Genomic DNA, 72,089 nt, shown 5'->3' with positions numbered 1-72,089 from the left:
GCTATCAATCGAGTAAAATTCAAGCTTAGAAAAACTTGCTTGAATAGCTCATGAGCCTTATTGAGCCTTTCATTTTTAATATGTATTTTAAATGTTTTTAGATTATTAAAATATGTTATCATCTTTAATATATATTATTAACCCTAAAATTAATTATTATTCTAAGCTTGATCTTGAATACGGACAAGCTTTATCTACCTCAAGTTCGACCTTAAGTATGAAAATTCTTAAACAAGCCTAATCTGTGATTAGCACATATTTAATGCCAAATGTTAACGGGTTTTGATTCACTATTAGTACATTAATTAAAAAATATATATTATAAATTTTATTTCTGGCCTCAAGAGTACAATATTAAATAGCATATTAATATGACTTTTTTTAATAAAAAATAAAATTAACTAGAAAGCACATTTCAAGGCCTTCCATGAACTTATGCATGATAAGCTTAAAAAAGGAAGAATCCGACAATAGTTACAACACTGACAATGCAGGTGGTGGCCCTTATTTCAATGGCATTAGAGGGGGCTGGTGCTAGTGCAAGGGTCTCACTATCGATAACATCACTTGTGCTTTTAGGGATAGGAGAAGGGGAGTCAGAAACTTCATCGTTGGCAGTTGGTGAAGGAGGGGATGAGACCTCCTTGTGAGACTCAACCTCAGAAGAGTATCCTTTGTTGGTGTTAGGGTTGTCGCTTTGACTAGGGCTAGGGGAAGAAGAGCTTGAAGAGCTATTTGGGGATCCAGGATGAGATGAATTGGGTACTCCTTCGTCGGACTTTGATGGTGAAAAAGAGGAGCCTTTGGAGGATTGTGACGGTGACTTAATGGAGGGGTACTTGGGGGAAGAAGCCGGAGAAGAAGGAGATGGTGACTTCGAAGGTGAAGATGGCTTGGAAGGGACTGATGAAGGTGATGATTCGATAGCAAATGCCCCAACAACAACCATGAAAACAAGTGCAACAACAGCAAGAAGATCTTGGCATGCCATCTTTCACTTTTGCTTTTTAATAGTTTCTTATTACTTGTTATCTTTTTATTAAAAGATTGATATATATATATATATAATATGTGTATGTAAAAGAAGTGCTTTTCTTATGAACTAAAATTGAACCTTTAACATCTCATAATACTATATTAAGATTTCGTTCTATTTTTATTAGGCTTGTTTAACTTCTATCTGTTATGATTTTTTTCTTTGGAATCAAAATCTACTTTAATAGTTAATATTTGTTTATACTTGAATTTTTATTTGTAAATAGTAAATTAAACCAAATTAATTAGTAATCATATTGATATTGATAACAAAACCTATCCGTGGTTATTATTTAAGAGTTTAATTTTTAAGTTTGATTTTTGAAACGTACAAACTAATATTGATGAGATAGAAATTCTCAATGTTTATCTTATTTTTTATTTTAATAAAAACTATATATAAATATACTGGTTCTATTTTCACATAAGAAATTATCATTTGATAATTTTATAAAATATATGTAAAACTATTTACATTATATTATATATTAAATTTAAATTTAAATTTAAATTCAAAATATAAATAAATAGAATTAAAATTTTAAATTAAAAGTAAATTTAGTTATTTGGTTGACTTGTTATATTTTGTATCTTCTATGTCTTATCTAATATCTAATTATCTATCATATTATATATGCTTCAATGGTTCCATTAAATGTATAGAAACACGAGTTTTGAGTTCATATTATGACGAAAGAAAAGCCAAAGTCTCAATGCTTATTTCACGATCTCTCAAATGTTGAGTTTCCATTATTAGAGTGATTTGTATGGTTGAACTTATCTATAACTTGCTTGCTTGTATGGTTGATCATGGACGAATAGATCACTTGTAGACCTGTTTAAGGTTTTTTTCTTAAACATCTCTAAGCTTAAAAGAGCGCCTGGTATTTGGGGGGGGAAATGGGCTTTAGCTTCAATATTCAAGTTGCCAACTTGGTTAGACATATTTTCCTATTTTAAAATTTATTCCTTCTTTCATTCTAAAGCCACTGAAGCTCTTTGTTAAAATCTACTCATCCTCCCCTTTAAAATACCCATTGTGTAACACCCTTCGCTTGACCTGATCGCTGGGTCCGAGCTATAAAATGCCACATTCGTTGCTGGAGAAACTATAGTCAACTATTCTGAAACATAATGTAACGCCCCAATTTTCGGGAATCCTGTGAATGTTGGCATAGGTTTAATTATGTTAGTGGGCCTCTAGAAGGCCCAAGCTTAAGATAGAACCCGGTAATTTTAGTTAATTTTTGTTCCATAAGAAAAAGGGAGTGAAATTATGAAATAGGACCTATGTGAAAATGTTTGAAAATGCTATAGGCTAAATTGAAGTGGCCAAATAAATAGGAGTGCGAAATAGGAGGATTTGCATGACAAACCTCCCATTTTACATGAAGTGGCCAACCATCATGTTGTTGTAGACAAATTGATACAAATTGATAATAGGTTAGGTAAATGTTCCATGATAATAGGTTAGGTAAATGTTCCATGATAATGGGTTAGGTAAATGTTTCATGATAATGGGTTAGGTAAATGTTTCATGATAAGAATTTCATGTCTTTTGTATTAAAGAATTAAATGGATGAAATATGAAGTTTTATTAAGAGAAAAAGGGGTGAAAAGAACAAAGTTTTGTCCATCTTTGTTCATCATAGCTGAAAGTTAGAGAAGAGAAAGGAGAGGAGAAAGCTCTTGAGTATTTGGTCATTAGGAGGAGGAAAAGCGAAGGTAAGTTCTTGGTACCTTGCTTCTATTTTGAGGTTCATGAGTTCTTCTTGATTCTACCTTAACTCTTGAAGTATATTTTGATTTTAGTTGTGTTGTGAGCATTTAGTCATGAATTAAAATGAAGGAAATGGTTGTTGTTTCATGTTCTATTGATGAAAAATGGAAGATAGGTGAAGTTGAGCCAAACAAATGAGCATGCATGTGCCTTAGATGTTAAAGGAAAAATCAGCTAACATGTTGTGCTTTAAAATGATGAAATGGAGATTATACTTAAGTAAAATCATAGATATGTGATGATTGATTGGTGATATACATGTTTAAATAACATGCATGCAAGGTATGTGTGAAAGAGTGATTTGGTAATAAATCTGCTTGGGACAGCAGCAGTAACGTGACTTTGGAAAATCACCATAAATTGTGGGAGATGAATTAAAAGCTGAATAAATTATGTAATTAAATCTTATTGAGTCTAGTTTCTAATGAAATAAACAAGAACATATTTTGAATTCTGTACAATGAGAAATTTGATTCGTAATGAAGAGTGGTCAGATTAGTCAAACAGTGAAATATGGGAAACTTTAAGAAAAATCTGGTATTGATTGGCCATACCAAAAATTCTGAAAATTTTATGGATAAAAGATATATGAGTCTATTTTCAGGGAAAATTAACGACACTTGATTTGGAGTTTTGTAGCTCCAGTTATAAATAATTTAGTGATTGTTGCTCAGGAAGACAGCTTGCAGTGCAATTATGATTATGTAGTAAACATTGACAAAAATTTGTTAATGAGTTGCTTATTGATTTCTTATAAGCTTACTATGATCTGTAGGTGTGGTTGGCCGAATATTGTAAGGGGTTAATACGTAGTTTGTATTTGAATAGTTAGATTAACGTGTTAGTAATCCAATTGTAGGCGGTTCGTGTGGATCTCGTCGAATATATCGTCAAAAAAATGTGTGTAATCGACACCCTCTCATAGACTAGATTGGCAAAAGCCGAAAAGCCGAAATGCCGAAAAGTCAGTATTTTGGGAATTTGCGAGTGTACGAATGCTCGTAAGATAGTTGGGTTTGTATATTTGGTAATCTAAAGTAATAAACTGTAGTATGCGCGATTTCGTACATTTTGATAATTTGGGCTTAATGGGCCAAAGATCGGTTCATGGGCCAACGGCCCAATTGATAAGTATCTTGTAAGTGTTACGATAGTACGTAAATAGTTAGGATATGCATGAAAACGCTAAAAGTAGCTAAATTACTATAATACCCTATGTATGGAAAATTCTTTATACCCCTAGGTGTAAAATTACCGTTATACCCCTAGGGTCAATTTTGACTGAAAAGCATGACGATCTGATTCTATATGATGTATGCCATGATTATATATCCGTTGCATGGGGACATGGGTTATATTATGGAGGAAGCGTTCTGGTGGCTATGCCACAAATATCTGATCTGGTGGCTCTGCCACAAATATCTGATCTGGTGGCTCTGCCACATATATCTGTTCTGGTGGCCCTGCCACGATTATCTGTATCTGGTGACTCTGTCACATTATCTGTTCTGGCAGCCATGCTGCAAATTCTGTGGTGTGGAGCGGTTGGGTGGGTCGAGTAGTCTCCCCACATGGTGTAACGCTGGTACGGGGGTGTTATGGATGAATCTGGGTTGGGTTTCTGCATAAACATGTAATATTTGTTCTGTTCTATTATGGGCCTATGGGCTTTATTCTGAATTCTATTCTGGGCTAAGGCCAACTTATTCTATTTCTGTGGTTTGAGCTGATATAGGCTATGGTTGGGTTATTTTACACCGAGTTTCCCCAAACTCACCCTTTTATTTTCATCCACGCAGTAATCCCCAACCATAGTGGGCTTGGAGTGTGAGGGAATTGAGTGGCCACCCGTTCGAAAGTTTGATTTTCTTCGTGAACTGGACATCCTTTTAATTACGTTTGAGGTTTTGGGCTTTTAAATGTAATAAGGCCGCTTATTTATTTTGATGGTTTTATATGTTTTATTAAGATAGGTAATATTTATATTTAACTGTTGAAATTGGATAGCTTTATGGCGCGTTTTCAAAAACAAGAATGGATTTCAAAATAACACGAAAACAAGCAAAGCTTCCGTAATGAAGATATTTTCCAAAATTAATCACTTTTCCTAAAAAGGACTTAATAAAATTGGTTTCCTAGAAATATACATGACATTAAGGTATGGCAATGGCGGTTTGCATGTCTAGGATTGGATTCAAAGGGAGTTTGGTACTTAAGCAGTCCGATGGACTCACCTCCTCTTTTTCGGTTTCCTACCTGGTGCACAGCTTCCATTCACCTTAACCCTTAATGAATTAATCTTTTGAACATCAAGTACGATTTTCTGGACTTAGAATGGAAATTTTTTTTTACGTTTTTGATGTGGCATGCCGGATCCGACCATAACTTCTGGGTCGGGTTTGGGGTGTTACACATAATCATTCAAATATACAATTATAAATTAAACACATTTCCATTATGATACATAATCAAATCTGAGTCTTAATCGGATTTATGAAATCTATTTTGTTGATCTGAAAATAAACGCAGACCAAAATATAAAGTTTTAAAATCTCTTGGTCGACGTTGTGACATCGCCAAACAGTTTGTCACATCGTGACTTTAGTCCACTTGACATCATGATGTGACTCATGTCGGCTGAAGTTACAATAAGGATGATTAGTCTTTAGGACGTGGGCACTGTTTTTGGTAAAATTTGCGTCATTTTATAGCTATTTCAAGTTTCAGAACAAACCAACCAATTTAAACTTTTATGATTCACAGCCACCTATTTCAACTTACCGTTCCATTTATTTTCTAATATAACCTCCCCAACCTAGCGCAGAAGTGAAAACTATATTTTGAAGGTCATATCGGCTACCGAAATGGCCTAAAAGAAACAAGCAGACTCTCGTAAACTTGTTTTCAAAACATTTGCTTAATTTTCAAGAAACACTAGTGGGCATCTTTTTATTTTTTATTTTAAATAAAATTAATTTTTCCAAGTTCAATTAGAATTCAAATTAAAAAGATTTTCATTAAATTTAAAAACATATTACATATTTGATCATTAATTGCTATATTGAGTTTTCAAAAAAAATCTAGTTTTGCAGTTGAAAAATCAGTATTCACAATTAGTTTCTAAAACCATAATTAGTAACTTTAATGACCAATTATTAATTGAGTCAATTATTTAACTTATCCAATTCTTTACGTTCATGCTTGCAATAACTAAATATACCCCAAAAACCAATCTCATGCCACAATTCGAAAAATAAATTATTACAAACCAAATAATAAAAATATAAAATTAAATATTTTATTTAATAGAATCAAGATGAGAGCCCCAAATTGCCAAATCCAAGCCCTAACCTTTCGGACTACTTGAGAAATGTTAAACTAATAGGATAAGCTTAAAAAACCCAGTGTGAGTCTTAATCAAAAGTGAACAAAGTATGTAGAACTTACAAATCATGCAAGAAACCCGTTTAACAATTGAGCACAAAAGCTAATAGCTTATCGGTAATTACAGTGGTGCACAAAATTCACACTTTCATGGTGCTTCCAATAGTTATGCATATGCATGCTTGAGAATGACAATGCAAAAGGTCCTACCCATCCATCCGTTACACACCACGTGTTCTCCAAAACCTGTCTACCAAATCACCAAATTAATTCAGTCCCGTAGCTCAGTATGGGTAACCAACAATAAAAGTTTGCAAATAAGCTGTCAGTAACGTGGACGAGCCACCAAAAATGTAGATAAACTGTCAGTAAATTACAGTAAACCTATAATAATGTAGACAAGTTGCCAATAAGATGTAGACGATGTTGCCAATGATGTGATCAAGCCATCAATATCCAATAACTCCTACAATACTCGGAGAATACATGCATTCAGGATATGAGAAAGCAATACAATTGTAGCACCCCAAACCTGGCCCAGACATTATAACCGGATCCGACATGCCACATCGAAGCATTCAAAACATTTTATATTGTTGAACCAGAAAAACTTACTTAGTGTTTTAAAAGATAATTTCATTATAGGTTAAAGTGAATGGAAGTCATGCACCGGTAGGAAACCGGAAAAGAGGTGGTGAGTCCATCGGATTGCTAAGTACCAAGCTCCTTCGGATCCAATCCTAGACATGCATACCGCCATTGCCACACCTTAACGTCATGGATATTTCTAGGAAACCGATTCGATTAAGTCATTTTAGGAAAAGTGATTAATTTTGGAAAATACTTTCATTGCGGAAGCTTTACTTGTTGTCGTGTTATTTTGAAATCAACTGTTGTTTTTGAAAACGCGCCTAAAGCTATCCAATTTCAACAGTTAAAATAACTATTACCTATCTTAGTAATACATATTAAAACCATCAAAAATAAATAAGCGGCCTTATTACATTTAAAAGCCCAAAACCTCAAACGTAATTAAAAGGATGTCCAGTTCACGAAGAAAATCAAACTTTGAGCGGGTGGCCACTCCGAATTCCCTCACGACTCAAGCCCACTATGGTTAGGGATTTCTGCGTGGATGAAAATAAAAGGGTGAGTTTGGGAAACTCGTGTGTAAGGAAAAACCATTCAAAGCCCAAGTCACTCAAGCCTATTGGGCCTATGCCCATTCAGTAATAGTGGTACTAGGTCGAGCCCTTTTAGATTACAATAAACTGGGCCTTAGCCCCTTATTCAGATATAAGATGGGCCCATAGGCCCATTTCAAAATACATGCAACATCGGTAAACATATGCAAGCCCATTTGGGAGACTACTCAACCCACCAACCACTACACTCCACCAGTACCACCCATACACTCCATGTGGGAATAGCTCAACCCACCCATTTAACACTCCATAGTTGCGACCTTGCTTTCGATTAATAGTAAATTGAGGCAAAGCCTCCAATCGTGGACAAGCCACTTTCAGATACTTCCTCGTCAATATCCCAATCCCATGCATCAGATAATAACAACATGGCATGCAAAATAACAACGATCAAACATGCATTTAGGTCAATTTAACCCTAGGGGTATTTCAAGAATTTATCTCTTAGGGGTAAAACGTAAATTTTCCACTTTTAAAGGTATTTCAGTAATTTATCTATTTTAGGGTTTTTCATGCATATTCCTACTTTTCACGTACTAATGAATCACGCATCGAGGTTCTTACCAAATTGGGCTGTTGGGCCATCATTCCAATTTTGGCCCATTAAGCCCAAAAATATCGAGAACACGAAATCACGCACTTTGCGTCCAAATTTTGCAGCTTACCAAAAACATTAATCGATTTACCTCACGAGCATTCACACACTTGCAATTCTACAAAATACCGGCTTTCGACATTTCGGATTTTTGACTTTTGCCGATCTAGACTAAGAAAGAGGGTGTTAGTTACACACATTTTATGACGATATCTTGTGAGATCCACACGAACCGCCTACAATTGGATTACTAACACGTTAATCTAACTATTCAAATACAAACTACGTATTAACCCCTTACAATATTCGGCCAACCACACCTACAGATCATAGTAAGCTTATAAGAAATCAATAAGTAACTCATTAACAAATTTTTGTCAATGTTTACCACATAATCATAATTTCACTACAAGCTGTCTTCCTGAGCAACAGTAACTAAATTATTTATAACTGGAGCTACGAAACTCCAAATCAAGTTCCGTTAATTTTCCCTGAAAATAGACTCATATATCTTATATCCATAAAATTTTAAGAATTTTTTGTTTAGCAAATCAATACCAGATTTTTTCTCAAAGTTTCCCATGTTTTACTGTTTGACTAATCTGACCACTCTTCATTACGAATCAAATTTCTCATTGTACAGAATTCAAAATATGTTCTTGTTTATTTAATTAGAAACTAGACTCAATAATCTTTAATTACATAATTTATTCAGCTTCTAATTCATCTCCCACAATTTATGGTGATTTTCCAAAGTCACGTTACTGCTGCTGTCCCAAGCAGATTTATTACCAAGTCACTCTTTCATACACCTATCTTGCATGCATGTTATTTAAACATGTATATCACCAATCAATCATCACATATCTATGATTTTTACTTAAGCATAATCTCCATTTCATCATTTTAAAGCACAACATGTTAGCTGATTTTTCCTTTAGCATCTAAGGCACATGCATGCTCATTTGTTTGGCTCAACTTCACATATCTTCCATTTTCATCAAAAGAACATGAAACAACAACCATTTCCTTCATTTTAATTCATGACCAAATGCTCACAACACAACCAAAAATCAAAATATACTTCAAGAGTTAAGGTAGAATCAAGAAGAACTCATGAACCTCAAAATAGAAGCAAGGTACCAAGAACTTGCCTTCAATTTTCCTCCTCCTAATGACCGAATACTCAAGAGCTTTCTCCTCTCCTTTCTCTTCTCTAACTTTCAGCTATGATGAACAAAGATGGACAAAACTTTGTTCTTTTCACCCCTTTTTCTTTTAATAAAACTTCATATTTCATCCATTTAATTCTTTAATACAAAAGACATGAAATTCTTATCATGAAACATTTACCTAACCCATTATCATGAAACATTTACCAAACCCATTATCATGGAACATTTACCTAACCTATTATCAATTTGTATCAATTTGTACCATAAATTATGGATATCAAGTGCACATTTTGTCTACAACAACATGATGGCTGACCACTTCATGTAAAATGGGAGGTTTGTCATGCAAATCCTCCTATTTTGCACTCCTATTTATTTGGCCACTTCAATTTAGCCTATAGCATTTTCAAACATTTTCACATAGGTTCTATTTCATAATTTCACCCCCTTTTTCTTATGGAACAAAAATTAACTAAAATTGTCGGGTTCTATCTTAAGCTTGGGCCTTCTAGAGGCCCACTAACATAATTAAACCTATGCCAACATTCACAGAATTCCCGAAAATTGGGGTGTTACAACAATAGTGTACATTAGTAGATTACACATATTCGTTTATAGCAAACAAGCCAGTAGACACATTCGATCAACTTAAGTAAACACATACATGCATTCGACTAGTATAGAATAGGCAAGGCACATGGCCCTCATGGATTTGTTCTTGGAGCGCCCATTCACCCTTAAAAGGCCTCTTACTACATAAGTGTTGTTACCCCTTTATATAGCCAAGGTCTCTCCCCTGCTTTGCCGATGTGGGATTTGCGTAGGGTATTACAAACATCTTCAAACATATCATTCACTACAAAGAATTTGACTAAAAAACTTGAACTTGATTCAAAAATTATCGAGCCAAACTTTAGGTATCGATTGAGTATTATTCAAGCTTAGAAATACTTGCTTGAACAACTCATGAGCCTTATCAAGCCTTTCATTTTTAATACATATTTTAAATATTTTAATATTATTAAATAATATTTTCATCTTTAGTATATATTATTAACCTTAAAATTAATTATTAGGCTAAGCTTGAGCTTGAATATGCACAAGCTTTATCTACCTCAAGTTCGAGCTTAAGTTTGAAAATTCTTAAACAAGCTTAATTAGTGTTTAGCCCTTATCTGATACCAAATGTTAATGAGTTTTGATTCACTATTAGTACATTAATTAAAAAATTTATATTATATATTTCATTTCAGGCCTTAAGAGTACAATTTTAATTAGCATATAAATATGACTGTTTTCAAAAAAAAAAATTAAAGGTAACTAGAAAGCACATCTCAAGGCCTTCCAAGAACTTATGCATGTGAAGCTTAAAAGAGGAAGAATCCAAAAATAGTTACAACACCGACAATGCAAGTGGTGGCCTTTATTTCAATGGCATTAGAGGGTGTTGGTACTGGTGCAAAGGTCTCACTATCAACAACATCACCCATGCTTTTAGGGCTAGGAGAAGGGGAGTGAGAAACTTCATCATTAGCAGTTGGTGAAGGAGGTGATGAGACCTCCTTAGGAGACTCAACCTCAGAAGAGTATCCTTTGTTGGCATTAGGGTTGTCGCTTTGACTAGGGCTAGGGGAAGAGGAGCTAGAAGAGCTCTTTGGGGCTCCAGAATGAGATGACTTGGGTGCTCCTTCTTCAGACTTTGATGATGACAAAGAGGAGCCATTGGAGGATTGTGACTGTGACTTTATAGAAGGGGACTTGGGGGAAGAAACTAGAGAAGAAGCAGATAGCGACTTCAAAGGTGAAGATGCCTTGGAAGGGACTGGTGAAGGTGACGATTCGACTACAAATGCCCCAACAACAACCATGAAAACAAGTGCAACAACAAGAAGAAGATATTGGCATGCCATCTTTCACTTTTTCTTTTTAATAGTTTCTTATTAATTGTTATCTCTTTTTAATAGTTTTTTATTACTTGTTATCTTTTTTATTAAAAGATTGATATATATATATATATATATAATATGTGTATGTAAGAGAAGTGCTTTTCTTATGAACTATAATTGAACCTTTAACATCTCATAATACTATATTAAAATTTTGTTCTATTGTTGATTGGGCTTGTTTAACTTCTATTAGTTATGATTATTTTCTTTGGAATCAAAATCTAATTTAATAGTTAATGTTTGTTTATATTGGTATTTTTATTTGTAAATAGTAAATTAAACCAAAATTATTAGTAATCATGTTGATACTTATAACAAAACCTTTAAGTGGTTACTATTTAAGAGTTTGAATTTTGAGACCTACAAACTAATATTGATACTAATATTGATGAGATAGAAATTCTTACGGTTTATCTTGTTTTTATTCTAATAGTTGACTACATATAAATATACTAATTTTCTTAACACATATGAAATTATAATTTAGTAATTTTATAAAATATATTTCAAACTATTTATATTATATTATAATTTAAATTTAAATTTAAATTTAAATTTAAATTCAAAATATAAATAAATACAACTAAAATTTAAATCAAAAGTAAATTCAGTTATTCGATTGACTTTGTTATATTTTTTATGTCCTATGTATTATCTAATATCTAATTATCTATCATATTCTATATGCTTCAATGGTTCCATTAAATGCAGAGAAACACGAGTTTTGAGTTCATATTGTCACAAAAGAAAAGCTGAAGTCTCAATGCTTATTTCATGATCTCTCAAATGTTGAGCTTCCATGATTAGAGTGATTTGTATGGTTGAACTTATCTATAACTTCTTTGCTTGTGTGGTTGATCATGGGAAAATAGATCACTTGTAGACCTATTTAAAGTTTTTTTCTTAAATATCTATAAGCCTAAAAGAGCCCCTAGTATTTAGGGGGGGAGGGGGGATGGGCTTCAGCTTCAATAGTCAAGTTGCCAACTTGGTTAGACCTATTTTCCTATTTTAGAATTTATTCTTTCTTTCATTCAAAAGCCATTGAAGCTCTTTGTTAAAATCTACTCATCCTCTCATTTTATTTTGCCAAAATACCCATTATGTAGCACCCCTCGCCTGACTCGATCGTTGGGTATAGTCAATTATACAAAAATATACAATTATAAATTAAACACATTTACAATATGATACATAATCAAAACTGAATCTTAATCGGGTTTACGAAAGCTTTTTGATTGACCCGAACATAAAAGAAGACCAAATTGTAAAGTTTCAAAATCTCATGGCCGCCATCATGATGTCGCCAAACAGTTTGCCACGTAGTGACTTCAGTCTACTCGATGTCGCGACGTGACTCATGTTGACTGAAGTTGCGATGAGGAAGATTACACGTTGGGACATGGGCTAAATTTTTGGTAAATTTTGAGCCATTTTATAGCTATTTCAAGTTTCTAAACAAACTAGCCAATTTACACTTTTATGATTCATAGTCATCTATGCTAAAACTTAGGATACCAAAAACATATCCAATCAATAACATTACATGTATATAGCCAAATCTATATTATATGCAATCCACCATCTAATTCTACGTACCATTCCATTTATTTTCTAATATAAGCTCCCCTACTTGGCCCGGAGTTAAGACTAGATTTTGAAGGTCATATCGGCCACCAAAATGGCCAAAAAAAAAAAACAAACAAACTCTCAAAAATCGATTTTCAAAACATTCGCTTATTTTTCAAGAAACCCTAGTGCGCATTTCTTTGTTTTTTTTAAAACAAAATTAACTTTGACAAGTTCAATTAAAATTCAAATTAAAAAGATTTTCATTAAATTTAAAAACATATTACATATTTGATCATTTATTGTTATTCTGAGTTTCCAAAAAAAATCCAGTTTTGCATGTGAAAAATCAGAATTGACAATTTGTTTCTAAAACCATAATTACTAACTTTAATGGCCAATTATTAATTGAGTCAATTATTTAACTTATCCAATTCGTTACGTCCATGCATGCAATAACTAAATATACCCCAAAAACCAATCCCATGCCCTAATTCGTAAAATAAATTATTACAAACCAAATAATAAAAAATATAAAATTAAATATTTTATTTAATAAAATCGGGACGAGACCTCCAAATTACCAAATCTTAGCCCTAACCTTATAGACTACTTGAGAAATGTTAAACTAATGGGATGAGCTTAAAAAACCCAGTGCGAATCTTAATCAAAGATGATCAGAGTATGTAGAACTTACAAACCATGCATGAAACTCATTTAACAATTGAGGACAAAAGCTAATAGATTATCGGTAATTCCAATAGTACACAAAATTCACGCTTTCATGGTGCTTCCAATAGTTATGCATATGCATGCTTGAGAATGACAATGCAAAAGGTCCTACCCATCCATTCGTTACACACCACGAGTTCCCTAGAACCAGTCTACCAAATCACCAAAATAATTAGGAACCGTAGCTTAGTGTGGATAAACCAACAATAACAGTTTGCAAACAAGCTATCAGTAATGTGGATGACCCACCAAAAATGCAGATAAGCTGCAAGTAAATCCTAGTAAATCGCTAATAATGTAGACAAGCTGCCAATAAGATGTAGACGATACTGCCAATGATGTGGTCAAGCCACCAATATCCAATAAATCCTACAATACTCTGGGTATAGTATACTAACAACAATATTGCAGGTATACCGCCAGTACTCTACTAAACTCCTCCATCACCAATCAATCCCAATCCCTATGCAATGCAATATAATATGTCATGTATGTAGCATGATCATGCTTGACAGAAACAACTACCATATAGTGCAATGGCATGTTATATCATGCGATCAATAAATCAGTTACACAGGTATTTTTGTCAAACATTCAAAAAGTTAGAACAGTAAGCATTAGCAGATTACACATATTCGTTTATAGCAAACAAGCCAATAGACACATTCGATCAACTTAAGTAAACACATACATGCATTCGACTAGTATAGAATAGGCATGGTACACGCCCCTCATGGCTTTGTTCTAGGGAGTGCCCACTCACCCCCAATATACCTCTTACCACATAAGTGTTGTTACCCCTTTATATAGCCAATGTCTCTCTTTGTAACATTTCGATTTTGGGCTTAGTCGGAACAGTAGTTTCAGGACCACAAATTCGATGAGGAAAATTTCATTTTTATTATATTTTTATGGTCTACGATTTCACAGAATGATTTCGTAAAAATTTTGTCGTTTGGGCACTCAATTTAGTAAAAAGGACTAAATTGTAAAAAGTGCAAAAGTTGAGTTTTACATGTTAGAGGTGTCTAATTGTCCTGAAATTTTAAATGGGAGGTACTTAAATGATAATTAAACCATTGTATAACTTGTTGGACAAAAATGGCCTTGGTTGGGTAAAATTACAAAGAATTGTAAAAAGGGCATTTTAGTCATTTATGGGTAAAATGAATTAAAAGACAAATATTAAACCTCAAATGTGTCCCTTTCTTCTTGCTACAGTAGAACGTACCAAGAGCAGCCGTGGTTAGGATTTTTCCAAGCTTCCAAGCTTAGTAGCAAGTGATTCTGAGTTCCGTTTTTAAAGTTCTATGTATTTTTGAAATCCCGATAACATGATTTACTCATTTCTACCATTATTTTGAGATAGGGTTTATGTTTTAAAATTTACCCATGAGTGACATGCTTGTATTTTGATATTTAATGGTAGCGAATGAGTGTTGGCTGTTAAATAAACGACTTTTACTAAGTAGTTTTCGATAAAAAACGTTTGAAAGGATCGTTTGTAAAAGTTGTAAAATTGATCATAAAAAGGGTGAATTAGTGGGAATTGGAGGCTTCCATAGTTATGAAAATGATTCAGCTAGGCTTAAAATGTAAGGAAATTGAATAAAAATTATTTTTCGAGCATTGGGCTAAAAGTGCAAATATGTGAAAGTTTAAGGGGTCAAATGTAAATTTATAAAAATATGATTTTTAGACCCATATGAATAATGTGAGTAATTAGTAGGCTAAATGTGATATTATAGATCAAGAAAATCGAGATTTTGGCTTAAATCGGGAAAATACAAGGTTATGGACTAAAATGGTATATTGTCATTTCTGGATCCGACGGAAGTTCGCGTGATCTAATAAGCCTATTATAAATGTTATTATTGTCATACATGAAATATAATTTTTTATAATTTTATTGAATTTGATGTTAATATAAATTTGATGGAATATGATATTTAAAAGAATTGAGTGGTTATCGTGTAAATGAGGTCATACATATATTGTAGTAAAGGTTGTCCCGAAAGGGTAATCTTTTGATCTCATTATGAAAAGGAAATGTACACTTTGTGTGTACCATGTGAAAATGGATAGCTTCGGCTATCAAATGTGAAAAGGGATAGCTTCGGCTATCGAATGTGAAAAGGGATAGCTTTGGCTATCGAATGTGAAAAGGGATAGCTTTGGCTATCGAATGTGAAAAGGAATAGCTTCAGCTATCGAATGTGAAAAGGGATAGCTTCGACTATCAAATGTAAAAAAGGGATAGCTTCGGCTATCGAATGTGAAAAGGTTAAGTATACCTTGTGTATACCACATGAAAAGGTTATGTACACTTTGTGTGTACACTTGAAAAGGTTATGTACACTTTGTGTGTACACTTGAAAAGGAAAGGTATACTTTGTGTGTACCACTCAGAAAGAAACGTACACCTCGAGTGTACAATTGGAAAAGAAAAGGTCCAACAGAAATTCAATAATTCAGTGGTAATGACATACATAGTGATATAAAGAAAAATGGTATGACAAACTCATCTATACTTAGTTGATACTAATATGATGCATATGATTGTCCTGTTTGCATGAGTGGTTATGCTAAAAGGTAGCACAGGTACGTACTCGAAACTAATGAGTATATGTTTGACATGTGAAATGAAATGGACTTGTGAAGAGAGTGCAAATGAATGAGTGATATTTATGAGAATAATTTCTATGACAAGCTTGTGATTATTATCATTATGTTGCACTAAGACAGAGTAGGACAATAGCAGTGGTCTGACTTTCAAAATCCACTAAAAATAGTGAAAATTGATTTAGAGGCTGAATAAAATATGTAATCAAATCTTAGTGAGCCTAGTTTCACATAAAGGAAACGATGTAAGCAAAAGAATTTTGTATTATGAGATATTTGAATTATTGTAAGATAGAGTCAGAATAAGTTTGAAATCCCTTGTTTTGACTTGGGAAAATCACTAGAAATTGTACAAAAACAATTATGAGTTAGGAATCATATGAATAAAATTATTAATGATTCTACTTTCAGGAGAAAGAGACAAGAACATTATCCGATTCTTGTTCTATGAGATAAATAAATTTTAGTGAAGAAAGGTCGAAGCTTTCAAATAGCAAAATAGGGGAGAATTTAAAAAATAAAATATACTTATTGCCTAGAAAAAAAATTCTAAAAAATTTTATGGTGGAAATATATATGAGTCTAGTTTCTGGAAAAATTTACGGATCTTAATTTGGAGTTCCGTAGCTCTAGATATAAATGATTTAGTGACTGTGACTCAAGAAAACAGCTTAACCAGAACATGTGTAAATGTACAATTGGGATAGTTTTACTATGGAAAGCATGTTAGTAAATTGCTTATTATTTTCATGTGAGCTTACTAAGCGTAAAGCTTACCCCCCTTTCCATTTCTTTTAGTGTTGTCAGGTTAGCTTGGGGTTGGAAATCGTCGAAGGCAGCATCACACTATCAAGCCAACACCTTGAGAGTATAAAAACATATGATAGAATTATCAAGTGAGTGGCATGTATAGGGACCTAGTTTTATAACACGTGTTATTATAATTTGGCCAAATATATTGGTTTTTAGTAAGCTAATGATTCTAACTTATAAATCTAGCTATTCATGTTATGTCTGATATTGGTGATGTGCATATGCTTGTTTGCCATGCATGATTGGTAATATATTATGTGTTGTTGTGAGAATGTCATGCTTGTGTCTTGATTGTGATATAAAATTACTTAATTACACCATTTCAATTGCTATGAAAATGTATAAGTGTTTATAGGTAATTAAGGGTGACAATTGGCTTGGAAAATAGCCTTGAAATTGTCCACACGGATAGATACACGGGCTTGTGTCTAGGCCGTGTGTGAGATGCGACTTAAGCACACAGGCGTGTGCCTTGGCTGTGTGACCCTAACTTGTTCATGAGCAAATGGACAGAGAGCTCTATGGGCACGGGACACAGGCGTAACCCAAGCCACACCGACCTGTGTGACCACACGGCCCAATCCACACGGGCGTGTGACTCTCCGAAGCAAGAAAATTAGTTAAGTTGCCCAAAGATTTTCAAAGTTCTTGGTTTAGTCCCGAACCACCCCAATGTATGTTATAGGTTTGAAGGCCTATATAAGGGACGATATGCATGTGTTCGAGATGTTTTAATTTTTGGTGAAAATTTTGTGGCTCGGTTTTGCATGTTGTGAATGTTTAAATCTGGTATCGCCTCGAACCCTGTCCCGGCATTGGATACGAGTGAGGGGTGTTACGCTCTCGTGCTTTGTCGATGTGATATTTTCCTAGGGTGTTACAAACATATTCAAACATAGCATTCACTACAATAAATTTGACTAAAAAAATTGAACTTGAATCGAGCCGGGCTTTAGCTATCAATCGAGTAAAATTCAAGCTTAGAAATACTTGCTTGAATAGCTCGTTAGCCTTATCGAGCCTTTCATTTTTAATATGTATTTTAAATTTTTTTAGATTATTAAAATATGTTATCATCTTTAATATATATTATTAACCCTAAAATTAATTATTATTCTAAGCTTGAGCTTGAATACGGACAAGCTTTATCTACCTCAAGTTTGACCTTAAGTATGAAAATTCTTAAACAAGCCTAATCTGTGATTAGCACATATATGGTGCCAAATGTTAACAGGTTTTGATTCACTATTAGTACATTAATTAAAATATATATATTATAAATTTTATTTCTGGCCTCAAGAGTACAATATTAAATAGCATATAAATATGACTTTTTTTAAGAAAAATTAAAATTAACTTGAAAGCACATTTCAAGGCCTTCCATGAACTTATGCATGATAAGCTTAAAAGAAGAAGAATCCGACAATAGTTACAACACCGACAATGCAAGTGGTGGCCTTTATTTCAATGGCATTAGAAGGGGGCTGGTGCTAGTGCAAGGGTCTCACTATCGATAACATCACCTGTGCTTTTAGGGCTAGGAGAAGGGGAGTCAGAAACTTCATCATCGGGCAGTTGGTGAAGGAGGGGATGAGATGTAACACCCCAAACCCGGGCCAGACGTTATGGCCGAATCTGACGTGCCACATTGGAGTTGAAAACCCACGTTCCATTTTAGTGTTTTAAAACCATATATTTTGTTGAGTTAACAAAGTGTATGGAAGCTGGGCACCAGGTAGGTATCCGAGACAGAGGAGGTGAGCCATGAAGGTCGCTAAGTACCAAGCTCTTTGATTGGATCCAATCCTAGACATGCCCACAACCATAGCCACACTTTGTTATATCGAGTTTAAATTTGTTTAAGTGGACGTCTTTGATAAATCTATTAATCGTGGTGTTGAGATATTTTGAAAACAAGCATCGCTTTGAAAACAGGTCCTAAGTCTAGCCCATTTGAACAATTATCAACCAGGTTTGAAGTTATTAAAAGTAAAATAACCCCGAGAAGAAATAAAAGAAAAGTTAAAAAAAAATGGCCTTATTACAACCCAAAAATAAATAATAATTAAAGGAAATTAAATGAAAACCAACGCTTATTTAAAGGTCCAAAACGATCACCGTGGCCACTCTGAATCCCTCCTACCAAGTCCCCACATCAAGGCTCACCGCAAGGTTAAGGAAAGGGGTGAGTTTGGAAACTCAGTGTGCAACAAGCCCTTCGAGCCCAAAACAATGACTGTTGGGTCTAAGCCCAAATCCAATCTTAAACATGTACTGGGCAATAGCCCTTTTCATATTTCATATTTCATAACACTGGGCCGAAGCCTTTTCAAATTTCATATTACTGGGCCAAAGCCTTTACTGTAAATGGTATGGCCCATAGGCCCATTTCAATATCACAAATAATGTCAATGAAAGAATGCAAACCCATTTGGGGAGACTACTCAACCCACCATCCGCTACTCTCCACCCGTACCAACCAACACACCATGTGGGGATTAACTCGACCCACCCCGCCATAACTCTCCACTGGCAGCATAGCTACTTTATCATATAACTGGAGGCCTAGCCTCTTTTAATAACTGGGGCAAAATCCCTTTTAATAACTGGGGCATAAGCCCTTTAATAACTGGGGCGTAAGACCTTTAATAACCGGGGCATAAGCCCTTTTGATAACTGGGGCATAAGACCTTTAATAACCGGGGCGTAAGCCCTTTTTCACTTCCTCCATTCATAAAAAAACCAAACCCAATGCATTTATGATTACATCATGTGCATATCATACATATCATGTGCATATCATACATGTCATGTGCATATCATACATACCATGTTTATCAAAATCCCATGTATTAAAATCATACATAAACCCTAGGGGTATAATGGTCATTTTTACCTAGGGGCAAAACAGTCATTTTCATGTTATAAGGGTAATCTTGTAATTTTACAAAAAATTAGGGTTTCCATGTTCATTAACGATTACTAACAATTCATGGGTGCAAATAGTGATTCTGGCCCATTTTTAGCGAAATCGAGTTATTGGGCCTAAAACCCCTAATGGGCCCTACTTAGCCAATTTCGTCATCTAGACCCATTTAGCCTATATCCACAATAGTATTAACAGTCTTAACATGCAATTTAACAGATTTTCGTTTTCTACCAATTTTACCCAAATGGGCCCGAAAGCCTATTGGGCCCTATTGCAGCCCCTCGAGGCCCAACTTACCGTGAATGCCAAAAATCACGTTCTTACCATTTCCAATGTTCCTGATAATCATCTCAACGAATCTAACTAACTAATGAGCGTTCGCTTGCTCACGAGTCCTTGAAATGCTAGAATTTCGGCATTTCGGCTTTTCGGCATTTATCGTTTTAAGCTTATGAAAAGGGTTCGTTACACACCTGTTTGGCGATATTCCTCGACAAGATCTCCTACACGATTTCTCCTATAATCCATCGTTAATAATCAGCTTCCCATAATTGAACCAAACCAAAAATCATCTAATACTAATACTTACACATTCGGCCACCATCCATAATGGCCTTAGGAATCTTACCTTTGTCGCGATTGATGACTAGGTCTAGCCACTCCGGAGATCCAAGCTACTCCAAGTCGACACTACACCTTGATGCTCCTCCACTAAATAAACCACAAAAAATATTAAAAGAAGACCCCATAAAGCCTATACCTATATTTGGCCATCTCCTTAAATTATAGGGTTTCGACTTTTGGCCAATAGTTACTCTAGGAATCGTTTAGAGTTCGAGTACTTACCACAGTCTTACTCCTCTTGAATCCGGATGCCTAAAAGGTAAAGGAATTGAATGCCAACAATTGAAAAGGAAGGAAAAGGTTGCTGGTCACAAAGAATTGGCACCCCCTATCTTCGCTGATTTCGGCTTTTGTGGTATTTCGGCAGAAGTAGAGATTAAGGAAAGAAATAATAAATGAGTAGAGGAAAGTAATGGGCTGGTTTTTGAAAAAGAAAAGGGAGGAAAGATGAGAGGAAAGATGGTAGATTCGGCTAGGGAAGAAGAAAGAAGAGAAAAACTAAAACAAAAGAGAAAACGGCACAGCTAAGACCTTAATGCCGAAATTGCTAACCTAACACCCTTCTGCTGAAATCCCCTCTCTAATCCCTTCAAATTGGCTAGGCTCTATCCCTTTCTCAAATCCCTAAAATCTCTCCCCTTATCCCTCCTTAATCCATACATCTTGACTATTTTAAACTCTCTCCCATAGAGTTCCATCCAGCTTTAAACTCTAGCATGCATAAGCATAAAAATAACATTACCTTTGCCATTCCAGGGAATCGAACCTAGGTCTTCCTCTATGCTCCACACGCCACTTTTTTTGGAGCTTAGTGGCGTCACCCTTGCCACTTTACCAAGGCTCTTTTTGTGATACACTTTACCCACAACTTAATATAAGGGCACCTAGCCAGAACCCCTAACTCCTAAGTCCAAAATTTAAAAATTCTACCGGGTTTTGGCCAATTCATGGGCCTTCCATAAGCCCATTTACATACCCAAATTATGAATTCCATAATCACATACCAAATTTTAGAAACTTACTTAAAATATCAAGAATCGCGAAAAACCCAAAAATCAGGATGTTACATGAGACCTCCTCGGGAGACTCAACCTCAGAAGAGTATCCTTTGTTGGTGTTAGGGTTGTCGCTTTGACTAGGGCTAGGGGAAGAAGAGCTTGAATAGCTATTTGGGGATCTGGGATGAGATAAATTGGGTACTCCTTCGTCGGACTTTGATGGTGAAAAAGAGGAGCCATTAGAGGATTGTGACGATGACTTAATGGAGGGGGACTTGAGGGAAGAAGCCGGAGATGAAGGAGATGGTGTCTTCGAAGGTGAAGATGCCTTGGGAGGGACTGGTGAAGGTGACGATTCGATAGCAAATGCCCCAACAACAACCATGAAAACAAGAAGATCTTGGCATGCCATCTTTCACTTTTGCTTTTTAATAGTTTCTTATTACTTGTTATCCTTTTTATTAAAAGATTGATATATATATATATATATATATATATATATATGTTTATGTAAGAGAAGTGCTTTTCTTATGAACTAAAATTGAACCTTTAACATCTCATAATACTATATTAAGATTTTGTTCTATTTTTATTAGGCTTATTTAACTTCTATCTGTTATGATTTTTTTTCTTTAGAATCAAAATCTAATTTAATAGTTAATGTTTGTTTATACTTGAATTTTTATTTGTAAATAGTAAATTAAACCAAATTTATTAGTAATCATATTGATACTGATAACAAAACCTATCCGTGGTTATTATTTAAGAGTTTAATTTTAAGTTTGAATTTTGAAACGTACAAACTAATATTGATGAGATAGAAATTCTCAATGTTTATCTTGTTTTTTTATTTTAATAAAACTATATATAAATATACTAGTTCTATTTTCACATATGAAATTATCATTTGATAATTTTATAAAATATATGTAAAACTATTTACATTATATTATATATTAAATTTAAATTTAAATTTAAATTTAAATTCAAAATATAAATAAATAGAATTAAAATTTTAAATTAAAAGTAAATTTAGTTATTTGGTTGACTTGTTATATTTTGTATCTTCCATGTCTTATCTAATATCTAATTATCTATCATATTATATATGCTTCAATGGTTCCATTAAATGTAAAGAAACATGAGTTTTGAGTTCATATTATGACGAAAGAAAAGCCGAAGTCTCAATGCTTATTTCACGATCTCTCAAATGTTGAGTTTCCATTATTAGAGTGATTTGTATGGTTGAACTTATCTATAACTTGCTTGCTTGTATGGTTGATCATGGGCGAATAGATCACTTGTAGACCTGTTTAAGGTTTTTTTCTTAAATATCTCTAAGCCTAAAAGAGCGCCTGGTATTTGGAGGGAGAATGGGCTTTAGCTTCAATATTCAAGTTGCCAACTTGGTTAGACATATTTTCCTATTCTAAAATTTATTCCTTCTTTCATTCTAAAGCCACTAAAGCTCTTTGTTAAAATCTACTCATCCTCTCCTTTAAAATACCCATTGTGTAATACCCTTTGCTTGACCCGATCACTGGGTCCGAGCTATAGGATGGCACATTCGTTTTCGGAGAAACTATAGTCAATTATTTTGAAACATAATCATTCAAATATACAATTATAAATTAAACACATTTGCATTATGATACACAATCAAATCTGAGTCTTAATCGGGTTTACGAAATCTTTTTTGTTGACCTAAAAGTAAAAGCAAACCAAAATGTAAAGTTTCAAAATCTCTTGGTCGACATTGTGACATCACCAAACAATTTGTCACATCGTGACTTTAGTCCACTCGATGTCGTGACGTGACTCATGTCGGCTGAAGTTACGATGAAGATGATTAATCTTTGGGATGTGGGCACTATTTTTGGTAAAATTTGAGTCATTTTATAGCTATTTCAAGCTTCTGAACAAACCAGCCAATTTACACTTTTATGATTCACAGCCACCTATTTCAACTTACCGTTCCATTTATTTTCTAATATAACCTCCCCAACCTAGCCCAGAAGTTAAAACTAGATTTTGAAGGTCATATCGGCTACCGAAATAGCCCCAAAGAAACAAGCAGACTCTCATAAACTTGTTTTCAAAACATTCGCTTAATTTTCAAGAAACCCTAGTTGGCATCTTTTTATTTTTTTTAAATAAAATTAATTTTTCCAAGTTCAATTAGAGTTCAAATTAAAAAGATTTTCATTAAATTTAAAAACATATTACATATTTGATCATTAATTGCTATATTAAGTTTCCAAAAAAATCCAGTTTTGCAGTTGAAAAATCAGTATTCACAATTAGTTTCTAAAACCATAATTAGTAACTTTAATGACCAATTATTAATTGAGTCAATTATTTAAGTTATCCAATTCTTTACGTTCATGCTTGCAATAGCTAAATATACCCTAAAAACCAATCTCATGACACAATTCGAAAAATAAATTATTACAAACCAAACAATAAAAATATAAAATTAAATATTTTATTTAATAGAATCGATACGAGACCCCCAAATTGCCAAATCCAAACCTTAACCTTACGGACTACTTGAGAAATGTTAAACTAATAGGATAAGCTTAAAAAACCCACTGTGAGTCTTAATCAAAAGTGAATAAAGTATGCAGAACTTACAAATCATCCAAGAAACCCGTTTAATAATTGAGCACAAAAGCTAATAGGTTGTCGATAATTACAGTGGTACTCAAAATTCACACTTTCATGGTGCTTCCAATAGTTATGCATATGCATGCTTGAGAATGACAATGCAAAAAGTCCTACCCATCCATCCGTTACACAACACGTGTTCTCCAGAACCTGTCTACCAAATCACCAAAATAATTCGGACCCGTAGCTCAGTGTGGATAAACCAACAATAAAAGTTTGCAAATAAGCTATCAATAACGTGGATGAGCCACCAAAAATGTAGATAAACTACCAATAAATTATAGTAAACCTCTAATAATGTAGACAAGTTTCCAATAAGATGTAGACGATGTTGCCAATGATGTGATCAAGCCATCAACATCCAATAACTCCTACAATACTCGGGGGTGTGGTATACCAACAACAATATTATAGATATACCACCAATACTCCACGAAACTCCTCCGTCAGCAATCAATCTCAATCCTCATGCAATGCAATATAATATGTCATGTATGTAGCATGATCATGCTTGATAGAAACAACAATTGTCTAGTGCAGTGTCATGTTATAACAAGTGATCAATAAATTAGTGACACTGGTATGTTTTCATACGTTCAAAAAGTCAGAACAACAAGCATGTAATCATGCATTCAGGATACGAGAAAGCAATACAATAGTGTACATTAGCATATTACACATATTCGTTTATAGCAAACAAGCCAGTAGACACATTCGATCAAATTAAGTGAACACATACATGCATTCAACTAGTATAGAATAGGCAAGGCACATGGCCCTCATGCCTTTGTTCTTGGGAGCGCCCATTCACCCCTAAAAGGCCTTTTACAACATAAGTGTTGTTACCCCTTTATATAGCCAAGGTCTCTCCCGTGCTTTTCTGATGTGGGATTTGCGTAGGGTATTACAAACATCTTCAAACATATCATTCACTACAATGAATTTGACTAAAAAGCTTGAACTTGATTCAGTAATTATCGAGCCAAGCTTTAGCTATCAATTGAGTAAAATTCAAGCTTAGAAATACTTGCTTGAACAACTCATGAGCCTTATCGAGCCTTTCATTTTTAATATATATTTTAAATGTTTTAATATTATTAAATAATGTATTCATCTTTAGTATATATTATTAACCTTAAACTTAATTATTAGGCTAAGCTTGAGCTTGAATATACACAAGCTTTATCTACCTCAAGTTTGAGCTTAAGCTTGAAATTCTTAAACAAGCTTAATTAGTGTTTAGCACTTATCTGATACCAACTGTTAATGAGTTTTGATTCACTATTAGTACATTAATTTTAAAAAAAATTATATTATATATTTCATTTCAGGCCTTAAGAGTACAATTTTAATTAGCATATAAATATGACTGCTTTTCAAAAAAAAAATTAAAGGTAACTAGAAAGCACATCTCAAGGCCTTCCATGAACTTATGCATGTGAAGCTTAAAAGAGGAAGAATCCAAAAATAGTTACAACACCGACAATGCAAGTGGTGGCCTTTATTTCAATGGCATTAGAGGGTGTTGGTGCTAGTGCAAGGGTCTCACTATCAACAACATCACCCATGCTTTTGGGGCTAAGAGAAGGGGAGTCAAAACCTTCATCATTGGCAGTTGGTGAAGGAGGTGATGAGACCTCCTCAGGAGACTCAACCTCAAAAAAGTAACCTTCGTTGGCATTAGGGTTTTCGCTTTGACTAGGGCTAGGGGAGAGGAACTAGAAGAGCTCTTTGGGGCTCCAGAATGAGATGACTTAGGTGCTCCTTCTTCAGACTTTGATGGTGACAAAGATGAGCCATTGGAGGATTGTAACTGTGACTTAATAGAAAGGGACTTGGGGGAAGAAACTAGAGAAGAAGTAGAAGTCTCAATGCTTATTTCACGATCTCTCAAATGTTGAGTTTCCATTATTAGAGTGATTTGTATGGTTGAACTTATCTATAACTTGCTTGCTTGTATGGTTGATCATGGGCGAATAGATTACTTGTAGACCTGTTTAAGGCTTTTTTCTTAAATATCTCTAAGCCTAAAAGAGTGCCTGGTATTTGGGGGAAAAATGGGCTTTAGCTTCAATATTCAAGTTGCCAACTTGGTTAGACATATTTTCCAATTTTAAAATTTATTCCTTCTTTCACTCTAAAACCACTAAATCTCTTTGTTAATATCTACTCATCCTCCCCTTTAAAATACCCATTGTGTAACACCCTTTGCATGACCCGATCGCTGGGTCCGAGCTATAGGATGGCACATTCGTTGCCGGAGAAACTATAGTCAATTATTCTAAAACATAATCATTCAAATATACAATTATAAATTAAACACATTTGCGTTATGATACATAATCAAATCCGAGTCTTAATCGGGTTTACGAAATCTTTTTTGTTGACTTGAAAATAAAAGTAGACCAAAATGTAAAGTTTCAAAATCTCTTGGTCGACGTTGTGACATCGCCAAATAGTTTGTAACATCGTGACTTTAGTCCACTCGATGTCGTGACTGACTCATGTCGGCTGAAGTTACGATGAAGATGATTAATCTTTGGGACGTGGGCACTATTTTTGGTAAAATTTGAGTCATTTTATAGCTATTTCAAGCTTCCGAACAAACCAGCCAATTTACACTTTTATGATTCACAGCCACCTATTTCAACTTACCGTTCCATTTATTTTCTAATATAACCTCCCCAACCTAGCCCAGAAGTTAAAACTAGATTTTGAAGGTCATATGGACTAGCCCAAAAGAAACATGCAGACTCTCGTAAACTTGTTTTCAAAACATTCGCTTAATTTTCAAGAAACCCTAGTGGGCATCTCTTTTTTATTTTTAAATAAAATTAATTTTGCCAAGTTCAATTAAAATTCAAATTAAAAAGATTTTCATTAAATTTAAAAACATATTACATATTTGATCATTAATTGCTACATTGAGTTTCCAAAAACTCCAGTTTTGCAGTTGAAAAATCAGTATTCACAATTAGTTTCTAAAACCATAATTAGTAACTTTAATGACCAATTATTAATTGAGTCAATTATTTAAGTTATCCAATTCTTTACGTTCAAGCTTGCAATAACTAAATATACCCCAAAAACCAATCTCATGCCACAATTTGTAAAACAATTTATTACAAACCAAATAATAAAAATATAAAATTAAATATTTTACTTAATAAAATTGAGACGAGACCCCCAAATTGTCAAATCCAAGCCCTAACCTTACGGACTACTTGAGAAATGTTAAACTAATGGGATAAGCTTAAAAAACCCAGTGTGGATCTTAATCAAAAGTGAACAAAGTATGCAGAACTTACAAATTATGCAAGAAACCCATTTAACAATTGAGCACAAAAGCTAATAGATTATCGGTAATTACAGTAGTACACAGAATTCACACTTTCATTATGCTTCCAATAGTTATGCATATGCATCTTGAGAATGATAATGCAAAAGGTCCTACCCATCCATCCATTATACACCACGTGTTCTCCAGATCCCGTCAACCAAATCACCAAAATAATTTGGATCCGTAGCTCAATATGGATAAACCAACAATAACATATTGCAAATAAGCTGTCAGTAACGTGGACGAGCCACCAAAAATACAAAAAACTGCTAGTAAATTATAGTAAACTGCTACTAATGTAGACAAGTTGCCAATAAGATGTAGACGATGTTGCCAATGATGTGGTCAAGCCACCAATATCCAATAACTCCTACAATACTAAGGGTGTAGTATACCGACAACAATATTGCGGATATACCACTAATACTCCACGAAACTCCTCCGTCACCAATCAACCTCAATCCTCATGCAATGCAATATAATATGTCATGTATGTAGCATGATCATGCTTGATAGAAACAACTATCGTACAGTGTAGCGGCATGTTATAACGAGCTATCAATAAATTAGTAACACAGGTATGTTTGTCATACGTTCAAAAAGTCAGAACAACAAGCATGTAATCATGCATTTAGGATATGAGAAAGCAATACAATAGTGTACATTAGCAGATTACACATATTCGTTTATAACAAACAAGCCAGTAGACACATTCAATCAACTTATGTAAACACATACATGCATTCGACTAGAATAGAATAGGCATTGCACGTGGCCCTCATGGCTTTGTTCTTGGGAGCGCTCATTCACCCCTAAAAGGCCTCTTACCACATAAGTGTTGTTTCCCTTTTATATAGCAAAAGGTCTCTCCTGTGTTTTTCCGATGTGGGATTTACCTAGGGTATTACAAACATCTTCAAACATATCATTCACTACAATGAATTTGACTAAAAAAACTTGAACTTGATTCGCTAATTATCGAGCCGAGCTTTACCTATCGATTGAGTAAAATTCAAGCTTACAAATACTTGCTCGACCAACTCATGAGCCTTATCGAGCCTTTCATTTTTAATACATATTTTAAATGTTTTAATATTATTAAATTATGTTTTCATATTTAATATATATTATTAACCCTAAACTTAATTATTAGGCTAAGCTTGAGCTTGAATACGCACAAGCTTTATCTACCTCAGGTTCGAGTATTAGTTTGAAAATTCTTAAACAAGCTTAATTAGTGTTTTAGCACTTATCTGATACCAAATCTTAATGGGTTTTGATTCACTATTAGCACATTAATTAAAAAAGTTATATTATATATTTCATTTTAGGCCTCAAGAGTACAATTTTAATTAGCATATAAATATGACTTTTTTTTTTAAAAAAAAAAAAAGGTAACTAGAGAGCACATCTCAAGGCCTTCCATGAACTTATGCATGTGAAAATAGTTACAACACCAACAATGCAAGTGGTGGCCTTTTTTTCAATGGCATTAGAGGGTGTTGGTGCTGATGCAAAGGTCTCACTATCAACAACATCACCCATGCCTTTAGGGCTAGGTGAAGGAGAGTCAGAAACTTCATCATTGGCAGTTGGTGAAGGAGGGGATGAGACCTCCTCCGAGGACTCAACCTCAAAAGAGTGTCCTTTGTTGGTGTTAGGGTTGTCGCTTTGACTAGGGCTAGGGGAAGAGGAGCTTGAAGAGCTCTTTGGGCCTCCAGGATGAGATGACTTAGGTGCTCTTTAGTCAGATTTTGATGGTGAAAAAGTTGAGCCATTGGAGTATTGTAACGGGGACTTAATAGAAGGGGACTTGGGGAAAAAAGCTGGAGAAGAAACAGATGGCGACTTTAAAGGTGAAGATGGGACTGGTAAAGGTGACGATTCGACTGCAAATTCCCTAACAACAACAATGAAAACAAGTGCAACAACAACAAGATGATATTGGCATGCCATCTTTCACTTTTGCTTTTTAATAATTTCTTATTACTTGTTATCTTTTTGTATTAAAAGATTGATATATATGTGTGTGTGTGTGAGAGAGAGAGAGAGAGAGAAGTGCTTTTCTTGTGAACTAAAATTGAACTTTTAACATCTCATAATACTATATTGAGATTTTGGTATATTATTGCTTAGGATTGTTTAACTTCTATTTGTTATGATTTTTTTCTTTGAATCAAAATTTAATTTAATAGTTAATGTTTGTTTATACTGGTATTTTTATTTGTAAATAGTAAATTAAACCAAATTTATTAGTAATCATGTTAATACTTATAACAAAACCTTTCAGTGGATACTATTTAAGAGTTTGATTTTTAGTTTGAATTTTGAGACGTACAAACTAATATTGATACTAATATTGATGAGATAGAAATTCTCACGATTTATCTTGTTTTTTATTCTAATAGGTGACTACATATCAATATACTAATTTTATTAACACATATGAAATTATAATTTAGTAATTTTATAAAATATATTAAAACTATTTATATTATATTATAATTTAAATTTAAATTTAAATTTAAATTTAAATTCAAAATATAAATAAATATAACTAAAATTTTAAATTAAAAGTAAATTCAGTTATTCGATTGACTTTGTTATATTTTTTATCTCCCATGTATTATCTAATATCTAATTATCTATCATATTCTATATGCTTCGATGGTTCCATTAAATGCAAAGAAACACGAGTTTTGAGTTCATATTATTAAGAAAGAAAAACTGAAGTCTCAATGCTTCTTTCATGATCTCTAAAATGTTGAGTTTCCATGATTAGAGTGATGTGTATGGTTGAACTTATCTATAACTTGCTTGCTTGTATGGTTGATCATGGGTGAATAGATCACTTGTAGACATATTTAAGGTTTTTTTTCTTAAATAGATCTAACCCTAAAAGAGCCCCTAGTATTTGGGGGGAAAATGGGCTTTAGTTGCAATATTCAAGTTGCCAACTTGGTTAGACCTATTTTCGTGTTTTATAATTTATTATTTTTTTCATTCTAAAGCCATTGAAGCTCTTTGTTAAAATCTACTCATCATCCCATTTTCTTTTGCTAAAATACTTATTGTGTAACGCCACTCGCCTAACCTAATCGTTTGGTCAGAGCTATAGAATGCCAGAATCGTTGTCAAATAAATTATAGTCAATTATGATACATAATCAAATATGAGTCTTAATCGGGTTTACGAAAGCTCTTTTGTTGACCCGAATTTAAAAGAAAACCAAATTATGAAGTTTCAAAATCTCAGGGCTAACGTCATGACGTCACCAAATAGTTTGTCACATCATGACTTCAATCCATTCGATGTCGCAACTTGACTCATGTCGGCTGACGTTGCGACGATGAAAATTGCTTGTTGGGACGTGGGTTTTGTTTTTGGTAAAATTTGAGCCATTTTATAGCTATTTCAAGTTTCCAAACAAACTAACCAATTTACACTTTTATGATTCACAATCACCTATGCCAAAACATGTATACACAATATAGGACAAGGTAGAAGGATACCAAAAACTTATCCAGTCAATAACATTACATGTATATGCCAAATCTATATCATATTCCATCCACCATCTAATTCAACTTACCATTAAATTTATTTACTACTATAATCTCCCCAACCTGACCCAGAAGTTAAGCCTAGATTTTGAAGGCCATATCGGCCACTGAAATGGCCCAAGAGAAACAAGCACAATCTTAGAAACTTGATTTCAAAACATTGGCTAATTTTTCGAAAAACCCTAGTGGGCATCGCTTCTTCTTTTTTTTTTCTTAATTTAATTTTGCCAAGTTTAATTAAAATTCAAATTAAAAAGATTTTCATTAAATTTAAAAACATATTACATATTTGATCATTAACTGTTATTCCAATTTTCTAAAAAATCCAGTTTTGCAGTTCAAAAATTAGTATTCACAATTAGTTTCTAAAACCATCATTTCTAACTTTAATGACCAATTATTAATTGAGTTAATTATTTAACTTATCCAATTCTTTATGTTCATGTATGTAATAACTAAATATACCCCAAAAACCAATCCCATGCCACAATTCATAAAATAAATTATTACAAACCAAATAATAAAAATATAAAATGAAATATTTTATTTAATAAAATTGAGACAAGACCTCCAAATTGCCAAATCCAAGCCTTGACCATACTGACTACCTAAAAAATGTTAAACTAATGGGTTGAGCTTATAAAACCTAGTGTGAGTCTTAATCAAAGGTAAACAGAGTATGTAGATCATACGAAGCATGCAAGAAACTCATTTAATAATTGAGCACAAAAGCTAATAGATTATCGGTAATTACAGTAGTACACAGAATTCACACTTTCATGGTGCTTCCAATAGTTATGCATATGCATGCTTGAGAATGACTATGCAAAAGGTCTTACCCATCCATCCGTTACACACCACGAGTTCCCCAAAACTCATCTACCAAATCCCTAAAACAATTAGGAGTCGTAGCTCTGTGTGGATAAACCACCAATAACAGTTTGCAAACAAGCTGTCAGTAATGTGGACGAGCCACCAAAAATGCAGATAAACTTCCAGTAAATTGCGGTAAACTGCTAATAATGTAGACAAACTGCCAATAAGATGCAGACGATGCTACCAATTGTGTGGTCAAGCCACCAATATCCAAGAACTCCTACAATACTCTAGGGTGTAGTATACTGACAACAATATTGCGGATATACTACCAATACGCCACAGAACTCCTCTGTCACCAATCAATCCCAACCCCCATGCAATGCAATATAATATGTCATGTATATAGCTTGATCATGCCTGACAAAAACAACTACTGTACAATGCAGTGGCATGTTATAACATGCGATCAAAAAATTAGTAACACAGGTATGTTTTTCATACATTCAAAAAGTCAAAACAGTAAGCATGTAATCATGCATTCAAAAATGAGAAAGCCAATAAACACACATTCGTTTATAACAAACAAGCCAACAGACACATTTGGTCAACTTAAGTAAAAACATACATGCATTCGACTAGTATAGAATAGGCATGGAATATGGCCCTCACGGCTTTGTTCTTGGGAATGCCCATTCACCCCCAAAAGGCCTCTTACCACTTAAGTGTTGTTACCTCTTTATAGAGCCAAAGTATCTACCGTGTTTTGCCTATGTAGGATTTGCCTAGTGTAATAACCCGGATTTTGCGGTTATCGGAAAAGTGTATTTTCGAGTCTTCGTTACAAAAAAAAAAGGGATCCGTAAATATTTATCAAAAATATTTAAAAAGTTCAAAGTGGTTAATTAGAGTTTAATTAAGTGAATTTAGCTTAATTAAGGATAATTGGATAAAAGGATTAAATTGAATAAAGTGTGAAAGTTTAATTATAGATTAAAAGAAAATAAAAGGACCAAAATGGCAATTATGCCATTTAGCATAAGTGAGGCAGCATATAAAATAAAAATCTAAGATTTTTACTTAGATTTTAATTAATATATATATTAGTAATAAATGATATTAAATTAATTTATTATAATTATAATATAAGATATTTATATGATAAACAAATTAATATAAAGACAAATGTATAGTAAATAAAATATACAAGTGTATAGATAAAAATACATACATTTGTAATACATGTATTAGATATTAAATAGATATTTATTAATTAAATAATTATATTATAAGATTTTATATGATAAATATATTAAATAATGACAAATGTATGGTTATAAATAGATACAAATGTACTAATAATATACACATGAATAAATAAATAATACTTATTATTCAAGTATAAATACATGTGTGTATATATAAAAAAGGAAAATAAAAAGGAAAAAAGAAATAAAGGAGAGAAATAAAGAAACAAAGCAAACGAAACAGAAAGCAGGGGAAGGAAAGAAAGAAAAAGAGAAAAGAAAGAAAAAAAGGGAAAATCAAAGGTGTGAAGCTTGAAAGTTTAATAGGTAAGTCGATTGAGCCCTTTTTACTTAATTTTGATTTTTTAGAAGCTTTGGACAAGATTTTGATGAAATTAAGTTGATATTTTGAAAAGATATTAGATTTTTAGATACTGTTCATGTTGAGTAAAATGATGAAATAAGGGTTAAATTGATATAAATTCAAGTTAGAAATGAAATAAGGATTGAATTGTAAAGTAATTCATAAGTTTTATGTTGAAGGGCTAATTTGAGGAAATTTTGAAACTAGTTAAATAAGCTGAAAATTTAGGAGTTAAATTTGAGTTGGGATGGAACTTGAATAGAAATAGAGTATGAATTAAGTTAGTAAAATTAATGGAAATTGATTTTAGGACATAATTGTGAAAATGTTGGAATTAAAGTCTAGTGCTGAAATTATGATTTCCAAAAGTTGTAAAGTAGTTTAAAGTGATAGAATAAAGTGTTAATTGAGAAAAATCAGCTCAATTGAGAGGCTAATTGAGTAGGGACGAAATTGTTATTTATTAAAGCTTAAGGGAAAAATGGTAATAAACAACTTGCACTAAAACAATATTAGACAGCAGCAGTAGACTAACTTTGAAAAATCACCATAAATTGTAGAAATCAAATTAGAAGATTAAAAAAATATGGAATTAAAACTTATTGAGTCTAGTTTCTCATAGAAGAAACGGTGTAATAAATAGATTTGTAAATCATGAGATATAATAAATTTTGTGAGACAACATCAGAATGATTTCGGGTTCCCCTGTTCTGACTTTGAAAAATCATAAAAAATTGGATAAACATAATTATGGGCTTAAATTTATATTTTTAGAATATTTAATGAGTCTAGTTTCAATATAAATAAACGATAACATCATTCGAATTCTGTACGAGGAGATAATTAATTTTTAGTGAAGAAGGGTCACAACTGTCAGACAGCAGAATAGGGGTAACTTTAAAGAATAAACTGTACTTATTGACTAAACCAAAAATTCTGAAACTTTTATGGTAAGAATATACATGAGTCTAGTTTTAGGGGAAATTAGAGGATCTTAATTTTGAGTTCTAGAGCTCCAGATATAAATAATTTAGTGACTATGACACAGATGGACAGCTTGAATATTCACAAAAGTAAATAATAAAAATTATAGATGATGTTACTTACAAGTGTGTTATATACATTAAGGATGTGGAATGGAGAGGAGGAGGAGGAAAAACATATATGAATATCCAGCTAGAATGGCTAATTTGCATGTTTTAGGCTTAAGGACTAAATTGAATAAAAGTAAAACTTCAGGGGCAATTTTGTAAAAATGTCAAAATGATCAAATTGAAGGGAATGAATTGTTTTATTATCTAAATTAATAAATTGAATGAAATTTTTAATTTAATATCGGGTGAAAATTGGGAAAATGGTAAATTACCAAAATGGCCCTAAATCTTGATATTTCTACAATTTCGCTAGGTAAGTTTATGTAACTTGAATTATATTCTTTAATGCTTGAAATATATGTTATTGATGTGAATATGATTTGAATGTTCATTGTATGAAAATTGATGAAACATTGATATATTTGATAAAATGGGAAGAAATCTCGGTTGAATGAAAGGAAATTTCGATGGATCTCTGAAAAGGAATTGGCGGTAAAAAGGATCTATCCTGGACGGGTGATCCTATCCTGATATAGCCCTCCCGAAGAATATGTGGAAAATGGATTTAGCCCGGACGGGTAATCCGAATTAGGGTCTGAATTTAGCCTGGACTGGTAATTCAGATCCAAGCTCATTAGAGTAATTGTCGTTGCAGGGGATTTAGCCTGGACTGGTAATCCCGACAATACTCTATGAGTTTATATTACAGGGGATTTAGCCTGGACTGGTAATCCCACTGTAAGGATGAGGTTCGCGGGAGTGTGCTCTCTGATATGAAATGTGTAAGACCATGGTTGAAAGATACCATGGCAACCTGATATGAAATGTGTAAGACCATGGTTGAAAGATACCATGGCAGCGTGGCATGAAATGAATAAGACCATGGTTGAAAGATACCATGGCAACATGACAGAAAATGAGTAAGACCATAGTTGAAAGACACTATGGCATCATGTCAAAGATAAATAAGACCGTGGAAGAGAGACGCCAAGATATCTGTTGAACAACTAATATTCAGGTAATATGTACCAGATGACAAATAGTTATATGAATTGGTTGTACAAAATGGTTGTGTGAAATGTTTACAGGAATTGGTCATATGGAAATATATGTACAAAATAGTTGTATGAAATAATTAAGAAGACAGATAAATGAAATAAGTATAGATACATGGAATTTAATTTATGTTAAGTTTAATACGAACTATTACCAAAGTAAATATACATAAGATATAAGGAAATGATGATGCATGAAATATTGATATAACTGTAACGCCCCAATTTTCGGGAATTCTGTGAATGTTGGCATAGGTTTAATTATGTTAGTGGGCCTCTAGAAAGCCCAAGCTTAAGATAGAACCCGACAATTTTAGTTAATTTTTGTTCCATAAGAAAAAGGGGGTGAAATGATGAAATAGGACCTATGTGAAAATGTTTGAAAATGCTATAGGCTAAATTGAAGTGGCCAAATAAATAGGAGTGCAAAATAGGAGGATTTGCATGACAAACCTCCCATTTTACATGAAGTGGCCAACCATCATGTTGTTGTAGACAAAATGTACACTTGATATCCATAATTTATGGTACAAATTGATACAAATTGATAATAGGTTAGGTAAATGTTCCATGATAATGGGTTAGGTAAATGTTTCATGATAATAGGTTAGGTAAATGTTCCATGATAATGGGTTAGGTAAATGTTTCATGATAATGGGTTAGGTAAATGTTTCATGATAAGAATATCATGTCTTTTGTATTAAAGAATTAAATGGATGAAATATGAAGTTTTATTAAAAGAAAAAAAGGGTGAAAAGAACAAAGTTTTGTCCATCTTTGTTCATCATAGCTGAAAGTTAGAGAAGAGAAAGGAGAGGAGAAAGCTCTTGAGTATTCGGTCATTAGGAGGAGCAAAATTGAAGGTAAGTTCTTGGTATCTTGCTTCTATTTTGAGGTTCATGAGTTCTTCTTGATTCTACCTTAACTCTTGAAGTATATTTTGATTTTTAGTTGTGTTGTGAGCATTTAGTCATGAATTAAAATGAAGGAAATGGTTGTTGTTTCATGTTCTTTTGATGAAAATGGAAGATATGTGAAGTTGAGCCAAACAAATGAGCATGCATGTGCCTTAGATGCTAAAGGGAAAAATCAGCTAACATGTGCTTTAAAATGATGAAATGGAGATTATGCTTAAGTAAAAATCATAGATATGTGATGATTGATTGGTGATATACATGTTTAAATAACATGCATGCAAGATAGGTGTATGAAAGAGTGATTTGGTAATAAATCTGCTTGGGACAGCAGCAGTAACGTGACTTTGGAAAATCACCATAAATTGCAGGAGATGAATTAGAAGCTGAATAAATTATGTAATTAAAGCTTATTGAGTCTAGTTTCTAATGAAATAAACAAGAACATATTTTGAATTCTGTACAATGAGAAATTTGATTCGTAATGAAGGGTGGTCAGATTAGTCAAACAGTGAAACATGGGAAACTTTGAGAAAATTCTGGTATTGATTGGCTTAACCAAAAATTCTGAAAATTTTATGGATAGAAGATACATGAGTCTATTTTCAGGGAAAATTAACGGAACTTGATTTGGAGTTTCGTAGCTCCAGTTATAAATGATTTAGTGACTGTTGCTCAGGAAGACAGCTTGCAGTGAAATTATGATTATGTGGTAAACATTGACAAAAATTTGTTAATGAGTTGCTTATTGATTTCTTATAAGCTTACTATGATATGTAGGTGTGGTTGACTGAATATTGTAAGGGGTTAATACGTAGTTCGTATTTGAATAGTTAGATTAACGTGTTAGTAATCCAATTGTAGGCAGTTCGTGTGTGGATCTCGTCAGCATATCGTTGCAAACAGGTGTGTAACTAACACCCTCTTTCTTAGTCTGGATCGGCAAAAGTCGAAAAGCCGAAATGCCGAAAACCGGTATTTTGTAGATTTGCGAGTGTGCAAATGCTCGTAAGGTAAATCGATTAATGTTTTTGGTAAGCTGCAAAATTTGGACTGCAAAGTGCATGATTTCTGTGCCATCGATATTTTTGGGCTTAATGGGCCAAAATTGGAATGATGGGCCAACGGGCCCAATTCGGTAAGAACCCTCGGTACGTGATTCTGTTAGTACGTGAAAGGTAGGAATATGCATGAAAAACCCTAAAATTGATAAATTACTGAAATACCTTTAAAAGTGGAAAATTTACAGTTTTACCCCTAGTAGATAAATTACCAAAATACCCCTAGGGTTAAATTGACCTAAATGCATGTTTGACTGTTGTTATTTACTGCATGCCATGTTGTTATTATCTGATGCATGGGACTGGGATATTGACGGAGGAAGTACTGAAAGTGGCTTGTCCACGTACTGGAGGCTTTGCCTCAATTTATTTGATAATCGAGCGAGCAATCTTGCCGCAATGTGGAGTGTTGGGCTGGGTGGGTTGAGCTATCCCCACATGGAGTGTATGGCTAGTACGGGTGGAGTGTAGTGGTTGGTGGGTTGAGTAGTCTCCCCAAATGGGTTTGCATATGTTATTGATGTTGCATGTATTTTGAAATGGGCCTATGGGCCATACTGTTATCTGAATAAGGGGCTAAGGCCCAATTTATTGTAATCTGAAAAGGGCTCTGGCCCAGTACCACTATTACCTGAATGGGCTTAGGCCCAATAGGCTTGAGCTGACTTGGGCTTTGAATGGGTTTTCCTTACACACTGAGTTTCCCCAAACTCACCCTTTTATTTTCATCCACGCAGGAAATCCCCAACCATAGTGGGCTTGGAGCTGTGAGGGAATTCGGAGTGGCCACCCGTTCTGAAAGTTTGATTTTCTTCTGGTGAACTGAACATCATTTTAATTACGTTTGAGGTTTTGGGCTTTTAAATGTAATAAGGCCGCTTATTTATTTTTGGTGGTTTTTAATATGTATTACTAAGATAGGTAATACTTATTTTAACTGTTGAAATTGGATGGCTTTAGGGCGCGTTTTCAAAAACAACAATTGATTTCAAAATAACACGACAACAAGCAAAGCTTCCGAATGAAAGTATTTTCCAAAATTAATCACTTTTCCTAAAATGACTTAATCGAATCAGTTTCCTAGAAATATCCAGGGCGTTAAGGTGTGGCAATGGCGGTATGCATGTCTAGGATTGGATCCGAAGGAGCTTGGTACTTAGCGATCCGATGGACTCACCACCTCTTTTCCGGTTTCCTACCGGTGCATGCTTCCATTCACCTTAACCCTTAATGAATTAATCTTTTGAACATCAAGTACGATTTTCTGGACTTAGAATTGAAATTTTTTTTTTAACATTTTTGATGTGGCATGTCGGATCTGGCCATAACTTCTGGGCCGGGTTTGGGGTGCTACAATAACGAAATGAATGATATATGCTTATGAAGAAATAGTAAGAGAATAATATATTTTGTGACATGTACATATATAATTATCTTTGATATGTTGATATAAGGAAATTATGTAAGTTGAGACTATTATTGAACTTAAGTGTGATATGTTGAGAAAATAGGTATATCATTGTTGAATTTATATGAAGTATGTGCAAGTATACTAACATTGTTGTTGTATGGTGCTTAGACAAGTGCGAAGCTATTGATTGAATGGTAACATGTTTAATTATAAGGAGCATTGAAATGGTAAGTACTTAGATGAAAATATAATTTAAGATTTTGCGAAATTTTTTTATGATCCCGATTTAATTCCAGTTGGTTTTTAATGTATGTTTGGGGCTTCGAGGACCCAATAGAGGAACGTTATGGTTATTTTCAAAATATGAACAATAAATGACTCAAAATTATCTGAAAATGTTTAGTAAACTCCGGTAATGCCTCGTACCCTATTCCGGCAATTGATACGGGTTGGGGGTGTTACACCTAGGGTGTTACAAACATCGTCAAACATAGCATTCACTACAATGAATTTGACTAAAACACTTGAACTTGATTCGGTAATTATCGAGCCGAGCTTTAGCTAGAAACCAAGTAAAATTCAAGCTTGGAAATACTTGCTCGAACAGCCCATGAGCCTTATCGAGCCTTTCATTTTTAATATATATTTTAAATGTTTTTAGATTATTAAATTATGTCATCATATTTAATATATATTATTAATCCTAAACTTAATTATTATGCTAAGCTTGAGCTTGAATACGTACAAGCTTTATCTACCTCAAGTTCGAGCTTAAGTATCAAAATTCTTAAACAAGCTTAATTAGTGATTAGCACTTATTTGATGCCAGATGTTAATGCGTTTTGATTCACTGTTATTACATTAATTAAAAAAAGTATATTATAAATTTTATTCCAGGCTTCAAGTGTATAATTTTAATTAGCATATAAATATGAATTTTTTTTAAAAAAATTAAAGGTAACTAGATAGCACATCTCAAGGCCTTCCATGGACTTATGCATGAAGCTTAAAAGAGGAAGAATCCGACTATAGTTACAACATCGACAATGCTAATGGTGGCCTTAATTTTAATGGCATTAGAGGGTGTTGGTGCTAGTGCAGAGCTATCACTATCAACAACATCACCCGTGCTTTTAGGGCCAGAAAAAGAGGAGTTAGAAACTTCATCATTGGCAGTTGGTAAAGGAGGGGATGAGACCTCTTCAGGAGACTCAACCTCAAAAGAGTATCCTTTGTTGGTGTTAGGGTTGTCACTTTGACTAGGGCTAGGGGAAGATGAGCTTGAAGAGCTCTTTGGGGATCCAATATGAGATGACTTGGGGTCTCCTTCGTCGGATTTTGATTGTGAAAAAGAGGAGCTATTGAAGGGTTGTAACAGTGACTTAATGGAAGTGGACTTGGGGGAAGAAGCCAGAGAAGAAGCAGATGGTGGCTTCAAAGGTGAAGATGTCTTGGAAGGGACTGGTGAAGGTGGTGACTCGACAGCAAATACCCCAACAACAACCATGAAAACAAGTGCAACAACAATAAGATTTGGCATGCCATCTTTCACTTTTGCTTTTTAATAGTGTTGTATTACTTGTTATCTTTTTATTAAAAGATTGATATATATAAAATTTGTATGTAAGAGAAGTGCTTTTCTTATGAACTAAAATTGAACCTTTAACATCTAATAATACTATATTAAGATTTTGTTCTATTGTTTACTAGGCTTGTTTAACTTGTATTTGTTATGAATTTTTCTTTGAAATCAAAATCTAATCTAATAGTTAATGTTTGTTTATACTGATATTTGTCTTTGTAAATAGTAAATTAAACCAAATTTATTAGTAATCATATTGATACTTATAGCAAAACCTTTCCATGGTGACTGTTTAAGAGTTTGATTTTTTAGTTTGAATTTTGAGACGTACAAATTAAGATTGATGAGATAGAAATTCTCAGGGTTTATTTTGTTTTTATTCTAATAGGTGACTATATATAAATATGCCAGTTTTATTATCACATATGAAATTATAATTTGGTAATTTTATAACATATATTTAAAACTATTTATATTATATTAGTATAAAATTTTAAATTTAAATTCAAAATATAAATAAATACAACTAAAATTTTAAATTAAAAGTAAAATTAATTATTTTGTTCACTTTTTTATATTTTGTATCTTCCATGTCTTATCTAATATCTAATTATCTATCATATTCTATATGCTTTAATGGTTCCATTAAATGGAAAGGAACATGGTTTTGAGTTCATATTACTAGGAAAGAAAAACTAAAGTCTCAATGCTTATTTCATGATCTGCCAAATGTTTAGTTTCTACGAGTAGAGTAATTTTTACGGTTGAACTTATCCATAAATTGCTTGCTTTGATGGTTGGTCATGGGTGAATTAATCACTTGTAGACTTGTATAAAGTTTTTTTTTAAATATTTTTAAGCATAAAAGTGCGCCTAGTATTTAGGGGGGGCGGGGGGGATGGGGTTTTGCTTGAATATTCAAGTTGCCAACTTGGTCAGACGGATGTTCCAATTTTATAAAATTTTATTTCTTTCACTTTAAAGTCCTTGAAGTTCTTTGTTAAATTCTACTGATACTCTCCTTTTCTTTTTGCTAAAATACACAGTGTGTAACACCCCTTGTCTGACCCAATCACCAGGTTTGAACTAAAGGATGTCACATTCTTTTCCGGAGCAACTACAGTCAATTATATAGTAACATAACCATTAAAATATATAATTATAATTTAAAATAATTTGTGTTCTGATACATAATCAAATTTGAGTCTTAATCGAGTTTACTAAAGCTCTTTTGTTGACCCAAGAATGAAATAGGACCAAATTGTAAAGTTTCAAAATATCAGGGTCGGTGTTGTGACGCCAGTTCCTCCACATCATGATGTTCCAAACAGTTTTTCACATTGTGGCTTCAGGCCTCTCGACGTCGTGATGTGACTCATGTTGGCTGACGTTTCAATGAGGAAGATCGCTTGTTTGGACATGGACTTTGTTTTTGGTAAAACTTGAGTCATTTGATTCCTATTTCAAGTTTTCAAACAAACCAACCAATTTACACATTTACGTTTCATAGTCACCTATGCCAAAAGATGTATACACAATATAGAACAAGGTATTAGGATATCGAAAACATATCGAATCAATAACATTACTTGTATATAGCCAAATCTACATCATATTCAATCCATTATCTAATTCAACCTACCATTTCATATATTTACTATACTTTGCATATCAAAGTAACATTTCAAGCTTAGGATCATTAACCAAACATCTTCAAACATAACATTCACTACCATTTGGGCATACTAAACAATTTCATTCCATTGCTCAACATTACCTATGCCAAACCATTCAATTATGCTTTACAAATGCCAAATCATGTATTTTCAAGCCATATGCAATACCAATATCTAGATCACATATGCTCATATCAAGTTCAATACCATTTTCAACTCAAAAGACTTATAAACATCAAGACACCTATATACATGCCACAATTCTAGGTTCAAAATGACCAAATAGTTATCAATTTGGTGATAGGATAGTATGAGCTTCAAGTGGTCCGGCTTGACATGTTCCACAAGGTGACAATCTACAAGGGAAAGTGAAAAAAAAAAAGGAGTAAGCATATACAATACTTAGTAAGTTCATAAGTATTTAAACAAAAAACTTACCACGTTTTACAATTAAACATAACAAAATAATTAACCTGACAAAGTTACCTAACATGGAAAATCATAACAATAAGGTGAGCTTATCATGTAATCAACCATAATGTCATATAAACATATACCAATTCAATTCAATTCAATATCATGATCATACTCAATATAACATGATTTCACCTTTCAATTAACTATAATCACATGGCCCGATGAAATCTAGTAAATGGACTTGGATACTCAGGTATCTCCAATACAATAATTGCTCATCTGAATTGAATACATATTCATGTTAGGTTACCAGTCCAAGCTAAATCTTTAATTACACATTTAATTTCTTGGTCAAGTTGAAATTATGCATGTAAGGTTACCAATTCAGGCTAAAACTTTAAAACAACATTAGTTTACAAGTCCAAGCTAAACTTGTGTCTCATGTATCTTCAAGTCTGCAACAAATGTTGGATCTCAGTAATCATCAGTGATAAATCTGTACAAGTGTGCATGAAGCCTTTACTAAGTTCACCCAGGCATTTTCAACACACACACAAACACACACACACATACATTTCTTTACAATTTAGTCCAAATATCACCTTTTGTACCAAATTGTAAACAATCCAAATTTCAACCAAACATACACATACTCAAAATTAAAAGACATAAAAATTTAGGTACAATCATACCATATGAAATTACCTAGCAAAACAATAAGCAATTATATACTTAAGGACTAATCAAAAATTTTGCCTTTTCCTCAATTGTCCTTGGTTTGATTCAATTCCCAATCTATACAATAATTCGGTTCAATTTATCAATACCAATCATTTAATGCTATTCCCTAATCTGCATGTACCAATTCAATTTTATTTTTTGAATGCCCCTAAAGTTTTTCATTTTATTTAATTTAGTCCCTAAATTGAAATTACCATAACTTTCAAATTTAGCTTCAATTTCGAAACTGCATCCTTTTATGACCCTCTATTATCAATTATTACATCAATTTCACATAAATTTTAAAATTTATACACTTTAGTCATTATGTTCAAAAACTAACAATTAAACATTACAAATTAGTCATTTTTCACATTTAAGCCTAAAATCTAACTATTTAACTCCAATTTCTTCAAGAAACCAAGAAATGGCATCTTTCAAAAAATTTAACAATTCTACAAATTGGTACATGGACTAGTTAGATCAAGTTCCCACGACCTCAAAAATATAAAAATTACAAGAAAATGCTTAAACTAAACTCACCAATTCAAGGGTCGAATATGTTAAAACTTTGTAAATGGCTTTCTAGGATTTCAGTGGAGAAGAAGGAAAAATATAAATATGATAGCTTTTATTTTCCTTTTATACTTTAATTAAAAATTAATTAGTCAATATTTACTTAATTAAAATTTATTTAATTAATCTTAATGATAATTAACAAGGTTAGTGGATTATTGATGCCACCCACCACCATTTGACCATTTAAAAATGGTCTAATTACTCAATTAGTCCTTTAGTTATTTAAAAATCTATAGCAATAAAATTTTACAATTTAGTCCTTGTACCTCCTTAACTATCAATTTGATAAAATTATGGGACCAAACTTTAATAAGATTTTATATTAGCCTTATAGATATTATTATTTAATATTTATGGACTCAAACTATGAAAATGGAGTTCTGAAACTGCCATTTTTTACACCACTGAAAATTGAACTATTACATTGTGGATATCAATAAGCATAAATCCAAAGTAAAGAAAGATAAGGAGATGAATTCTTAAAGTCTCTTATACGAGAAAAAAAAAGATGAAAAATGAGATATGCAAAAAAAAAAAAGAAAGATGAAAAATGAGAGATAATATGAAAAATGAAATAGTGGAAAGGGATAAAATTAGGTTACATTTTTTTTGCTGTACTTTTTGGTAATAGGCCTAATGAACACACGATTTGGGGTGTTCCACATGACCTGGACACACGGCCATGTGGATACTGGAGCTATTTTTTTCAATTTTAATTTGAGACACACGATATCAGTGAGTTACACAGCCTGGAGACACGACTGTGTGTGTCTCACATGCCCTCACACACGGGTTTAGGAGAAGTGAAGGATCAATGCAGATAGGCGTGTCCTAGGCCATGTTGATACTGGGAGTATTTTTATTTTCATTTTAAAGCATCACATGAGCTAAGATGATCCACACGACCTGACGACATGACATATGTAGCACACGTCCTTGACACACGGGCGTGACATAGGCCGTGTAAATCTTGGAGTTAATTTTTTTTTTTTAGATTTCGAATCAGACATGAGCTAAAAATGTACACACAGGAGTGAGAGACAGCCGTGTGACCCAACACGGGGCAATACACGACCGTGTCCCCCTTTAAAATTGAAAACCTTTACTTTTTTTTTTACTTTTGCCTTTCCAGCCATTTTTCACCCCCTTCCCGTTCCACCATTTCCACAAATCCATAACCTTCTCCATCGTTGTTCTTTCCCTCACCGATCCGACCATAAATTCACACATTCACGCCGTCGACCTTGCTCATCCCTATCGCACTATTCCTTTTCTCCCCCACTTACACCGAATCCTTCTTCCCCCTATTGCCTTTTGCAACATTAGAAACCCTCGCCTTCGATTAGCACCGCACACTCTCACTGATCCCTCTCCTTTTCACTACATCCACAGTTCTTCGCTTCACCCTATTCCTCTTTGATTTCACGCAAAAACTATAGCCAAAACCTCCATGCCTTGTCTTCCTCCATTTTCTTTCCATCGCTCGCACTTCCATCTGACCACCAGTAAGCAAGCCACATATGTTCCTCCTTTGTCACCGTGCCCAGATCCTTTCCCCTTCTAGCTTTGAACCCAACCACCATTGTCGTTCCTTCTCCAATAACCACAACTGCGATCTGCCCCTCCACACGCCAACCACCGCATCTCTGTTGACTACCTCTATCATCATCTGAAATAACCCTTTACCATCTGAAATGATGGCGACGAAGGTTATGGATTGGTTGAAATGGTGGAAGGGTAAGGGGAAAGGGTGAAAAATGGTTAAAAAGGAAAAAGTAAAAAAACAAGTTAGGGTTTTCAACTTTAAAGGGGAAACGATCGTGTATTGGCCTGTGCTAGGCCACACGGTCGTGCCTCACTCTTGTGTGTACACTTTCAACCCATGTGTCATTCAAAATCTAAAAAAAATTTAGCTACAGAATTCACACGGCCTAAAACACGCCCGTGTGTCCAGGCTGTGTGCCACAAACAGCCTGTTTCGCCAGGCCATATGGTCCATCTTAGCCCGTGTAATGCTTTAAAAAGAAAATAACAATATTACCAGTATCAACATGGCCTAGGACATGCCTGTGTGTCCAAGCCTTGTGTCGCACACGGCCATTTTTCATGCCGTGTACAATGATCATTCGCTTCTCCCAGGCCCGTGTGTGAGGTTGTGTGTCTCACGAGATCGTGTCTCCAAACTGTGTAACTCATTGATTTCGTGTATCTCAAATTAAAATTGAAAAAATTTTAGCTTTGGTATCCACACGGCCTAGGACACACTTGTACGTCCTAGTTGTGTGGAACACCCCAAACCGTGTGTTCACTTTTTTTTTAAGTAATAATTTTTTTTAATTATATATATATATATATATATATATATAAAGAGCATGAAAGTAAACTAAAAAATAAAAACACTCAAGTTTCCTCTCAAGAAATGCTTATTTAAAGTTTAAGCTTGACTTTTCTCTTTTTGCGTAAACGATTAAGACGGATCTTGAAGCCAAAGCTTCTCTCTATCATTATCATTATTACCAAAAAAATAAAATTTGGGATGATGATTGTTTACCTTGAATGTGTAGTATTTAGGATGTGTTACCTCAATTTTACCGTATGGAAAAATAATTTTTACCATACATAGGTGGGACCCTTTTTACTTAAACTCTGAAGGAAAAATTCATGGATTTTATTTTTCTAATAGTACTTTATCCCCAACTTTGGATTGGTTCATTCTCTTCACATACACATCATGGCGTTGCTTTGTTACTTCCTTTTGCTCTATCTATTTCTCATCAACCTTCGTTTGTTATTCATCTAGTTCGTCGAGCTGCACCATTCGCTCTTCACTTGTCCCTCGAGTTCTATCACTTTCAATAAGATATGTCTTCAACATGCTTTCATAAGGGATTTCTTGCAAAAAAAAAAATGTTGAGCCACATGATTACTAACATTAACAAAAAAAATTAGTATCATCTTGCTCACTTGGGACTCTCACAAAATCACGTGCTTGAAGAGCAATCTTTTCATCACCTACACGAAACACAAATTCACCAATACCCACATGAATAAAAGTTCTAGCAGTGGCTAAAGAGGGTCGACCTAAGATCATAGGTACCTTAATATCCCCATCCATGTCCAATACAAAAAAATCAACAGACAATATAAATCTATTGACATTCACAAGTACATCCTCAATAATACCCTTTAGATATCTAATTGATCTATCAGTTAATTGAATACTCATCCTAGTGGGTTTAGGTTCTCCAAGACCAAGTTGTTTGAACATATTATAAGGCATGACATTTATACTATCCCCAAATTATCCAAAGCTTTTTCAACATTTAAACTACCAATGAGACAAGGAATAGTAAAATTCCCTAGATCTTTAAGTTTGTTGGGTAGTTTGTTTTGGAGAATGACTGGGCAAACTACATAGAGCTCCGCAGTCGACAAGTCATCTAAATACTTTTCATTTGTTAATAGCTTCTTTAAAAATTTTACGCACTTTGGCATTTGCGAAAGATCTTCAACAAACGGTAAGTTAATGTGCAATTTCCTTAAGAGTTCAAGAAATTTACTATATTATTATTTTATGTGGTCTCTCTTCAATGCTACTGGACATGGAACTCGTGGTTTTTAGTTTTTGGTTACCGACTTATGCTCTTTCTTACTCTCTTCATACTTATCACTTTTCACAATAGCTTCTAACTTCGACTTCTTTTTTGGCTTGACTAACATTTCCACGTTTCAAACATTGATTACATGGATTTGCTAATTTGGATTAGTTTCAGTGTTGCTAGGTAAGCTACATTGTGGTCTTTCTGAAACAAGTTTGGCAAGCTGTCCAATTTTATTTTCAAGCCCATGGATCTATGCTTGCTAATTTTTTAGTGCTGTTTTAATGTTTTGAAATCAAGTTTTGAACACTGAAATAAATTTAGCTAACATCTCCTCAAGGTTTGAGTTCTTTTCTTGCTAATAAAGTTGCTAAAAACCCGAATGAGGTTGTGACCTTTAATTTCCTTAACCATCCTAAGAGAAATTTGGATGGTTCCTCCAACCTGCATTATAGCTATTGCTATAGGGGTTATTTTGAGGTCTAGAATTATTACCCAATAAGTAAACTTGCTCATGGTCCATGTTAGACTTGAAGGGTGAAAATTTTGAATTAATCATCCCCGCTCCATTCACATCATATTGCATTACTAGGTTCACTTGCGTAGAAAAATTCAAACCATCAATTTTCTTATTCAGTGCTTCCACTTGACTTGTAAACATAGCAACTACATCTAGATTAAAAACACTATTTGCTTTCATTGGTTTTGTTCTCATGACTTGTCACTGATAGTTATTCAATGCTATTTCCTCATTAAAAACTTGAGCTGCTTCCGGTGTTTTATTATTCAGAGTTCCACCAGCTATTGCATTAAATAATTGCCTAGTCAAAGGATTCAAACTATTGTAGAAGGTTTGAACTTATAACCACAAAGGTAACCCATGATAAGGAAACCTTCTCAAAATATCCTTAAATCTTTCTCATGTATCATATAATTTCTCAAAATAAATTTAAGAAAAAGAAGAGATGTCGTTCCTCAACTTAGCTATTTCAGTCAGTGGGAAGTACTTCAATAGAAATTTTTCAGTCATTTGTGCCCAAGTAGTGATAGCACCCCATGAAAGCGAATCCAACCATTATTTTGTCTTACTCCTTAAAGAGAATGGGAACAATTGTAAGCGTATAGCATCATCAGTAGCGTCATTGATCTTAAATGGGTCACAAATATCTAGAAAGTTAGCCAAATGAGTATGCAGATCTTCATCTTGCAAACCATCAAACTAAAAATACTGTTGTACCATCTGAATTGTATTCGTCTTTAGCTCAAAATTGTTTACAGTAATAGTCGGTCTCACAATACTCAATTCAACCCAATCAGAATAGGTTTAGCATAATCATACATAATACGAAGAGCAGGAGCTGCAAGAAGCTGCTGATTATTTTGATTATCACCCATCTCCACAGCAATATCCTTTTCCACTTGATTGTCTACAATATTCTGTTGATTTTGACTTGCTTCTTTAACCTTTCGACAATTTTTGTGAGCAGTCTTTTCAACTTCACTATAAAAAATTAACGATTCCAACAGGTTTCCTCTAGTCATAAACCAAAAGAACCTATTAGAGTCAAACAAACGAAAAATTAGAATGTAAAAATTAAATAAAAACAAAAATATTAAAATAAAAATAAAAATTGGCTAAATTAATAGAAATAAAATTTTCCTAATATTTTAGTCCCCGACAACGATGCAAAAATATAATGCAGACGTAAACCAATTAAAAATTTGACAAAGGTAAGTGCACCTATCAATGAATAGTGTAGCTACGGTGAGTAAAGATGTCGTTCCCACGAAGACTAAAAGTACCAGTAATTAATGTCTTTCTATTATTTAATCGATAAATTTGACTGATTAATTGAAAACTAAAATTAACTAAACTAATTGCTAACAACCATGACAAAGAACAATTTAGGAAAATAAATGATTAACAACCAAGAAGTGAAACAATACCTAGGAAAGAATTCACCTAGATTTCATCTGTCATTATCAATCTAAATTACACAATTTCTTCACTTAGTATCTTGATTTGTATAAATCCGTAAATTATGCTAATATCTTCCTTCAAGATTGATGTGTCGTAATTCGGTGTAACAGAATAAACTAATTTTCGCACTTTAGGATCTTGAAAGCAAGCATTTTTATTAAATTTTAATTATGTTTTTGTAAGTTTTCTTAAAGTTAATAAAATGTGCAAATTGAGTCTTTTATTAACCTTAAGAATCAGATTAGGCCTAAGGGTTAACTAATGTGTAGGAGACCATTAGAAGGCATCTAAACCAATAACAGTCACTATGTCGGAACACAGAATGATCAATGTCGTAACATAGAGAGCAGAATGAAGAAATCATGAAATTTCCTTCAATGTCGCAACACATCCTAAGGGTGCTACGACATGCCCCCTAAAGATATCCCAAGAGGAGTATACTAACTCTTATTTCATGAAATAGGTCATGGTGTGTCACGACATTGACTCTAAACGAAAATTAACATGAGCTAGGGGCATTTTGGTCTGCACAATCAAACTTAAAGCTCAGGAACATCAGCTAACCTAGGGTTAAGGATGACAACCACCTAAAATGTATAAATAGGCTCAGTTATCACATATTATGGAAATCAATTACTTAGTTTAGAATTCTACTTTTAATTTCAATTCAGCTTTTCTTTATTCTTAGGTTTTAGATTTATTTTCAAGTTGTTCTTTATTTATCTTGAGAGATCTAATTTGTGGAGACAATCAAACTGTGTGAATTCATATTCATTCTTAATACAAATTAAGCTGTTTCTTAAACTCTATATTTTCAATTCATTCAACATGCTTGTTCTTTATATCAATTATATATTGCTTATGAAAACCATGAGGAACTAATCCTTCTATGGGGGATTAGGGAGTAAAGGTATGATCTTTTAACTATTTTATAAGGTTACTCAACGGATCAGCTATTTAGGAAAGAAAGAACCAAAACCCTAAGCTTGACAACCCTAAGAAGTCATCAAGGTGGAAATTAACCCAAAATTGCTATGGTCTATCCGTGAACACCTTCACCCTAAGTCAATCTGGACTATGACGTCGAAAGATAAGTAGTCCTTACCGACTCGTTATTTGAGTGGAAGATTGAAAGATCCTACTGGAATAACGAGTAGTTGATTAACGAGGACCCAAAGTGACTGTTGATGGGGATTACCAAAGTGAGCTAATCACCCATAATCATATTTGATTTATTCCATTTTTCTATCTCTTGATTTTTTATTTCTTTCCTTATTATATTTTATTATTTCTTAAAAATTCCTTTTTATTATATTTTCGTATTATAACTAAAGATCTTTCAGTGTTCAGGTTAAAATCAATCTAGCACTAGCCCTCCTTGGGTACGATCCTCGAAGTACTCACCTACTTCATTGTAACTATATTACAATTGGACCCGTATACTTGCAAATACCGCCTCATCGATATATTTTTTATTGCAGTATTTACACTTTGGACGTTAGTACGTCCAGAGGTGGTCAAAGACTAAGAGAAACTGACTTTAGGTTGATTAATTGAAATTTCTTTTTAATTAAAATCCTTATTATCACATTAAATCGATCTATGGATCCCCCTATTAGATTTGACTTTAATTCGATAGATTTATGTTATTTTATTTCTAAGATTGCATGCAACTCCACTTAATTACGCCAGATCTACTCTTAAATAGGTTCTATTCCTTTTTTTATTTAAGCAAATCAAACATGAATCAATAGTATAGAAATATCAAACCAAGAATTAAGCACACATAATTAAGAACAAGATCCAAGTATTTATTGCGTAAAAATAGATATCAAATAATAGAATCCATCCTAGGGTTCATCTCTCTAGGTATTTGGAAAATAGTTCAGGCAGTATAACCAAAAGAAACAAAGAAACTTATAATAAACTTCAAAGAAATCAAAAGGAGATCTTCAATATTGATGGAAATCTGCTTCAGAGATCACTTCAATGGTGTTTTTCGAGTTATTTTCTTGAATATTCTATGACAACTCTCTCCTATCTTCTTATTTTTGTCATATATAGGTCTTAGAATGCCCAAAAAAACTAAAAATTGTGTTTCTCCGCTGTTTACAGTGCAAATCATGATTTTGACATGGTTTAGCACACACCCGTGTGACAGCCTGTATGGCTCACACGGCCATGTCTCTAGCCCGTGTGGCCCCTGTACCTTGCTCGGATTTTTGCTCCTTTTGCTCCCAAATACTCTCCTAAGTATAGAAACATGAATTTAAAGGATTAAGAGCATAAAATTCACCATTTTACATCAAATAGTCATCTAAAAATGCATTAAGAATGAGACCAAAACATGTTACTTTTAGCACTTATCACCTAACAATAGTTGGGCTTATTAATGGTCTATAATTTAGAAGTGTAAAATTATAAGTTTGTTTTTTCTTTAAAGTATTTTTTTAATAATTATTATTTTATATTATTGTACTGATTGAACCAAGGTTGAATATGTTGGATTAGGAATCAGTGATCTGATCGATTCAACTACATTTTGGTTTAAGAAAACATTAACAAAAGCTATTAGCAATTCAAGTTCATGTGTTTACCAACAATTGGACTAACTTCTCAATTTTAATAAAATACGAAGACCAAATTTTGACAAATTAAAGTAAAGGTACTACCTACTCAACTAGGTATGAAACTTTTATGTATTTAGGGTTAGTTTTTTTTACAAATCTAGACTTGGAAAAAAGTTTGCAAATTATACTTAGTTGTGTATTAAATTCAAAGTTAAATTGTTTTATTGAAGTTATCACAACTTTTTTTCCAAATGCATTTGTTTTAACTTGTTGCTTAAATGTAGGGAGTGTAAATGAGATACTGATGCTTGCAAGCTACTTGAGTTCAATCTGAAAAAACATGAACTCGGCTTATTAATTATCTAGCTAAGCTTGAGCTATCAATCGAGCCAAATTCAAGATTAGAAAAAATCGGCTCGAACAACTTGTGAGACTTATTGAGATTTTCATTTTTAAATATTTTATATTATTAAATATTTTATATTATTAAATTATGTTATTGCTCTTAACCCTAGTTTTAGTTTTTGACTAGAGCTTGAGCTCAAACTTGAAGATGGTCGAACTTAATCGAGCTTGAGTATGAAAGTTGATAAACAAACTTAATGAGTGATTAAGACTTATGGCATTTGATTCACTATTAGTATATTATTTTAAAACACAAAGTATATTAACTTTTGATCGCGTGATTCGTAACAAGTAATAAATTTTTATAATGAAGATCAAACTTAGACTAACTATTATCACGATGAAAAGGCAAGCGCACCTATCGAACAATAGTATAGTAATGGCAAGACCAGGATATCGTACCCAAGGGAACCAAAAGTACTAGTAATAACTATCTTTTTATTATTTAACCTAGAAATAAAAAGGGGTTGTTTATTAAACTGATTAACTAAACTAATTAACTAATTAAACTAAAGCAAAGAGAAGATTTGGAAAAAGACTTGAAGAAGAGTAATTGATAAAGACGACACCCAAGGAGAAATCCACCTAGATTTCACTTGTTATCTGACTCTGAACCAGACGATTTATTCACCTGACTTGATCCGTGAGACTCCCTAACCTATATTATTATCTCTTTCGAGACTAATAATGTCTAACCCTCAGTTGAATTAATTGAAATATCTTTCTTAATTAAAACCCCTAGGGAAGCAATAAATCGATCTATGGACTCCCATATTAGGTTTCACCCTAATCCGGCAAAATCTCTTAACCCTATTTCTAGGCGTTCAATCAACTCCGCTTAATTATGCCAAATCTACTCTTAGACAGGGACTTTTGCTCCCTGCATAAGCACATCAAATCATGAATTAATACTCGGAATATTAACTCAAGCATTAAAAACTCATAATTAAGAACAAATCAAGTATTTATCATACAGTTCAGATAATAATAACAAGATCCATCATAGGTTTCATCCCCCTTAGGTATCTAAGGGGTTTAGTTCATAATAAAATAAAAGTACATCTCAAAAGTATAAAAATAACAAAACATAAAGAAAACTCTAAAAACCCTGAAGGAATTCTGAAAGAGATCTTCAGTCTTGGAATAGCTCCGGCTTTTGGGATGGATCGTCTGGCTTTCTTCCAGTAATTCCCGGCATGTGGTTTTGTACTCCAGAAAAGTTTTGGAGAGAGACCCTCTTTCTAAGTCATACTTAGGGTGTTTATATAGGCTTTGGATTTGCTTTCTTCCTCCCTAAGTATCCTTTTCCGTGTAAAATACAACTCTTTGAAAAAGGGACACGCTCGTATGGCACGGCCGTGTGACGTGATTGCCAGGCCGTGTTCGATCCATTAAATTGCACACGGCCATGTGGGTCAATGGCTAGGCCGTGTGAATCGTAAAAGCCTTGGTCGACACCCTCGAAAGACACGGGCGTGCGAGCTGGCCGTGTGACAAGGCTTAGGCCGTGTCATCTTCTCGATTTGGTCTGTTTTGTCCCTATTTTGCTCGTTTTTGGTTCCTTTTGACTCTTGGTGCTCTCCTGAGTACAAAACATGAAATAACCGGATTAAAAACACCAAAATCCACAAATCTAGTAATAAATATCCATAAATATGCTAAGTATTTGGGGTAAAAATATGTATAATTTGGCGTTTATCAACTTTTATTTCAAGCCTAAGATTACAATTTTAATTAGCATATGACTATGACTTTCTTTTAATGAAAGGTAACTAGAAACCACCATCTTGAGGTGATATGTGAACTTATGCTTATGAAGCTTAGAGTAGGTAGAATCCAACAACAGCTATGACACTGAAGATAAGAGTGGCGACCTTGATTACAATAGCATCAGAGGGTGTTCGTGCAGGACTATCATTAGTAGATTTCAGGCTATCATTATCAGCAACATCACCTGCACCTTTAGGGCTAGAAGAAGGGGCATCAGAAACCTCATCATTGATAGTTGGTGAAGGAGGGGATGAGACCATCTCTGGGGACTCAACATCACGATTGAATCCTTTTTTGGCCTTAGGGTTGCCGCTTTTGCTAAGACTAGGGGAATATGAGCTTGAAGAGCTCTTTGGGGCTGCAGAATGAGATGACTTGGGTGCTATTTCATCAGATTTTAATGGTGACAAAGAAGGGCTATTGGAGGATTGTGACAGCGACTTGATAGAGGAAATCTTGGGGGAGGAAGCCGGAGAAGAAGAAGATAGTGGCTTCGAAGGTGAAGAAGCCTTGGAAGGGGCTGGTGAAGTTGACAAATCAATGGCAAATACCCCAACAACAACCATGAAAACAAGTGCAACAACAACAAAATCTTGGTAGGCCATCTTTCACTTTTACTTCTTAATAATTTCTTATTTTTACTATTAAAATATTGAGATATATATATATATATATATATATATATATATATATATATATATATATATATATATATATATATATAGTTATGTGTGTGTAAGAGAAGTGAATTTCTTATGAACCATATTGAACCTTTAGCATCTCATAATAGTAGATTAAGATTTTGCTTTGTTGTTTATTAGGTTTGTTTAACTTCTATTTGTTAGGATTTTTTTGATAAATATCTAATTTAATTGTTAATGTTTGTTTATACTTATATTTGTCCTTTAAAAATTGTACAATAAACTAATTATTGTAGTAACCATATTTAAACTTATAACAAAACTTTTCAATGGTTAAACTTTTAAATGTAAATTCAAATTTTAAATACAATTAAAAATTTAAACCAACTATATATATTATGTTAAAAGTAAATTGACTTATTCAGTTAACTTTGTTATATTTTGTTTCTTCCGTACATCTTATCTAATATCTAATTATCTATCATATTTTATATGCCTCAATAGCTTCATTAAATGGAAACAAACATGGGTTCGAGTTCGTATTATTACGAAAAAGATGTAAAGTTGCAATGCCCATTCCATCATCTCTCAAATGTTGAGTTTTCATGAATAAAGCGGTTTGTATGGTTCACCTTATCTATAACTTGCTCGTATGGTTGATCATGGGCGGATAGGAACTTGTAGTCTTGTGAAACGGTTTTTTTTTCCTCTCTCTAACCTATAGGTTCGCCTAATGTTTTTCTTTTGGGGGAAGGGAAAACGTGTTTTAGCATCAATATTCAAGTTGTCAACTTGCCTCACCTATTTTCCTATTTTATAATTTGTTAAATTTATTTACTTTGCGTTAATTGTTAGAGTTTCTGTCTATACTTAGATGATTATGTTCATGTTTATGTGTTTATTAACACTTAGCGCAATAACTATGGTTGTTGAAATTAAATTAGATCGGTCGATTAGATTAAAAACTGGTCGATATATCGATCTAAAATAAGAAGAAAAATCAATTAACCTACAAATCGATATAAAACGTGAACCGAATAAATTATTGAAAAGCTGATTCGATGGATATTTTTAATATCTTAGACCAAATTGAAAAAAAACTGTTCTTTTTTTCATTCAAAAGCCCTTCAAGCTCTCTATTAAATCTACTCATCCGCTTTTCTTTTCTTTTTCTTTTTCCGTTTTTTTTTTTCGCTAAAAAACCCAGTAGGTGTCAACATGCATAAATCCAGAGCATAGAAAGATAAAGAGATGAATTATTAAAGTCTTTTATAAATGGTGAATAAGTGGTTTTTGTTAGAGTTTGAGTTATTCAATTGTCTTTCTTATATTTTGTATCGTCCATTTCTTATCTAGTATCTATCATATATTTTACGCTTCAAAGGTTCCATTGAAAAGAAACGTGGGTTCTAAGTTCATATTATTATGAAAAATTGTGAAGTTGCAATGGTTACTTTATGATCTCTCAAATGTTGAGTTTCCATGTATAGAGTGGTTTGTATGATTCATCTTATCTTTTCCTTGCTTGTATAGTTGATTATGGGCTAATAAATCACTTGTAGATCTGATTAAGAATTATGTTATCTTTTAAGTCTAAAGGTGAACCTAATATTTTGAAAAAAAATGACTTCATCTCTAATATTCAAGTTGCCTGCATAGTTTGACCTATTTTCTTATTTCATAAGTTGTTAATTCTCTTTTCTTTTGCTAAGACTTATTTATAGTAGTGATTACAATTTTCATGTAACACTTAAATAATATGAGTTTTTTTTTTTGTTCAGTCGATAATAATATAACAAAATAAGAAAGACATTGGTAAATACTAACTGCCTCTTTCTAAGACAAAAAGATTACAGAACTCCCAGTGTAACTTTTCACTCTGAAGCACACTCGACCTGAGACATCCAACATCAACACAAATAAAATTAATAGCCAGCAAACGATAGTCACCACCAAACTTTAAATAACAAAGGTCTCCTTACATTTGCTTTTGCGAAGCATCACCCATACCATTACCTTCCCAATAAATAAATGTGAACTGAGCTTGAACCAACTGGTAGATGACACTAGTTTGAGTTCATGTTCATGTGTTTATCAACACTAAAAGCAAAAATTATTAGTAATTCAAATTCATGTATTTACTAATAATTGAATTAAGTTGTCAATTAAAAAAAAAATTTAAAGTAGGGACTGCCAAAAGTAGATTGATATAATACTTTTGACTGAAGTTATCACAATTTTTGTTAATTGGTTGCTTAAATGTAGCAAATATTGCAAGACCACGAAGATGACTTGTATGAAAATTTAAGATATTTTATTTCAAATACGATGCAATTAAAATCGGATCTAAATCAAATCAAATGACAAAATGTATAATAATAATAAAATCGTAGTTTTATACACTATTTTTTGGGTTTTTGAATTAGTATCTTCAGATCAGTCTTTTTAGTTTGTAATTCCTTTTTCCGTTTTGGGTAATTTCACTCGAGAGAGTTTCCATCTCATTTGAATTAAGAATGGTATGTTAGCTCTTAATTCAATTTATTTTTAAAATATTAGGTAATTGTAATTTTCTTTATTTTTATTACTAATGATTTGGTTTATGATATAATTTTCTGAATCTTCTAATCATCGTTGAAGCAATTATGGATATAATCCAATGAATAAATCTGAGAATTTGTGTCATTTTGTTATATTATAAAATTTCATACACTAATAATATGGATTACTCGAATAATGTCTTAAATTAGTCAATTATAGAATTAGAATAGTGTTGGTTATGTGTTCTAATAAATGTTTTGATCACTTTCATCAGTCTAGTATTTATAAAGATACAACAGGGAAAGACAAGCATAAGGGACGCCACCATGGATTAAGCCAACAGAAGAAGCAAGAGATTAAAGAAGCATTTGAGCTGTTCGACACTGACGGATCTGGTATGTAAGTTTAATTGCTTCATAATTTATTATGCTTTTCGGATTTGAATGTAACTTTAAATTTTAATTCAAGCTTTTATGTATTTTAAAAAAAATTCAAAAATGATCATTTCTTAATATTCATATCCAGATGGATATTCTTTTGAGTCTCAATTCTCCACATTTTACTAAATTATAGTCTGAATTTTGCTGTCCAGGTACCATTGATGCCAAAGAGCTTAATGTTGCCATGAGGTATACATACATACATACAAACATTTTACCTGATATCAGAACTAAATAGAGCTAATCGTTTTTAGCATTACAGGGCACTAGGTTTCGAGATGACAGAAGAGGTAATCTTTCAAATATCCTGGTTGTGCTATATATAGCATGTTAAGTTTATATATATATATATATATATTCAGAATCCTTTAATGTGTAATCTGCTTTATCACACTCACACTCACACACACCCCAGCAAATCGAACAAATGATTGCAGATGTAGATAAAGATGGAAGTGGAGCCATTGATTTTGATGAATTTGTGTATATGATGACTGCCAAAATCGGTGAAAGAGACACTAAAGAAGAGCTTACGAAAGCATTCCAAATCATTGATCAAGATAACAACGTAAATATCTGCTTCTGTCTTTTCAGGTTAATTGCATCAAAATTCCTCAACTATGGTCAAAATAACAATGCAAATATTAAATTGCTAATACATGTGTATCTACAGCATTTATAGTTCTGATTTGACTTGTTAAAAAAACGAAACAACCCTCCTAAAATTTAACGTCTAAATTAACAGTTAGGCTAATAAGTAGATCTGATTGATAAAATACTATTTTAAGAACTCAATTGAAACATTTTGAAGCTCTAATAGATAGTTTGGCCATGTTTATTAACCCTTCTTTATTTGAATTCAGGGAAAGATATCTGCCCAAGACATTGAACGCATAGCAAACGAGCTTGGTGTAAAGTTGACTGAAAAAGAGATTCAAGACATGATTGAAGAAGCTGATAAAGATAGTAAGCTATAATAACATTTCTTCTTCGATCTTAATAAACAATTGTCATCTAAGTTTCAAGGAGAGCTTATTAGTTAATGGTTGATAATTTTGAATACAGATGATGGAGAGGTAAATATGGACGAGTTCATGAGGATGATGAAGAGAACAACATATGGGTACTAGAAAGTTCCATTTTAATGGTGAATTGGAAGGGTTTTTGCTGCAGTCAATGCTTAAATATGTTTTCGATTTTCTATAAGCTGAACTGAACGTTTCATCATCGCATTTAAACATATAGCTGATCTATATTATGTTAAAAGGTGAATTAAATTATAGAGGTTTGACTTTGTTATATCATGCGCTAGTGTAGAGTTGTTGATGAATTGTACTGTGAGTTGTAAGTAAAGATATTGTTAGAGTTGTGTGACCTAAATTCTTGTTAAAGAAATACAATATAATGGCAAAGTAGGGAGACCTGTGGGGGCAAAGGTCGAGGGCCGAATTAATTAGAGTCACCAATGATGAAAATTTTACTCAACGCTTAGTATAACATCAAATCTTGAGTTCAATGAGACAAAGTACATTATTAGTAAGTGACTACTAGTGTCACGGGCCAAAGTGAAAAGCCCGTAACCGTTGCACCAAATGTGTCCCCTGGAGGTCTATTCTAATACCCCCTACCCATATCCGTCATCGGAATAGGGTACGAGGCATTCCCGGAGCTTATCAAATCATTATTAATTAGGGGAAAAAGTAAAACAAAGTAAAACAAAGTAAACATGTAATATTTAATAAATTCGTATAACATGGTAATTAACTTACCGCTTCTCTATATTCAACATAATTATGCAAAGCATAATTATTCAAATTGATCATGAGCCGTAATACCTATTCTTATCACATTGTTAGTCATATAATTCATATAAATAGCAAGAAACATGTATGGGCTCAACTTTCATTAAATTTCTCGTATGCATATACTTTTACACATCATTTATTCACATAACTTATAACAATCATATCTATGTATTTTAAATACGCTTTCATAACAATTTGTCTTGATTTCAGACTATCTCGCATTGGAGCTTTACTCATCAAATCATTTGAAAAACTATCTTTATACAAATAGTAAATTTGAGTTGCACAATTCTATAATTATGAAAGAACACATTTGTAAAATATATTTCATGTTCATATATCATAGTCTCATGTCTCCATATATCAAATATATAACCATCATTTTCTTGTGTTTCAGATAAATACATGTAACCATGCATAAGCATGTCTGTCTATCACAATTTCAAATAACAGATTCATGTGAATGAGCTCAATAATAACCATGAAAATACTTACCACATTCTTTCACACATATTCCACTTATAACATTTTTTTTTATATTTGGCTTGACATTTACTAAGCAATATCATATATTCATTTATTAGGCAATATCAAATATTCAAATTATTCTTTAACATATATAACATTTAATTCAAACATGAATTGATAACATTTTTCATTTTAACAAAGTTTAACATTTACCAAATATAATCGAGGATGTGATCAATTTATGCATAAGTCACTCACAATTTTCCTCTTCCTCGTCCTCCTCTCCATTCCACATCCTTAACGTATATGACACACTTGTAAGTAACATTTTCTATAATTTTTACTATTTACTTATATGAATATTCAAGCTGTCCATCTGTGTCATAATCACTAAATTATTTTTATCTTGAGTTACAGAACTCCGAATTAAGATTCGCTAATTTTCCCTGAAACATAAAATTTTTAGAATTTTTGGTCTAACCAATAAGTACAGTTTATTCTTTAAAGTCGCCCCTGTTCTGCTGTCTGACAGTTCCGATCCTTCTTCACTAAAAATTAATTATCTCTTCGTACGGGATTCGAATAATGCTCTTGTTTGTTTTTCTTGAAAATAGACTCATTCAAGACTCTAAACATATAAATTTAAGCCCCTAATTATTTTTCTTCAATTTTTTGATGATTTTCCAAAGTCAGAACAGGGGAACTCGAAATTATTCTGACCTTGTCTCATAAAATTTATTATATCTTATTATTTACGATTCCATTGCTTACATCGTTTCTTCTATAAGAAACTAGACTCAATAAGCTTTAATTTCATATTTTATTCATCCTCTAATTCAATTTCTACAATTTTTGGTGATTTTTCAAAGTTAAACTATTACTGCTGTCCAAAACAGTTTTAATCCAAATTTCACAGTTCATACAATTCAGTCCTTACTCAATTAACCCCTCAATTGAGCTAATTTTTTTCAATTGATACTTTATTCTATCATTTTAAACTATTTCATAACCCCTGAAAATCAGAACTTTAGCACTAGACCTTAATTCCAAACTCTTTCATAATTAGGTCCTAAAATCAATTTCCATCAATTTTACTTGATAAAATCATCATACATCAAAATTAAAGCTTCAATCCTATATTTATTCATCATATGCTTCCAGCACTCATCTATAGCAACTTTAAAAATTAGCCATGGAATCAAAAAGTAAAGACATAGTAAGTTGGACCCAATTGTAAAAGTCCAAAATCTTAGAAATTTCAAGGAGAAAGCAAGAATTAAACTTACATGAAGCTAAAGTATGAAAACCATCTTGAACCCTCTTCCATGGTTGTTTTTCAATAGATGAAAATGAAGTGAAATGAAGAGAATTCTAGATATTCCATTCTAGTCCCCTTTTTATTTAGTAAATTTTGTTATTTTCCCATTTTGCCCTTATTTCCTCAATTTTCTTGATTTTTCTCTGCTTGTGCCTCCCAAAGTATCTCCTTTAGGCTTATTTTCACTTTAGGTCCTTCCTTATTTGATAATTGAGCTATTTAATCCTTCTCGTAACTTTTACACCTTTTTCAATTTAGTCCTTTTTATTTAATTAATCACCCAAACGTCAAAGTTTTCTAACGAAATTTTAATACTACCTTATTGACACTGCGTAATTATTTATAAAAATATTTATGGCTCAGTTTATAAGACCGAGATCTCGATACTTTTTTTCTTAATTTATTGACCAAATAAATCTTTATAAAGCACAATTTACTATTTCAAAATCTTTTAAAAGCTCATAAATATTAAATAATATAATCTACGAGTTCATTTTTCGGATTTGGTGGTCTCAAACCACTATTTTCGAAATCGCTGAAATTTGGGCTATTACAACTCTCCTCCCCTTTTTAGAATTTTCGTCTTCGAAAATTCCTTCAGAGGAGAGGTTCAAATATTTTTCACTAACTAATAGTATCACCAATTTTCAAAGTTGAAACATTAACTACCACTTCTAACTCACATATCAGGTAATTCTTTTCATATGATTTTTAATTGTTTAAAAGTGCAGACTATTACTTTGTCTTACTGCATCAAAACACAGTTTACCCACTCAATGATATATCACTGTAAATCACAACTTTCTTACCCGATTTAAGCTGAACCAGAATCGATGCTTCGATCAATGATGTAGCTAAACAAACTAAAAATTCGACTTAAGGCAAGCGCACCTATTGAACAGTAGTATAGTTATGGTAAGACTGGAAATATCGTATCCGCAAGGACTAAAAGTACTAGTAATTACTATATTTTTATTATCTAGCCTAAAAATTTAAGGATTATCTAAGACTAATTATCTAATAAACTAACGTAGCGATAGAGATTAAATTTGGAAATACTTTTGAAAAGCTGATTGAGAAGACAATACCCAAGAAAGAATCCACCTAGACTTCGTTTATTACCTTTGAATTAAAAAATTTATTCACTTGACTTATTCTGTAGAAATCCCTGATTTATGTTAACATCCCTTTCGAGACTAAAAACAACTTACTCTAGGTTGATTAATCAAAATCTCTTTCTAATTAAAACCCCTATTGTCTCATTAACTCGATCTATGGATTCCTTTATTAGATTTGACTCTAATCCGGTAGATTTATGTCGTCCTATCTCTAGGATTGCATGCAACTCCACTTAATTATGAATGATCCATTCTTAAACAGGGACTTTTCCTTCACTGAATAAGCACATCAAAAACCTAAATTAATATCCTGAAATATTAAAGCAAGAATTAAGACTCACAATTAAGAATAAGAACAAGTATTTATCATATAAATCAAAGAATAATAAGATTCATCTTAGGTTTTATCTCCCTTAAGTATTTAGGGAGTTTAGTTCATGATAATAATGGAAAACATCTCAAAGTATGGAAAACAACAAAACATAAAGAAACCTAAAGAACTTCTAGGAAATTGGATGGAAATCTTCAGTCTTGATGTAAATATTGTCTCCGAGGTGATTCTGATGGCTGTTCTTCAGTACTTTTCTGCCTTCTACTCTGCACCTCCCTTTTAATCCTCTTCTAGGGTGTTTATATAGGCTTTAGAATGCTTCCAAACCCTCAAAAGTGCCCTTTTCCGAGTAAAACTAGACTTGGGCTTGACAGGGACACGACCGTGTGCCATGCCCGTGTGAAGGTGCTCAGGCCGTGTGCAATTCTAACTTGGATTAATGTTGTGACAGTCCTATTTTGACCCTAGTCGGGAAGTGGTTTCGGGACCACAAAACCGAGTCGGAAAAAAAATTCTAAATGCTCATTTCTATGTCTATTATATGTGTTTAAATCATGTGTGAAATTTTTTGATGTTTTGATATAGTCATTTGATGTGAATTTTCCAAATAGGACTTGAGTGTGAAACATGAGAAGTATAATGGGTAAATTTATGGTGACCAACAAATGCATGCAAATAAAAAAAAATGTGGACTTGCATGTTAATTTACCCAAAATACTTTGAGTGGCCAGCCATGACAAGATCATTTCCACTAAGTTATGTTTTCTTGCAATATTAAATTAATAATGAATTAAATGACTGTTATAGATGCGGATCATCCGACCACTTCATCAAAGACTGCCCGAGATTGTCAGAGCAAAATGTGAATCAGAGTGGGAAACCGAGTACTGCTACAACTCGAGGTAGACCACCTAAGAATACAGGGAATGCTAGTGGCGGTCAGAGAGGGTCTAGAGATGCTACTACCAGATCTGAGACTCGTGCTTCTACTAGAGCTTATGCTATACGCGCACGCGAGGATGCTTCTTCGCCTGATGTTATTACCGGTACTTTCACTCTCTTTGATACTGATGTGATTGCATTGATTGACCCTGGTTCTACTCATTCATATGTATGTGAGACTTTAGCATCCAGTAAGACTCTACCTGTTGAGTCTACTGAGTTCGTGATTCGATTGTCGAATCCCTTGGGTCGATATGTGCTAGTCGACAAAGTGTGCAAGAAATGTCCCCTAATAATCTGAGGTTCCTGTTTTCCGGCCGATTTGATGCTTTTATCGTTTGATGAATTTGATGTTATTCTCGGTATGGATTGGTTGACCGTACATGATGCAGTTGTGAATTGCAAAAGAAAGACTATTGATTTGAGATGTGCAAATGATGAGATAATCCGAGTTGAGTCTACTGGTTTGAACGGGTTATCAGCAGTAATATCCTCGATGTTGGCTCAGAAATATGTAAAAAAGGGGTGTGAAGCATATCTTGCGTACGTACTTGATAGTAAAGAGTCAGAAAAGAAACTTGAATCAGTGCCAGTGGTTTGTGAGTATTCGGATGTTTTTCCTGAGAAGTTACCGGGATTACCACCTGTTCGAGAGGTAGAGTTTTGCATTGAACTTGTACCTGGGACTACACCAATTTCGATAGCTCCATATCATATGGCACCAACTGAATTGAAGGAATTGAAAGCTCAGTTGCAAGAGTTGACGGATAGAGGTTTCGCTCGACCGAGTTTCTCACCTTGGGGTGTACCAGTATTGTTTGTGAAAAAGAAAGACGGAACCATGAGAATGTGCATCGACTATCGTCAATTAAATAAAGTGACAATAAAGAACAAATATCCGTTACGTATTGATGATTTGTTTGATCACCGAAGGAGCCTCGGTGTTTTCAAAGATAGATTTGAGATCGGGTTATTATCGATTCTGAGTTCGAGACTCAAATGTGCCTAAAAGCGCTTTAAGCGAGATACGGTCACTACGAGTTCTTAGTGATGCCGTTTGGGCTCACTAATGCCCCTACGGTATTTATGGACTTCATGAATCGGATCTTCAGACAGTATTTGGACCAGTTTGTAGTTGTGTTTATAGATGACATTTTGATCTATTCGCGAGATGAAACCGAACATGCCGAGCACCTGAGATTAGTGTTGCAGATTTTACGGGACAAGCAGTTATATGCTAAGTTCAGTAAATGTTAGTTCTGGTTGAGAGAAGTTAGCTTTTTGGGGCATGTGGTATCCGCATCGGGTATTCGTGTTGATTCGAGTAAAATATCAGCCATACTTGATTGGAAACCTCCTAGAAATGTTACTGAAGTTCGGAGCTTTTTGGGACTTGCCGGTTACTACAGACGGTTTGTAAAGGGTTTCTTGATGATAGCCACACCAATGACGAAGCTACTTCAGAAAGATGTTAAGTTCGAATGGTCAGAAAAATGCCAGAAAAGTTTCAACCAACTGAAAACCTATTTGACTGAAGCTCCAGTGTTAGTGCAGCCTGAATCCGATAAAGAGTTTGTCATTTACAGTGATGCGTCCTTAAATGGGTTGGGTTGTGTATTGATGCAAGAAGGTCGAGTTGTAGCTTACGCTTCGAGGCAATTGAAGCCACATGAAAAAAATTATCTGACCCATGATCTCGAATTAGCTGCAATTGTATTTGCTTTGAAAATATGGCGACACTACTTGTTTGGAGAGAGGTGCCATGTATATTCGAATCACAAAAGCCTCAAATATTTGATGACTCAAAGAGATTTGAATCTGAGACAAAGAAGTTGGCTTGAATTGTTGAAAGATTACGAGCTTGTCATTGACTATCACCCGGGAAAGACTAACGTGGTTGCCGATGCTTTAAGTCGCAAGTCACTGTTTGCTTTGCGAGCGATGAATATACACTTGTCCGTTTCATCCGATAATTTGTTAGTAGCAGAATTAAAAGCCAAACCGTTATTGATTCATCAAATATGTGAAACTCAAAAAGTCGATGATGAATTGGTTGCTAAACGAGCTGAATGTGTTTTGAATGTGGATTCAGAGTTTCAAATTGACGACAATGATTGTTTGAGGTTCAGAAGTCGATTGTGTGTTCCAAGAAATTCAGAACTTATTTCGAAGATTTTGAGCGAGGCTCATAATAGCCAAATGTCGGTCCATCCTGGTAGCACGAAAATGTACAATGATCTAAAACGTCAGTATTGGTGGCATGGTATGAAACGTGATATACCTGACTTTGTATCGAAGTGTATAATTTGTCAACAAGTGAAATCAGAACATCAAGTGCCTTCAGGGTTACTTCAACCGATTATGATACCCGAGTGGAAGTGGGATCGAGTTACGATGGATTTTGTGTCTGGGTTACCTTTGTCACTGAGCAAGAAAGATGCGATATGGGTTGTTGTGGATAGATTGACTAAATCAGCTCATTTCATTCCCATACGTACGAATTTCTTACTTGATAAGTTAGCCGAGTTGTATGTCTCTCAGATTGTCAGATTACACGGGGTACCTATTTCAATTGTGTCAGATTGAGACCCAAGATTTACATCAAGGTTTTGGAAGAAATTACAAGATTCTCTAGGTACCAAACTACATTTTAGCACCGCGTTTCATCCTCAGACAGACGGTCAATCAGAATGAGTAATTCAGATACTCGAGGATATGTTGAGATGTTGCATCCTATAGTTTAGTGGTTCATGGGAACGGTATTTGCCTTTGATTGAATTCGCTTACAACAATAGTTTTCAATCAAGCATTAAGATGGCACCTTAAGAAGCTTTGTACGGTCGTAAATGCCGTACACCATTGTTTTGGACCGAGCTCAGTGAAAGTAAAATCTTCGGCGTTGATTTGATTAAAGATGCTGAACAGAAAGTAAAAGTGATCCATAAAAGTCTGAAAGCAGTTTCAGATCGTCAGAAGTCGTATGCGGATTTAAAACGAAAAGGCATTGAGTATCAGGTCGAAGACAAAGTATTTCTTAAAGTTTCACCTTGGAAAAAGGTGCTCAGATTTGGCCGTAAGGGCAAATTGAGTCCAAGGTTCATCGGGCCGTATGAAATATCCGAACGAGTTGGGTCGGTAGCATACAGATTGATTTTGCCCCCTGAACTTGAAAAGATTCACAATGTTTTTCATGTTTCGATGCTTCGACGTTATAGATCTGATCCATCGAATATAATTAGTCCATCAGAGGTTGAGATTCGATCTGATTTGAGTTACGAAGAAGAACCAGTTCATATATTGACTCGTGAGGTAAAGGAGTTACGGAATAAAAGAATTTCGCTAGTGAAAGTATTATGGGTTAAGCACGGGGTGGAAGAAGCTACTTGGGAGCTTGAGGACTCTATGAAAGAATGATATCCTAACTTATTCACTGGTAAGATTTTCGGGGACGAAAATTTCTTATGTGGGGGAGAGTTGTGACAGTCCTATTTTGACCCTAGTCGGGAAATGGTTTCGGGACCACAAAACCGAGTTAGAAAAAAAATTCTAAATGCTCATTTCTATGTCTATTATATGTGTTTAAATCATGTGTGAAATTTTTTGATGTTTTGATATAGTCATTTGATGTGAATTTTCCAAATAGGACTTGAGTGTGAAACATGAGAAGTATAATGGGTAAATTTATGGTGACCAACAAATGCATGCAAATAAAAAAAAATGTGGACTTGCATGTCAATTTACCCAAAATACTTTGAGTGGCCAGCCATGACAAGATCATTTCCACTAAGTTATGTTTTCTTGCAATATTAAATTGATAATGAATTAAATGAATTAAAGATGAATAAAAGAATAAGTGAAATAAAATATGTGTTAGTGGGAGGAGAAATCAAAGTTGGTTCATCCTTGTTCCTCCATTGTCGTAGCTAGAAAAGAGAAAGAAGAAAAATTTTTGTTAAAATTTTCGGCTAAGGAAATTGCTAGAATAAGGTATGTGTAATGCTACTCTTGGAAATTCATGCATAATTTGAATGGTTAGTTTGAATTCTACCTATTTCATGGTTCGAATTGTTGTTATTTTGGAAGATTGATATTCGGCCATGGAGGTTGAAATTCTTGGTAGATGTTTTGATGTCATTGGTATGGAGATTTATGTTGGATGTGTTGAGTTTACTAGTTGTTTTGGCTTGAAAGTTAAGGTTTTAGTATTTGATTATGTGATTGCCGAATTTAAATTTAGGGAGATAAAAAAAAAATTAAGTATTCGGTTATGTTATAGATTCATGATGAAAAATGTTTAATGCTTTATATGTTATATATATGTGCTTGTAAGTGAATTTGAGATTTGTTAAATTGTTGAAGGGAGGTGTCAAATGTGGTTTTTGAAAGTGTCTTAAGGAATAATATTATTGTGACTTGAGTTTAATGACATTCGGCCAAAGGCCCTATGTGTTAGCAAATTCGAATATAAATGTTTAGGTCTTATTCATATTGTATTTGATGTTTTGAAGAATAAGTAGTGGTTAATTGAAGTGAAGAAGGTTAAATTTTGATTTTTTAGTTAAGTTTGTGCATTCGACATATTGCCATAAATTGAAATGGTGTAATGTGAAAGTTTTTAATTAGTTCATAATTATGTGGTGATAGAAACATGAATGAAATTTTGTTAAAAGAGCTATGAACATGTTAAAGTTTGATCGATTGGATTTTAAATTCATTTTATATCCGGTCAAGAAAATTTTATATGAAGCTTGAGTAAGGTTAAATTGTAAATGCCGAATGAGCTATAGGAAGTGTGGATAACTTTTATGCATGTGAGTGTGTGTATGCCATTTAGTTGGTGACATTCGGCATTTCTTAATTAACATTAGAGATGAGTGCATGAAATCGGCATGTGTATTTGTGAAAATGCTGAATTTGAACTTGAATAATGATTTGAGCACGATGTGTTGTATTGAGATTATGCTTAAGTGAAATTATAGATATATGTGATGAAATTGATTGGTGAAAATGAATGCAAAGAGTTGTGAAAGAGTAAATTGTAGTAAATCTGCTTGGGACAGCAGCTGTAATGTGAATTTGGAAAAATCACCATACATTGTGGGAGTGGAGTTAGAAGCTGAATAAATTATGTAATTAAAGCTTAATGAGTCTAGTTTCAAATTAAATCAATGAGATCATATTTTGACTTTTGTACAATTAGAAATTTGATTCGTAGTAAAGGGTGGTCAGATTAGTCAAACAGTGAAACAGGGGAAAACTTTATGAAAAATCTGGTACTGTTTGGCCAAACTAAAAATTCTGAAAATTTTATGGATAAAATATATATGAGTCTATTTTCAGGGAAATTTTACGGAAATTGATTTGGAGTTTCGTAGCTCCAATTATAAATAATTTAGTGACTGTTGCTCAGGAAGATAGCTTATTGTGAATTTGTGATTACGTGGTAAACATTGATAAAAATTTGTTAATGAGTTGCTTAATGTTTTCTTATAAACTTACTATGATCTATATGTGTGAAATTCGAATATATATATATATATATTATATTTTTGAAGTAATGCTTGAATAGTCGAATAATGACTAGTTTAAAATTGTTGAATTTAAGCTCAAGAGCAAAGAGGGTCGAAGTTGGATAGGGGAAAGGAGAAAGTAATTGAGTAGTCTTTCCGCAACCGTTCAAGTATATCCGAGGTAAGTTTTGAATAGTCACATTTAGTACGTAATTGATAATGTCTTGATATGTGTATGATAACTGTACTGCAATCTATTGATTCTATTTGAATATAGTTGAGTGACAAATAATTTATGTTTAAGGCTTAAAGCCGAATAGACATTAGAAGTTAAGCTTGGAAAGTAAAATGGACATATATTTTTATGTATGTTATTGAGCCAAAAGTTATATGAATGGTGCCCATGTTATGCTATTTTTCAAATGAAATAAATGAACTATGATTGTGAGATGCTATGTGGATTGAATTTTTCTTGCGAATAAGTATGCATGACATTCAGTGATGTATATCCAGACTTAAGGTTCGCAAGCTATGTGCTGAAATTATATCCGGACTTAAGGTCCGCAGGCTATGTGCTGGAATTATAACCGGGCTTGGAATCATAACCATCATTACATCACGAACCTCATGTCCATCACTAAGCATACATAATCATTTCCAAAAACCATTCATGAGGCATTATTAACTATTTACCAATCACCAAATCTTGCATCAGTTACCAACTCATCAATGAATCTCATTTTAATCTCTAGGCATACATACTATAAGCCACATCACAAGATATAGTATCATACATATATATGAATAAACATTTAGGCCCACAACATCATTAGCCAACATAGGCCAATTCACATGGCTACAACACTTTATCAATACAAGCCAACACCTTTGGCTAAATCATAATATCACATACTCAACATTAAAACCCTATACATGCCATAGACTCGAAACACTAGGATTTACTTACACCAATAGCGTTAACTCGACAGTGTGATAATATCTCTGATGGCCTCCAACCTGATCTAACCTGGCAACCCTAGGGAATATGGGAAATAAAATGGGAGTAAGCTTTATGCTTAGTAAGTTATTAAGAAAACAATAAGCAACTCATTAACAAGTTTTATCAATGTTTACAACATAATCACAAATTCACTACAAGTTGTCTTCCTGAGCAACAGTCACTAAATTATTTATAACTGGAGATACGAAACTCCAAATCAATTTCCGTTAATTTTACCTGAAAATAGACTCATATATATTCCATCCATAAAATTTTCAGAATTTTTGGTTTGGCCAATCAATACCAGATTTTTCTTAAAGTTTCCCCTGTTTCACTGTTTGATTAATCTGACCACTCTTCACTGCGAATCAAATTTCTCATTGTACAGAATTCAAAATATGTTTTCATTGATTTAATTTGAAACTAGACTCATCAAGGAGTCTAGCCATACAAATTTTATCTTATAAACATTTTTGTACAAATTATAATGATTTTCTAAAAACAGAACAAGGGACCCCGAAGTCATTTGACTCTATCCCACGCCACTTCAAATATCTCATTATCAGAAATTCTTTTGCTTACATGGTTTCTTTTATAAGAAACTAGACTCATTAAGCTTTAATTACATAATTTATTCAGCTTCTAACTCAACTCCTTCAATTTATGGTGATTTTCCAAAATCACATTACTGCTGCTTTCCCAAACAGATTTATTACAAATTTACTCTTTCACACATTCTTTGCATTCACATTATTTAAACATGTATATCACCAATCAATTTCATCACAATTCTATAATTTCACTTAAGCATAATCTCAATACAATACATCATGCTCAATGATTCGCACACAACCGTTCAAATTAGCAATTATAAGATAGTTCCGCACATAGCCCACCCTTATCGATAATTTACGATGGTCTTACCCTCACTCACATATATGACATAGGCATTTCATCTATGCTTCTCATTTCACATTCATGATTCAATTCCAATCGATCTAACATGCATAAGTATATATCATATACCTGGCCAACTTAATGTATTGAACGAATTCAATTGCCGATTTAACACAAGGTCTCATAGTCTTAGACTTTTATCAAATCACCGGCATTTAGCCTGCTAGGTTTTAAACCCGAATTCATCACCGGCACGAAGCCTGCTAGACTTTAAGTCTGAACTCATTCACCGGCATTTCGCCTGCTAGGCTTGAAGCCCGATATCATTTCACCGGCATTATAGCCTGCTAGGCCCGAAGCCCGATAATATTATTCACCAGCTTAAAGCTTGCTAGGCTCAAAGCCCGAATATCACCATTATAAAGTCGTCTCATAAACAATTCATATAATATATCATTTATACCTGTTCACTTTGCTCTATTTAATCATTCAATTACAATTTATAATTGCCCTTTGAATCATTTGATATTTTGCACACTAAGTGTCATTCTCAATATCTCGCACACTAAGTGTCATTCTCATTATTTCGTACACTGAGTACCATATTTGATTGCCCCGCACACTAAGTGCCACATTTTGTCGATATGTCGTCAGACATTAAAATATTCACGTATATACAATTTATGCGATATTAAAACATTAGAAACATAAATTTAACAATACTTATTGCATACGAACTTACCTCGTTCAGGGTAACGACAAATTAGATTGACGAATCTGATACTTCGTTTTTCCCTCGATATAGACTCGTACGAGGCTTAACTTGATCTAATCAATCAA

General features: G+C 33.3%; 6 protein-coding genes, 1 long non-coding RNA gene and 1 other non-coding gene across 9 annotated transcripts; 3 read left to right on the top strand and 5 right to left on the bottom strand.

Moving 5' to 3' along the window:
* Positions 1-448: 448 nt before the first annotated feature.
* Positions 449-991, bottom strand: LOC108472212 (uncharacterized). The gene has a single exon (XM_017773719.1). The coding sequence runs from the start codon at positions 989-991 to the stop codon at positions 449-451; it is 543 nt and encodes a 180-aa protein (XP_017629208.1).
* Positions 992-10,541: 9,550 nt separating this feature from the next.
* Positions 10,542-11,084, bottom strand: LOC108472213 (flocculation protein FLO11-like). Its single transcript, XM_017773720.1, has one exon. It carries the CDS (start codon positions 11,082-11,084, stop codon positions 10,542-10,544), a length of 543 nt encoding a protein of 180 aa, XP_017629209.1.
* Positions 11,085-13,649: 2,565 nt separating this feature from the next.
* Positions 13,650-21,819, bottom strand: LOC128289411 (early nodulin-20-like). The gene is made up of 2 exons (XM_053025257.1): positions 21,484-21,819; positions 13,650-13,790 (listed from the first exon to the last, which is right to left on the bottom strand). The coding sequence occupies exons 1-2, from the start codon at positions 21,817-21,819 to the stop codon at positions 13,650-13,652; spliced, it is 477 nt and encodes a 158-aa protein (XP_052881217.1).
* A 3,700-nt stretch (positions 21,820-25,519) lies between these two features.
* On the bottom strand, positions 25,520-29,370 carry LOC108472214 (uncharacterized). Its single transcript, XM_017773721.1, has 3 exons — positions 29,207-29,370; positions 28,867-29,155; positions 25,520-25,792 (listed from the first exon to the last, which is right to left on the bottom strand). The coding sequence occupies exons 1-3, from the start codon at positions 29,368-29,370 to the stop codon at positions 25,520-25,522; spliced, it is 726 nt and encodes a 241-aa protein (XP_017629210.1).
* Positions 29,371-36,241: 6,871 nt separating this feature from the next.
* On the top strand, positions 36,242-38,510 carry LOC128289422 (uncharacterized). Its single transcript, XR_008279069.1, has 3 exons — positions 36,242-36,416; positions 37,332-37,373; positions 38,266-38,510. It is a non-coding gene; the product is annotated as an uncharacterized LOC128289422 (long non-coding RNA).
* A 1,435-nt stretch (positions 38,511-39,945) lies between these two features.
* Positions 39,946-40,479, bottom strand: LOC108472215 (uncharacterized). Its single transcript, XM_017773722.1, has one exon. The coding sequence runs from the start codon at positions 40,477-40,479 to the stop codon at positions 39,946-39,948; it is 534 nt and encodes a 177-aa protein (XP_017629211.1).
* Positions 40,480-48,387: 7,908 nt separating this feature from the next.
* Positions 48,388-48,494, top strand: LOC128290009 (small nucleolar RNA R71). The gene has a single exon (XR_008279649.1). It is a non-coding gene; the product is annotated as a small nucleolar RNA R71 (small nucleolar RNA).
* Positions 48,495-49,259: 765 nt separating this feature from the next.
* Positions 49,260-58,990, top strand: LOC108473232 (caltractin-like). Of its 2 annotated transcripts, none has more exons than XM_017774756.1 (7): positions 49,260-49,281; positions 57,720-57,815; positions 58,013-58,049; positions 58,123-58,150; positions 58,276-58,428; positions 58,724-58,826; positions 58,926-58,990. In XM_017774756.1, exons 1-7 carry the CDS (start codon positions 49,260-49,262, stop codon positions 58,988-58,990), a joined length of 504 nt encoding a protein of 167 aa, XP_017630245.1. The 2 variants fall into 2 exon arrangements, with proteins under 2 accessions (XP_017630245.1, XP_052876754.1); XM_053020794.1 differs by lacking the exon at positions 49,260-49,281 and adding an exon at positions 57,281-57,398 and having other exon boundaries at positions 57,695-57,815.
* The last annotated feature ends 13,099 nt before the right edge of the window (positions 58,991-72,089 follow it).

The sequence above is a fragment of the Gossypium arboreum genome, chromosome 2 (genome assembly GCF_025698485.1).
Source record: "Gossypium arboreum isolate Shixiya-1 chromosome 2, ASM2569848v2, whole genome shotgun sequence".
In the NCBI taxonomy this organism is placed as follows: domain Eukaryota; kingdom Viridiplantae; phylum Streptophyta; class Magnoliopsida; order Malvales; family Malvaceae; genus Gossypium; species Gossypium arboreum.
This window is presented reverse-complemented; position numbering and strand designations above follow the sequence as displayed.

Bases quoted from the DNA above. Each gene is read 5' to 3' on its own strand.
- LOC108472212 (XM_017773719.1), bottom strand. From the start codon at position 991: ATGGCATGCCAAGATCTTCTTGCTGTTGTTGCACTTGTTTTCATGGTT.
- LOC108472213 (XM_017773720.1), bottom strand. From the start codon at position 11,084: ATGGCATGCCAATATCTTCTTCTTGTTGTTGCACTTGTTTTCATGGTT.
- LOC108473232 (XM_053020794.1), top strand. The intron at 58,050-58,122 runs GTATACATACAT...TTAGCATTACAG, and splicing joins GAGCTTAATGTTGCCATGAG to GGCACTAGGTTTCGAGATGA. The intron at 58,429-58,723 runs GTAAATATCTGC...ATTTGAATTCAG, and splicing joins TCATTGATCAAGATAACAAC to GGAAAGATATCTGCCCAAGA.
- LOC108472215 (XM_017773722.1), bottom strand. From the start codon at position 40,479: ATGCCAAATCTTATTGTTGTTGCACTTGTTTTCATGGTTGTTGTTGGG.
- LOC128289411 (XM_053025257.1), bottom strand. From the start codon at position 21,819: ATGGCATGCCAAGATCTTCTTGTTTTCATGGTTGTTGTTGGGGCATTT. The intron at 13,791-21,483 runs GTCTCATGTAAC...AGAGTATTGTAG, and splicing joins AGGTTGAGTCTCCCGAGGAG to GATTTATTGGATATTGGTGG.
- LOC108472214 (XM_017773721.1), bottom strand. From the start codon at position 29,370: ATGGCATGCCAATATCATCTTGTTGTTGTTGCACTTGTTTTCATTGTT. The intron at 29,156-29,206 runs GTTACAATACTC...ATCTGACTAAAG, and splicing joins TCCCCTTCTATTAAGTCCCC to AGCACCTAAGTCATCTCATC. The intron at 25,793-28,866 runs GTAACTATTTTC...GAGCTCTTCTAG, and splicing joins CCACTTGCATTGTTGGTGTT to TTCCTCTCCCCTAGCCCTAG.